This window comes from Thamnophis elegans, chromosome 3 (genome assembly GCF_009769535.1).
Source record: "Thamnophis elegans isolate rThaEle1 chromosome 3, rThaEle1.pri, whole genome shotgun sequence".
Taxonomy (NCBI): Eukaryota; Metazoa; Chordata; class Lepidosauria; order Squamata; family Colubridae; genus Thamnophis; species Thamnophis elegans.
The window spans coordinates 30,373,083-30,445,171 of NC_045543.1; the positions used below are offsets into that span (position 1 = coordinate 30,373,083).

The following is a 72,089-nucleotide window of genomic DNA, read 5'->3' on the forward strand; positions in this document are numbered from 1 at the left end:
CAAAATATTGAGGAACCAATAATGTTGGATACATGGGAAAGAATTTGGGTAAGAAATGTAAAATTTACACAAGCCCAAAACCTGAGAGAAAATTTTTATAAGATGTTTTATAGATGGCATTTGGATCCTAAAAAGTTGGCTTTTATGTATCCGAATTTACAACCCAAATGCTGGAGATGTGGCTCTTTCGATGCTACATATTTTCATATATGGTGGACTTGCCAAAAGGTTAAGGCATTTTGGATAAAAATATGGTGGATTATGCAAAATGTTCTTTAAAAAAGGATAAAGTTTATTCCACAGTTATTTTTGTTAGGTACAATTACTGACTGTACAGCTGTAGAGATTAATTTGATTTTGCACTTAATAACTGCAGCAAGACTGTTGGTATATATCAGGTTTGATGAGACGTGTTAGATTTTAATGTAATTTGACTCCACATGTATACTGTCTTCTCTTATATTTTCATTATTATTATTATTATTATTATTGTTGTTGTTGTTGTTGTTGTTGTTGTACAATTGTATCACAGCGGCCAGTTGTTTCGCCGGATTTGGCATTGGTTACTAGTCGGGCCCCACCCAGGGGCCTAGGACGTCGTAACGTATTTTCGTAATATGCGTGCAGATCCAAGCAGTGCGGCTTTTTGCATTTAACTGATGGTGATTTTGTCAATTTTTAACTGTTTTAAATGTAATTCCAGTGCTTTTGGAATAGCACCCAGTGTGCCAATTACCACTGGAATTACCACTGCTGGTTTGTGCCATAGTCGTTGAATTTCGATTTTTAAGTCCTGGTATCTTGCGATTTTTTCATGTTCCTTCTCGGCGACCCTGCTATCACCTGGTATTGCGATGTCTTTGATTGTGACCTTATTTTTCTCAACCAGTGTGATGTCTGGTGTATTATGCGCCAGTATTTTGTCGGTTTGTATACGGAAATCCCACAAGATCTTGACCATCTGATTTTCGGTGACTTTTTCAGGCTGATGTTCCCACCAGTTTGTTGCTGTTTTAATATTATAATTTTTGCACAAATTCCAATGGATCATTTGTGCTACTGAATTGTGCCGCAATTTATAATCAGTCTGCGCGATTTTTTTACAGCAGCTGAGTATGTGATCAACAGTTTCATCAGCTTCTTTGCAAAGTCTGCAATTGGCATCATCAGAGGATTTTTCAATTTTGGCCTTAATGGCATTTGTGCGGATAGCTTGTTCTTGCGCAGCCAGGATTAGTGACTCTGTTTCTTTCTTTAATGTACCTGTTTTTAACCATAACCAAGTTTGTTCACTGTCCACTTTATCTTTTATTTTTTCCAGAAATTGACCATGCAGTGCTTTGTTCTGCCAACTCTCCATTCTTGATTTTATCACATCTTTTCTGTATTCTTGTTTTGTCTGTTGGGCCTTCAGTAGATTTTTGTTCTTTACTTCGATTAATAGATGTTCTTGGGTGTCTTTTAAATAATCAGCCAGTGCATGTTTTTCTTCTTCAACTGTTTGCTTCACTTGTAATAATCCTCTGCCACCTGATTTTCGGGGCAGATATAGTCTATCAGTATCACCACGTGGATGTAAACTGTAGTGCATTGTCATTAGTTTCCTGGTTTTTCGGTCCAAAAGGTCCAAATCAGCTTGTGTCCAGTTAACTATGCCAGCTGTGTATCTTATAACTGGTATTGCCCAGGTATTTATGGCCTTGATTGTATTTCCACCATTCAATTTAGATTTCAAAATTTTCCTAACTCTGTTGGTGTACTCTCGCCTGACAATAGTTTTTACTTCTCCATGCTTGATGTTATCCAACTGCAGAATGCCTAAGTATTTGTAGGCTTCATTTTCTTTGCATTTAATTAGTTGGCCATTGGGCATTTCAATTCCCTCAGATGCAGTGATTTTGCCCCTTTTTATGGATACAGTGGCGCATTTTTCCATGCCAAACTGCATTGAAATATCGGTGCTGAATACTCGGACTGTATTTGTCAATGATTGGATTTCTATTTCTGACTTGCCATAGAGTTTCAAATCATCCATATATAGTAAATGCGAAATTTTTTCAGCTTTTTTGGACTGCAGAATGCCTAAGTATTTGTAGGCTTCACTGGCTGCCAGCAGTTCGGCAGATCAAATCTCACCAGGTTCATTTTCTCCTACACATACGTTGATGTTCACGGAGAAGGCATGGGCTTGGAAGTTCCTTTGTAAACACAAACTCCCATAGTGGATTGTATTGAAAGCCAAACAGGAAGTCAGGCTGGTTGGAATGGCCTTGGGCAGCTTCCAGTGGTCAGATTCCCCTCCCATCAGTTAAAACAAGTGGAGGTGGGAGCGAAAAAGTGACTTTCTGTTGGAAGGGCTTGTGAGCAGAGGGAGACATGCTGCGAGTCAATTTTACATCTACAAGGGTTTTCCTGGGGGCAAGGTACATTTCAGATGGGCATTGTTCCTCTGATAGTGACCCCACAGGAATACCAGGCTCCTGATATCGTTTGATGCACACGGAGGCTGACCCTATAATTTCTACACCAACTGCTATGGGGCCAACGATGGGGAGATGGCTCATCCCCAGTCTTTTAAGTGCATCATACAGATCGCCAAGTAGCTGGGCTTTTGCCATTTTAGTTCCCCATCTACCTCCCTTGTCAAAGACTATCATAGTTCTGGTCTTTTCCCAAAGATCTGACTCAACTGAAACAGCATGATAAGGTGAAGGTCCAGCAGACAAACACAACCAGTATTTTTGACCCAGGGCAGGGTCAGACTGATTAAGCTTTGACCTAACTCCAGCACTCTTAACATATAGTTCTCTTTTCTCAATTGTTGCAGGGGCCCATTTTTCCTATGCTTTGCCCTTTTTCTTACAGGGTTTGTCAGATAGTTGACTTTAGGTGTTGGTATTGGCTTACGGTTCCGTCCCCAAGCATAAATAATGCGCTGTTGACGGGAGCGGACCTGTTCCACATCCTGTAACTTGATTCCACCCTGTTCCCCGGGATTTTTGACATCCCTGGATCTTTCTTCAAGAGCAAGGGGGGTTGCTCGGGTATTTTCGCAACATTGGGAACTACTATTCAAGATGTCATCACTTAGCAAGCCCATTGTCAATAACAGCCAGAGCTACAAAAGTCTCATAATTGTACCTCACACAAAACTTCTCCTAACACAATTCTTTTAGCCTAAGGAAACAAATGGCCCTAAAAGAAAAATTCAGTAATAATGATACAAAGCACTTTTTTATAATTTCCAGCTGTTCTTCCCTATATTTTATGTGTCTATACATTATTGCTATACAGCTGTTACGCAACATATGAAACCTGAACAATAGATAGTTTGGTCCAGGGATTAAGACACCAGCCCAAAAAACAGGAGATTGGGAATTCAGGTTGCACTTTAGCAATGAAATCCAGCTGGGTGACTTTGGGCTAATCACCAGGAGACTGTGAGTTCTAGCTGGCGTAACTTTGGCCAGTCTCCCTTCTTAACCCAAAGAGCTTTGGGAAAATAAGGGTAGGATAACTTCCTTGAGTTATTTGTAAAAATAATAAAGGTGGAATTCCAATAAAATAAATGTAATGAATATAATGTAATATGTAATCAGGTTGTCAGATTTTGACTTTCTGTCAAAGTAAAGCTATTTAAAAGCTGAGAAAATAGCTGATTATGAGTTTTTTCTGTCAGATCAGGATAACACAGCACAGGTCTTGTAAGGCATGGGAGGGGTCGTAAGCCCAAGAGCAGGAATCAGGTCCAGATCATCTTTAGATGTTCCTGAAGGCGGCTGGAAGGTAAATCTCTGGAGGAGGTTGGTAAAGAAAAGGAAGAGCTCCATTTTGGCAAGATCCTCACCAGCACATACTCTCTGACCTGGAAGAAAGCATCGATGGCAAAAAGGTGGGGTATTTTTTTTTTAGCTTCTTAAATTATTTTACCTGGCTTTCCATAGTTGCATTGCCTCAAAGAATAATTATAATCTTAAAGAAATAATGAATCTTCCTAACTATTCTGTTGCACTGAAACTCTTTCCAGGGCAGCTTTTCACATACAAAGAGTGATGTTACCTGCAGAAAATGGTAATATTTTAAAAAAATTATATGGCTTTCCAAAGTTGCATTGCCTCAAAGGAATGCCGTATTTTTCGGAGTATAAGACGCTCTGAAGTAAAACACGCACCTAGTTTGGGGGAGTAAAATAAGGGGGGGGGATCTGCCTCTGACAGTATCCAAATTTTAAAAGAGTACTGCGAAAGACAGGTGCAAAACACTTATTACATTGAACTAAGCCAGACTTTTTGAAATAAAATAAAATCACAATCTCACGCACACTAATCCAGAATGTATTATTGCTATTTTGGTTTATAGATATATGATTTGCACGCTGTTAGGTGTGTGGGCCACTACCTTAGTCTGACTCCCCCCTTGTAGCCAGCAGCTCCAATCACCAGCCTCAGGAAAGTTCAAATGAAATGGAGTTAAAAGGCCACTACCTTAGTCCTCTTTGTCTCTTTGACTCCCTCCTTGTAGCCAGCATTTCAGACTATACTTGTACAGATGCTGTTAAAATTGATGTGGCTTTCTGGAAGTATACATTATTCTCTGCTATTTAAAAGAAGATACAATAGCACTGGGCCTCTTCAGATCAAGCATTTATTTTAAAAAGCTTCTTCATTTTGTTAAGTTGTCTAGAACAATAATAAAGCAGTCTTTATAAAATAAGTCTAATAATTTGAACATTTTAAAGGCATTTATAATTATTGACTTACCTCCTTGCAGCAAACAGCCTGTATTAGTTTACCCTAATTAGAAGAAAAAAAATCTGCCTCTGCCTCCCAGCAATTTGCCTCATTCTAGCAAACAGCAAGTTTTACTTTCAATTTCATTTTAAGCACTGGGCTCCCAATCATCAGCTGCTGCAGGGATTTCCATAGCCTTTTCCAGCCTCTGCAAGCCCCATTTTCTCCTTTTGCTGCAAGGAGATAAATTACTGGGAGCCAGAGGCCAAAGGGTGGGGGGGGGGGCTACATTCAGTGTATAAGACACAACCACATTTTCACCCTCTTTTAGGTGGGAAAAGTGTGTTTTATACGACGAAAAATCAGGTAATTATAATCTTAAAACAATATATCTTCCTAACTATTCTGTTGCACTGAAACTCTTTCCAACTTTTCACATATACAGAGTGATGTTACCTGCAGAGAAAGCCATGAACGCATCCCTCTTCACAAATTTTCCTTCAGAGTCAAGAAAATGCTCAGGATAGAATTCATGAGGTTTCTCCCACTGGGATTCATCATGGAGCACAGAGGTCAGCAATGGAATGATGTACATGCCCTAAACATTGAAATTATAATTGTGAAATTATATAAAGAGCCTCTGTTTTGCTGCTTGCTTTTCGGATGCCATTGAAACGGGGAGGGGGGCATGGTAAATGGGTGAGTGAAGTATTCTGTGCAGGAGAGACTGTAATAAGGGAGTTGTTCTCACCATCTACCGCGCATGTGGCAGAGAAGGGTTGCTGCCAAGGCCAACTGTCCGGCATACCAACCTGATGATAATTTTTGAAGTTGTCTCCCACATGACACCTATGGGGTGTTTGGATTGGACTATGGGATGGGGTTACCAAGGGGAGGGGGTTGGGTCACATATCGATATCTATGATTACGCGGGCTTTTGCCTCAGATCTTGCTTTGCCTAGCTACTATCTATTCATGACCAGTAAAAGTACTCTTAATTCTGCAAAATGGAGTTGAGTGGTTTCTTTCTTGGTTACTGAGCAAAGCAGCCCCGACAGTATTTTCCATTTAACACATTATTGTAGAAATTATTACAATGAAATTTATGCCATTGTTTTAAAGGTAAAACAATTGACAACATTATTATAGTCTAAAATAAAAATAACATCCTGAAAAAGACATCCATTTGAATAACCAAAAGTACCCAATAACGACAGTAATTTGTTCCATCTTGCTAAGTCTTTTGTAACATCATCCCATATTTTAACATATTTTCTAAAACAACATGCAATTCATACTGGTCAGTGTGACCCCTAGATATTTAATCTTAGTCTCTTTTTTTAATCCTTTTTTCCATTTTATTGTGAACATCTTTCTCTTCATTTGATTAATTTTAAAACCAGCTAATATGCCCTAATGCTTCAGTTTCTTCATTAGATGTTCTATACTATTCTGGTATTTCTGTGCTATCAAAACTAGTAATATGTGCTTTCTGGCATGTATAAATAGATTTAATCCCTCCAAGAGAATTATCCCGAAAGGCCATATCTTCCACAACTCTGAAGATAAAATCCCAGTTCAAATTATTAAAGGCTTTCTCAGCATCCAAAAGGATCACAGCTACTTGTTTCTTATTTGGTATTAGGCATACTCCGTTATATCCAAACAGTTCTTATATTGTCCCTTAGGTGTCCTCTATGTACGAATCCACATATATCATCTATATAAATAAAAATATAATGGTTGTTTGTTCAAAATCGCTAATCTCCTAAAATTCTTCACCGATTGCTTTGAAATTTTGATACAACGTTGCATTTGAATACGCTAATGTTTTTATATATGTATATTATATAGATGTCACACTTGTGACAGGTAAAAACATGATTTTTTAAAAAAACATGCTTTTTTGAAAACCAGCACGATCTGGTGGACGTAAAAGCAACAAACACTATATTAAAAATTTCATGATTCCATTTCAATGTGTCCGATTGCATTGTTATATTGAATTTTGTTATATTGAATATATTGAAGAGCCGAGGTGGCGCAGTGGTTGGGGTGCACTACTGCAGGCCACTTCAGCTGACTGTTATCTGCAGTTCAGAGGTTCAAATCTCACCAGCTCAAGGTTGACTCAGCCTTCCATCCTTCCGAGGTGGGTGAAATGAGGACCCAGACTGTGGGGGCAATATGCTGACTCTGTAAACCGCTTAGAGAGGGCTGAAAGCCCTATGAAGCGGTATATAAGTCTAACTGCTATTGCTATTGCTCATTTTCATAGATTTTGATTTATTTTCATTTTGATTTAATTATTTTGTATGACATTGCATTGGAATTGAGCTGTGTCATTTACCATAGTGTTCATTTAGTGAGTATAATATATTCAGAACAGTTCGACCTCTCTCCAGCTTTGTCCCAACGGTCCCTTTATATGTGTGGCTGGGCTGCGGCTGCACTCTTTCCCCTTTCTGCCCCTCCTCTGACGAGCTTTGGCTATTTCCGCCATGGGGAGCTGAAGCCCTTCAGCCTCCCCCTCCCCTCTTTCCCCTCCCTTCCTGCTGGGCCTTTGCTGTCTGCTGTGGGGCGCCACCTACGCCATCCCTCAGCTGCCTCCCCCCGCCCTTAAGCTGGCCTACCCTCGGCCAGCCCAGTGGAACTCCAGAGGAGGCGGAGGCGGAGCATCTCCTCAGCCTGGCCAGCCATGAACACTCTCCACCCCCCTCACAGTGAGCCAGCTAGCCCTCACCAAGGCGACTCCGATGGGGCAGTGGCGGCGGTGTAAGCCTGAGGTGCAGCGGGGCTGGGGCGGCCCCTGGGTGCCCCGTGAGGTGGCACACTGAGGACTTCTCCTCCTCCGAGATCCTGGAAGTCTCACTCTCCTGGGCCACCAACTTGGGGAGCCTGAGCGCAGCTCCTCCGAGGAGATGTTCAACAAGTTCCACGAGGCCGACAGCCCTGGCGCCATCTCCACCAACCAGACTCGCCCAGCTCAGCAGCCCCGAGTCCTGACCAACAGCAGCACCCACCTGCCGCCCCACTATGCCCAGACTGGGCCACAACAACACATGGCCGGGTACAGTTAGTCATGAATAAAATACTATAAGATCTGAAGTTAAATCTTGTGCTTCCTTTGGTAATAAGGCAAATTCATCAAATTCTTTAATAGCAATAAAAATTCATCTTCAAAACATAAATTGTGATATAAAGACGATAGTCCTTTTAGCCCTGGTGCCTTGACTTTTTAAATTTTCTTTATAGCTTCCAATATTTGGAAGATTATTATTATGGGACTGTTCATTATTTGTTTCTGAGCTTATGTGAGTTTTTGTAAATCCTATTTCTTCAGGTATTCATCAACATTTGCCAATAACCTTTCACGTAAGAATAAATAAAATCATGAAAGCATTTCTTTATGTTGTTATATCTATCAATGTTGTATTGTCACCCTCTATCCTTAATATAGTTTTCTTTCTGCTTTCTTTTTATAAGCCAACAGTTTTCCTGACTTTTTAGAAAACTCAAAATTTTTCTGCTTCACATATTTTAATTTAGTTTCTATATCTCTAACAGCTAACATAGATAGTTGTTATAAAAACTTAATTTTATGTAAAATACCAGTAGTGGAGTCTGTTGGGGTTTTCTGTAATTCATCCTTTTAACATTTTTCTTCTAATCTACGGTGCATTTTTTCGTGTGAATTGTAGTGAACAAAATACCCTCAGCTATAACCTTGCTGTTGTAACAGTCTTTACCTCCATATTTTTATCCAAAAACTCCATTTCATTTTTTATGGTACTCCCCAATCCATTTTTTGAAGTATTGCTTCAATTAGTCTCCATCTTAAAAAAATGCTTTTGTTTTAACTGTTGAATTAATTGGATTCCAGTCAAAAAAGGTATTTGGTAAAATGCCCAACTAATCTCTCTTATTGGCCCTTTGAAATCCATATGAGATTTCACATACTAGTTCAAAAAAGTTTAAGAAAAAAACAAGGAAATAGATTATCATCTGCATTCAGGGTTCTTCAGGATTTAAAACTGCATATTACTTACAGGGAATCCTTGACTTAAAATCGGTCACTTAGCAACAAGTTGCACTTATAAGAGACCCTGAAACACAATAGATTTGAAGTTCCAATGTCCTGGGCTTCCCATCTAGTATGGTCACGTAGCTACCGTGTTTCCCCGAAAATATGACAGGGTCTTATTTTCTTTTTACCTACAAAATATGGCTTGGGCTTTATTATGGGGGGAGGGTTTATTGTTTTGGGGTCGCCGGGCAGCTGCTCTCTTGCGAGCTGGCTCCCAAAGAGCCAGGCACAGCCTCATGGGTGAATGGCTGTGTTGCGCTGTCACAGCAGCGCAACACAACAGCCATGAAGCGAGTATGCTCACGAGCAGCCACCCGGCAAACCCTCTTTGCAGCCAGGAGCAGCGCCATTCACTGACCTACAGGTATCACCAAGCCGCATGAGTGCCTGTTCGCCACCGCCTGGCTCCCGTGGATTGATGCCTTCCAAATGCTAGTGAATGGCACTCTGCATGGCTGGAGAGGGGGGTTGTGTGAGTGGCTGTTCCACTCTCACTCACCTACCTCCCAGACTCACCATGCATGGCCCAGCTCTCATTACGAAGCCAGGGCACCTACGCCGCCATCCCAGCCTGGCTTTTTCTGTGGCTTCCAACCTGTGACTTGCGGCAGTGGCCACTCTGGGCGCACGCTCTATGGTTGTGGGCCAGCTGCCTGCAGAGTGTATAACCATAGAGCGTGTGCCCAGGGTGGCACTGCTGAAAGATTCGGGTTGGAAGCCATGGAAAAAGCCAGGCTGGGATGGTGGCGGCGGCGGAGGTGCCCTAACTCTGTAATGAGAGCTGGGCCACGCATCGTGAGTCTGGGAGGTGGGTGAGTGACAGCGGAACAGCCGCTCATGCAACCCCCCTCTCCAGCCATGCAAAGCGCCATTCACTGGCATTTGGAAGGCACCAAGCCACGGGAGCCGGGCGGTGGTGATCAGGCACTCACACGGCTTGGCGATACCCCTAGGTCAGTGAATGGTGTTGTGCCTGGCTGCAAAGGGGGTTTGCCGGTTGGCTGCTCATGAGCATGGTCGCTGTTATGTTGCACTGCTGCAACAGTGCAACACAGCCATTCGCCCATGAGGCTGTGCCCGGCTGTTTGGGAGCCCGCTCGCAAGAGAACAGCCGCCCGGCAACCCCCCTCTTCAGCTGGGCACAGCGCTGCTCACCAACCTAGTGGTATCCCGAGGGACCAAACAACGTGATCACCTTTGCCTACCCCCAGCTTCCCGTGGCTTGGCACTTTTGGGATACTGCTAGGTTGGTGAGCGGCACTCTGCCTGGTTGGAGGTGAGGGGTTGTCCAGGAGGCTTATATGTGCGGGGGGGGGAGCTTATATTTTTGCCCACCAGAAAAATATGGCATGGCTGTATTATGAGGACATGTCGTATTTTGGGGGAAACACGGTATATTTTGGGTACTTGGCAACCATCTGTCATTTATGGTTGTTTGCCAAATCCCATGATCGTATGTCTGCAATTTATGTTTTTGCTAGAAACCAATATTTACTTTCAGTTTCTGGCCAAAAACATGCTACAATGAATACTGGGTTCACTTAATGACCACAGCATTCATTTTATGACCCCAATGTTTGCTTAATGAGTGCCCCAAAAAAGGTCATAACATTGGGCATGGTCACATGGTGATGCATTTTAAGTCTATCATGACTGATGATTAAAATTGTGGGCTCAATTATAGTCATGAATTGTTTATACCAGTGTTGGCAAACCTTTTATGCACCAAGTGCTGAAATGGGAGTGCGTATGTGTGTGCATACTGGAAACCGGAAGAGCATCCACCTGGTACACATGCACGTGCCGGGTGGCTGATCTTCCGCTTTCAGGTGCATGCATGTGCACTAGCCAGCTGGTCTTCCAGTTTCTGGAGCACATACATGTGTGAAGACCAGCTGGCCAGTGTATATGTGTGCACCAGAAACAGGAAGAGCAGCCGCCCACCACGTAAATGCACACTGGGAGGCTGCTCTTCCAGTTTCTTTTGCTCCCACATAGGTGAAGCCCTTCTGGCAGGCACACCAGAACCCGGAATAGCAACGGGTGATGGCTTGAATGCCCAGAGAAGTGGATCTGCGTGCCACTTCCAGCACATGTGCCATAGGCTCATCACGGATTTATACTGTACAAAGAAAGGTTGGAACATTAACAATGGGATTATTTCACAGTCCTCACCTTGGGAATGAAGAATCCTTTGAAAGTTATGTCCATGGTGGTTGCATGGGGCAAATTGGTTGGAACAATATCAGCAAACCTTTGAATTTCATGAATTACAGCATTGGTGTAAGGCATTTTGAATCGGTCTTCTGTCCTTGGCTGACGAACCCCAATCTCTTTTGCAATTTCTTCTTGGACCTTCCCTGGGAGAATAGAATCACATCAAGATGATACCATAATTTGAATTTTGCTTTAAATGAGAGTTTATGCAAAAATTCCAAGTAGAGTAGAGAAAGTCTAATTCATATTAGAGATCTGAAGATAACCGATTGTGATCTATGCTTGTAATCCCCATCCCATTTTTATCACTATACCTCTTATTTTATGAAATGCTTAGTGAAGTAGAAAAAATCAATTCAGGTAACATTATGATTGGAATATATCATTCTTAGCAAAAAGCTGTTTTGGTCTTATCTCATATTCAACAGTAATGGGAGGCGATAGGTGCATAACACATTGTGTGGCTGGTGCAATTCCCCAAAATTTCTGAAAGTATACAGTATGTGTGAACTCTTCACATAGCAACATCTTATATTCACTCTCACTTCATGTTAATTCATTCAAATATACAGTAATAGGAAGGGCAACTTATTCTTGCTTCTTATTCTCCCTCCCCTTATTATTTGTCAGATAATTATATATTTTTATTGAAATTCAATCAAAAGAAAACTGCTTACTTTGAACCTCTGGATACTTCATCATTAGGAGTATGGCCCAGCACAATGTGTTTGAGGTTGTATCCATGCCAGCACCAAATAGGTTATCCACAAGAGCTTTAAGATTATCATTATGGAAATAGCTATGTGTTGACTTCTTATTCTCCTGAAGAATGTAAAGAAAAGGAAATTCAGTGTATTTCTTTAATCTACATACCTGAAAGTTGTTACCATGGCCTCCAAATTTCCAGTGTCAGGATACTGTGAGAGTTGTAATTCACAAGAACTGGAGTGCACTGTTTTGCTCCGGCTCGAAGGAGGCTTTTGCAATGAGCCAAGGTGGCGCAGTGGTTAAATGCAGCACTGCAGGCTACTGCTAGATCAGCAGGTCAGCGGTTCAAATCTCACCGGCTCAGGGTTGACTCAGCCTTCCATCCTTCCGAGGTGGGTAAAATGAGGACCCAGATTGTTGGGGGCAATATGCTGACTCTCTGTAAACCGCTTAGAGAGGCCTGAAAGGCCTATGAAGCGGTATATAAGTCTACTGCTATTGCTATTGCTATTGCTTATTGATACTAAATCTTAGGAATATTATTTATAAATGGGGAAAAAGTTATCATTCTATTTACAGTGCTTATGAGCATGATTAACTCTAGACTGTAGATTTCTGCTTATATAAATCCTTATTAAAGAAACTAAAGCAAAATATAAGCATCCGGAATATGTCATGTATGTATCGCCTACAAATAATTTTTAACCTATGGCCATTCTTATGGCCATTCATTCCAGGAGCGTTTCAAGTTAAAATGATAGTAAACAAATGCTGGTTGTAACCAATTCTTGCAGTTCCAACCATCTGAGCGGTCCCACAATTACATGATCCGGCGTTGGTACTTGGTAACCATCTAGCACTTACTAAAGTTCAGTAGCTGTGATTATATGCCTGCCTTTTGCAATCTTCCTTGCTGTTTCCTCCATAAAGACAATGGGGAGCCAGCAGGGATTTTCTGGGGTAAGTCTCTCCACTTATGCACAGGGATTCCCATCACTAAGCAATCCGGTTGTGCTTCACAACCATCGCTCAGTAACAGAAATTCCAGGCTGAATTGCTTTCATAATTCAAGGATTATATGTATTGTGTTGCAAACTATAGTAGAGTGGCTTGCAAAGTAGACTTTAATTTAGCGATCACGTTTTTTGTCTTATCAAAAGGGCTTTAACCAAAATTTGAGGGGGGGAGGGAGGCCCATTTTCATGACCTTTAGAACCTAGTTCCAAACCAAAACCATGAGATAACCAATCAAATAAAGAGGTAGGGAGTAAAGAGAAAGAGAAAGAAAAATAAAAAGTTAATAAAGTAGAGAGTGATGGAAAGGATGGAAAACCCAGTTACAAAGTAGGAGATATAAGAAACATACCCAAGACTCATAAAGGACTCAAATGATATACACTAATGCTTCATTCTGAGGGAGCAAACAGAGTAAACTTGAAATATTAATACATGAAGGCAGATATGATATAGTTGCCATTACTGAAACTTGATGGGATGAAACTCATAACTGGAATGTACTGATGGAAAGATACATTCAAAAGAAACAGACCAAACAAAAGAGGAGGTGGAGTTTCATTATATATAAAAGATCACTACATCTCTACAGAAATACACAAAACCAAGGATGAAAACCTCCAAGAATCCATATGGGTCAATATAAAAAGGGGGGGGGAGGACACTGCTATAGATGTATACTACAGGCCACCTCACCAAGCAGAAGAAATAGATGAACTCTTTGCTAATCAATGAACATATGTATATAGGAAACCTACCATAGTAGTAATGGGAGACTTTAACTTATCTGATATCGAATGAAAGACAAACTCTGCAGCAAGTGGGAGATCAAACAGGTCCCTAACCAACTTAGCTGAGAACTTTGTCATCCAAAAGATAGAGAAAGGAGCTAGAGGAAAAACTATACTGGACCCAATTCTTGCTAATAGAGAAGTTATAGAGAGAGTTGAAGTTGCCGGAACTTTGGGTGAGAGTAATCATTTTATATTGGAACTCAATATAATGCAAACACAAGGAATAGAATACAATCTAACCAGTGTCTTAAATTTTAAAAGAGCTGATTTTAACAAACTGAAAGAGAACCCAAGAAAAATTCCATGGATTAAAATTCTAAAGGGAAAATCAACTCAAGGAGCATGTGAAACTCTGAAAAATATGATTAAAAAGTCCAGTCCAACACAATACCACTGAAAAATAAAAAGAAATTCAGGAAGAAACCAACATGGTTGCACAAAAATCCCTCTATAAACTGAAAGACAAAAAGGACAAATACAAAAAATGGAAAGAGGGACTCATAAATAAGGCAGAAAATCATCAGATAGCCAAAAATCTGCAAAAATGAACTGAGAAAAGCAAATGAATAAGCACTTGCAACAAAAGTGAAAGGTAATAAAAAAGGTTTCTTTCAACACATAAATAACAAGAAAAAAGTCAAGGAAACAGTCAATCCACTAGAGGGAGAAGATGCCAAGGAGGTAAATGGCAGTAGAGAGAAAGCAGAGCTGTTTAATTCATTTTTTGCATAAGTCTTCATAGAAAAAGAACCCATAGGCCAACGTCCCAAAAACATAACTGTAAAAGACAGACTAGAAATAAAAATTAAAATAAGCAAGAGAATGGTAAGAGAAGGCCTGTCTGACTTGATAAATATAAATCATTGGATGGATTACATCCTATAGTTCTGAAGGGGCTGGCAAATGTTATCTCAGAACCATTGTGCCATATCTTTTAAAATCCTGGTGTACTGGGAAACCACCAGAGGATTAGAAAAGAGCTGATGTGGTTCCCATCTTCAAAAAAGGAAAAGAACCAGGACCCAGGAAACTATAGACCAATCAGCCTTACATCAATACCTGGAAAGATACTAGAAAAAGTAATAAAAAACAGATCTGTGAATATCTAGAAACAAATAAAGTTATAATAAAACCAGCACAGGTTTAAAAACAGATCATACCAAACCGATCTTATTTCATTGTTTGAGAAAGTGACTAAATTAGTAGAACAGTGAAATACTGTGGACATAGTATTCTTAGACTTCAGCAAGGAATTGAAAAGAGTAGACCACAACCTAGTTGTTCTAAACTAGAAAATGTGAATTAGACTGCATTATCACCAGATGGATTTGTAACTGGCTAATAAACAATACTCAACAAGTAATTCTTAAAGGTGCTACATCTACATGGAGGGAAGTAAGCAATGTGGTACCATAAGGTTCTGTCTTAGGTCCAGTACTCTTCAATATCTTTATAAATGACTTAGATGAGTGAATAGAAGGAAGCTCATCAAATTTGCAGATGTCACTAAATTGTCAGGAATAGCCAACACCCCAGAAGACAAGCTTAGAATCCAAAAGACCTCGACAGACTTAAACAATGGGCCCTATCCAGCAACATAAAATTTAATGTGGAGAAAAGCAAGGTTTTACACCTAGGCAGGAAAAAACTAAAGATACAAGTACAGTTTATGTGAAACCTGGCTCAAAAACAGTAACTGTGAGAGGGGTCTTGGAGTCCTAGTGGACGATCACTGAAATATGTGCCAGCAGTGTGCAGCCACTGCCAAAAAAAACCTAATATAAACAGAAGCATAGAATCAAAAATATGAGAAGCATTAGTACCACCTTATAAATCCTTAGTAAGACTATACCTGTAATACTTCACCCTGTTTTGGTCACCACATTACAAAAAAAAAGATGTTCAGACCTTGGAAAAAGTACAAAGAAAAGCAACTAAGATGATTAAGGCCCTGGAGACAAAAACATGAAGAACGGTTGCAGGAATAGGGTACAGCCAGTCTAGAGAAAAGAAGGACTAGGAATGACGTGATAGCAGTATTCAAGTATTTGATGAGCTGCCACAAAGAAGAGGGGGTCAATTTATTTTTCAAATCACCAGAGGCCAGGACAAATAATCAAGCAGAAAAGCAGCCTGGAATTAAGGAGAAACTTCCTTACAATAAAAATAATTAACCAGTGGAACAGCTTGCCTTCAGAAATTTGGTGCTTATCACTGGAGGTTTTTAAAAAAAGGCTGGACAGTCACTTGTCTGAAATAATATAGTTTTTTTTTTGCTTGAGCAGGAGGTTGGACTAGAAGACCTCCAAGGTCCCTTTCAGCTCTATTCTGATTGATCCTAAATGTAGCAAAGCTGATTTTGGTTGTGTTTGTGGCATGCTGGCTAAAATATGTCCACAGTGGCAGGTTTTGTGTTCTATGGTTAGCAGGGAGCCCTAACACTCATAATCCTGCCACAAAGAATTATGTCAAGGTCTTGATTGACCAAAAAGATAATGAATACTAGGGTTAATGGGCTCATCTGTTTATGGTCAGGGCTAAAGAAGATTGTGATTTGTAATAATGAGAAACATATGGTAAAGACCATGAATTACTGAATGAATTGAAATTAAGAAAAATTAAAATATTTTCTCTTTTGGAATTTAAGAGAAAATGGGAAAGGAACTTGATCTAAATGAAGACAGCTTGATCTTGTAGATTGGCATTTATCAATGTATGCAGGGGAATTAAAATTAGGTTTAATTGCCACAGAAAGGGCAGAAATATATGTTAGAATACATGAAGTCAGGACATCCTTCTGCTGTGGCTGTGTATGGAAGTGCATAGGCCGAGTGATTGTTGCATGTTATGTTCCAGTGAACTTTCCCCACCTCTCTGCCATTTCTTCTCAATACATGCTTGGTCAATACTTTCTTTCATGAAGAGTGATTTAATTTTAACTCACATGAAGAAGAAAGACTTCAGGTTTCAGAGCTCACCTCTACTTTTCCATGGATTTCCTTAGACTGCAATTTCTAAAAAAAGGGAGAATGGCTTTCCTCTTCTCCTGCACTGATGAGTTTCTGGACCAATAGGAAGATCCCAACCCATATCACAATAATTAATATCCTAATGTTTAAAAATAAAGATAAAAGGGTTGCTTCCCAAGGACCCACCTGACCATCTCCCTACTGGAGTCATCCCTCCATAAGAGACAGTAGAAGTGGTACTACAGGTAATCCTCGACTTATGACCATAATTGGACATTGAGAAAAAATGTTGTTAAGCGAGACTCCCACACGACTGCTTCACTCGACGGCTACAAAAAACTAATGTTGCTTTTTACAGGGAAAAATTCCAGTCAGAGTTGTACAAGCAACATAATAGCTTTAGTAAATATGCGAGGAATAAAGACATGACATGAACAGTGAATCTGTTAGCCATTCACATATTCACTCCTTGCTTTCACTCCAGGAAATTGTGTTCCCTGACATTTCTAAAGGAAATTTTTCCCCCAGCTACAATTATTGTGGCACCAGCAAAAAAAAAAAAAAAAAAAAAAATTATTGTGGCACCAGCAAGAATATTTGTAAAACATAAGAAAGAAAGAAAAATCACCCATAATTTCTGTCATACATAAAGTGCTTTATTACCTGTTTCTGACGAACAAGAAATGCATCAATAAAAGTCCTCGGGTTATTTTCGTCAAACTCTTTGATATCTTTGAGGAATGTGGACTCTATGAAATCATGGTACTTTTTCCGGTTATTCATTACTGTCCTATGAGCACCCAGAAGGAATCCCAACTTGGGAAACACATTATACACCTGAAACAGTATAGAATAATAAGAGAGGCAGCATTATTAAGAGAGCTGAATACTATGAATATATTCTCTGGTAGATATCCCAAAGCACTTTTTATCAATTTGTTTCATAGTCTACAACACAGGTGTCAAACTCACGATATCATGTTGCCATTACATGACATATCACAACTTTTCTCCCCTTTATGGAACTGGAGTGGGCGTGGTCTGCATGTGACGCATTTGATCTACAGGCCACCAGTTTGACACCCCTGGTCTACAAAATCATCATCATTATCATCAGCTATGAAATATGTGGTGGCTAAAGAGATGATAAATCACTTTTTCTAATTAATTAAGATCCAAATATCACAAATTAAACGTTAATAAACTGTAGGAATGAACTTTTTCTTCATATAACCAATTGTGTTATATTTAAGTACAATGACAATAAAGATTATACTTATACTTATATGAAAAATTACATTACTAATAGACCTTAATAAACTGTAGGAATGAACTTTTTCTTCATATAACCAATTTCGTTATATTTAAGTACAATGACAATAAAGATTATACTTATACTTTATACATTACCAATATAGCAGGGCTTGTTGCAAGACGTATATTTTCTTCAACTAATTCCAGTATTCTTAGAAGTGTAGCATCTTCATATTCAAACCTCTTGCCAAGTAAAAAGAAAACTATGATATTGGCAGCTGCAGCTTTCAAAATTGTTGCTGGATCAAATGGCTTTCCTGGTTATGAGCAATAAATTAAAACAGAACTGTGAAAGAAGCCCAGAATTAAACCTGTTCTTCAACACCTTAAATATTGAGGATCAGATTGCTTATACATAGCATTTATCATAGAAACCAGCTTGCACTCTGCATAGAAGATAGCAGGAGAATGCTTGTTTCTGAACTAAAATTTACTGGCAGTAACACAAAGAATAATTCTGTAACCCATCCTTTTAAAACAGAAATAGTTACACATTAATGTAGTCAGTGATGGGATTCAAATAATTTAACAACCAGTTATTTGCCCTAATGACCAGCTGAGTAGGCATGGCTGGGTGGTCATGTGACTGGATGGGCATGGTCAATTTGGCATCACTCACATTGATGGGCAACTCGCCCGGCCTCTCTTCACCACATACGGCCCCACCTCGGCCCTCCTCTCCCAGCCACTCTTTGTCACACCTGGCCGCTCACCTCGCTGGACTAGGTAGTTTTCAAATAAAAAGAATGCTCGCCTTGTGCAAATAAATAACAAACATCTTGACTTCAGGTTTGATGCATCTTTTAAAGTATTACTGCTCATTCTAGTCTCCTTTCCTATTAGTAGGTCCATGTCAGATTGTAATTTGCTACAACCTCTCTTGTTTTTTGCATGATTCTATGGGAGATATTTCTGAAATGTTATCTGTGATGTTTGCAGCTTTACCAAGTTTGTTTCCTCCAACATTGTTTTTGTATGCAATTCTTATAAGTTATTTTGATATTCCTTCCTCCTTTTTAAACAAAGTAGTGGTTAAGGTGCTGGCCTAGAAACCAAGAGAGTTGAGTTCTAGTCTCATTTTAGGCTTGAAAAAATGGCTGAGTGACCAATCACTCTCTGCCAGCCCAAACCACTTCTTAGATTGTGGTGTGGGGAAACTAAGAGGAGGAAGTAATATTAGATAAGTTCACCGTGTTGAGTTCCTCATAAAGTAATAAAGACAGGATAAACATCTAACAAAATAAATAAATCATTTGTGAGAATGATGTCCTTCTAAAGGAGAAGGGGTGCTGATTGCCTTGTCACATGCCATACACTACTGCATTTATTTCATTTTTATCCACTTTATTTTTCTCTATTTTTTGGTTTATTCTTCAGTGATGGAATAGCCTGTGAAATTCTTACCTGTCTCACATGCCAGGTTTATGTGGGAAAACATCAGGGAAACACATCCATGTGACTGACAGGCAATGGCAGCAGAAATCACTAAGCAGCTACATTAAGACAGAAAGATGGAAGCACCAGTATGCACAAAGCAGAGGATCTCAGGGTGAAGAGAGCTGAGACATCCACCTTTCATCAAACTGGCATATTACGGAACTACAGAGAGGTAGGAGAGTCATCTATGCCCTTTTTATGTCTTCTTGCCATTGGAAATTGCACCGGATCTACAATACTGGTGTTCTTTTTAATGATCTTTCACTTTTAATCTAGAGAAGTGCTGACAGGATTTAAAAAGCAAATTCAACTATGCTCTTTTTTCCATTTAATCAATTTTTGCCAAACATCTCCCCAAATGACAATAAAATAGCGTTCACATCTCACAATAAAATGGCACAATAAAATAGCACTGTTCCAATGTTTGAGGGGCTTCTAAAAAATGAGAGGGTCAATCTATTTTCCAAAGTATCAAAAGGCACAAGAAACAATGGATGGAATCTAACCAAATGGAGGAGCAACCTAGGACTAAGGAGAAATTTCCTAAGGGTGAGACCAATCAACCAATGGAATAGCTTGCCTTGATAAGTTATGGGTGCTCCATCACTAGAGCCTTTAAAAAAGAGACGGGACAATTATTTTTCTGAAATTATACAGGGTCTTCTGCTCCAGCAGGGAGTTGGACTAGAAGACCTCTGAGGTCCCTTCCAACTCTATCATTCTATGTTCTCTATGTTCTAAATTGGGTGTTTCACAGCAGAAGCAATACAGGCCCTGAATCATCCTGTATCTTTTCCCCCAGAAAAACACAAGTAGTAGCCAATACTGTAGCAGGGCTTGGGGAACTCCAGGGAGTATCAGCTGATCACAGAACGGTTACTTAATACCCTTATAATGAAAATGTTTGTAATCTTCTCCTTCTTCCTGAAGGCAATAGTGATAGCAATAGCATTTAGACTTATATGCCGCTTCACAGTGCTTTTCTGTGGTTTACAGGATCAGCCAATCTGGGTCCTCATTTTACCGACCTTGGAAGAATGGAAGGCTGAATTAACCTTCAGCCTGGCGAGATTCAAACTGCCAAACATCTGGCAGCTGGCAGTCAGCAGAAATAGCCTACAATACTGCGTTCTAACTACTGTACCACCACAGCTCATAAGAGGTTAATTCTGTTATATACGGATGGACGTAGCTGGAATTGTCATGTCCCCATGGATTGTTTTGTCAAGGCATAGGAAAGTTAAACTGCTGTCATTGGTCGGCAGGCTTGCCGGAGCTGAATAAATGAAGAGCTCCAGCAGCCTGCCAGCAGATCACATTGCAACACATAGGGAAAATAAAGTGTTGAACGTTTCATGAGCCTGCCATCTCTTCTTTGCCCGTGGCCTTCTAACACTGGAGATGAAGGACAAAGGAATCTGACCACCCACCTCCTGGCATCCCTGGCTATCTTAGAGCAAGGACACCTTGTATCGGCCAGCATCAGGATGGCATCGCAGACATCCCCCTCACCAGCAATCTTCGACCCACACACGGAAGTCTGGCACATATATATGGGGAGATTTTGGATGTTCCTGGAAGCAAACAATTTCCAGGATTTGCCAGACAACTGCAAGCGCACCCTATTCCTCACCTACTATGGAACAAAGACCTACAAGATGCAAAGACACTCATCACCCCCGTAAATGTGGAATCCGTCTCCTGGACGACCCTGCAAAATGCCTTGGAGGACCACTACACCCCCATCTGCCACCCCCATAGTAAGCTGAAATGAATTCTACCACCAGCGCCAGTGCGTGGGGACTTTGTAGCCAGCCTTAGGGAAATCGCCACAAAATGTGAATTTATGAATCTGAAACAGATGATGAGGGCCAGATTATTCTGGGGATGAGAGACCAGACCTACAAAAGAAACTTTTGGTCCGTAGAGTGGTCACTTTCAAGGATGTGGTAGAGGAGGCGAGAGCTGCAGAGTCCTCAGACAACTTCACGGCAGATATCAGGAAGGCAAGTGGAGTCCATCTCACACAGAGGGAGCCTGACTGGGCCATGGAGTTTCCGGAGAATGAGAATGAGTGGGAAGATGGGGGTGGAATCCATTGCATCTACCTGGAGTGGCAACCAAACCCCAGGGACTATAATAATAAGCAGCTGCACTGTTCAGGCTGCATGGGATTTCATGTCCGCTCAGCTTGCCATTTTAATGAGACAGTCTGCCGCCGCTGCCAATGGAAGGGCCACATAGCCAAAGCTTGCAGAGCCACACAGCCCAAACTGTTCCAACCCAAGCTCAAAGGGAACCCGGGGAGATTGAGGCACCCCAAACCAGGCCAACAGAAAAATAAACACTGGGACGATCAAGATCCTGGGACTTGGCATCACGGGACTCAACCACATCTCCAGAACTGAACTAGACCAGCTGGTGGTGGTGGAATTCAGGGACATGTTCTATGGGGGGCTAGTTTAATATACGGGGAAACCCATTACATTTAACCTAGACCCCAGGGTAACCCCTATATAAGGTTCAAGCCCCAAAGAGTCCCTCTCACTCTACGGCTCAGGGTGGACAAGCAACTGGACAAACTCATTGCTAAAAGAATCCTGGTGCCGATTGACCATGCCGCCTGGGAGACCCTGATAGTCACCCCTGTGAAGCCTGATGGCTCTGTCCACTTATGCACTGATTACAAATGCACACTGAACGGAGCCCTTCAACAGAGTGCATATCTGGTGCCAGTAGTTCAGCATCTGCTCCATTCCCTGGGAAGGTATTCGCCAAGTTGGACTTAGCACAGGCATACCAACAGTTTCCCATGGATGATACCACAGAAGCCCAGATGATAGTAACACACAGGGGGGCTTTCAAATGCACAAGGCTACAATTTGGGGTCAGTGTTGCCCCGGGGCTATTTCAGAGTTTGATGGAATGCTTGTTGCAAGGAATTCCAGGGGTGGTGCCATATTTTGATGACGTCCTTATTTCAGGAAAATTCATGGCACAGCTCATGGACAGACTATGGCAGATATTGGACAGGTTCCAACAAAAAGGGCTTAAAGTCAACCAGGACAAGTGCAAGGTGGGAGTGGAGCAAATTGAGTTCTTGGGATATCTGATAGATGGGTCGGGCATCCATCCTACAGGTGCCAAAGTAAAAGCCATCAAGGAGGCCCCCACCCCAACCAACAAGAAAGAACTGCAGGCATTCCTGGGGCTGCTGAACTTTTATAGTATTTTTTTGAAACAGAAAGCAACTGTTGCTGAGCCCCTGCAGAAACTCCTGGGGAAGATGATGCCATTTGTCTTGGGACAGAGAGAGGATAAAACATTTCCCTCTATAAAAGAATTCCTATCATCAGACAGTGTCCTCATCCAATACCACCAGACCTTGTCACTGCTGATCACCTGCAATGCATCCCCCTTTGGAGTAGGAGTCATCCTCAGTCACTGCCTACCAGATGGATAGGAGGCTCCAATAGCATTCTATTCCAAAAAGCTGTCACCGGCGGAAAGGAATTATAGCCAAATTTTCAAGGAAGCTCTGGCTGCAATAGCAAGGATCAAACGTTTCCATGAGCATGTTTATGGAAGGAGTTTTGAGCTGATTACGAACCATAAACTGCTGCTGGGTCTCATTGCTGCTGACCAGCAGACCCCAACATACATGTCTCCCAGAATGATTCAATGGTCCAAGTTCCTGGCAGGGTATAATTACAAACTCACCCACCGGCCCAGGAAGAGCATAGCAATGCAGATGCACTCAGCCATTGCCCGTTACCAGAACTAGTTAAGGATCCAGCACCCACCTCCCAGATGATGCTCATCGATATCGACTCATCCAGCCCAGTCACATCAAATGACATCGCAGAACACACCCGAAGAGACAAGGTACTGCAAAAAGTTTTGAACTGGGTGTTGAGGGGGTGGCCACAAGAGAGACTGGGGGAGGAATTTAAAACCTTCCTAAAAAACAATCAGAATTGTCCACCCTCAAAGGATGCATACTATGGGGGGAAAGAATAATCATACCCCATAAGTTAAGGAAGCAGGTGCTGGAACCATTGCATACTGGCCATCCAGGAATTGTATGCACGAAAGTGTTAGCCCGAAGCTACATTTGGTTGCTGAACATGGATAAAGACATTGTGGAGTGGTTGGCAACCTGTCAACTTGCCAGGAAGCGTGACCAGAACTGCCGAGAACACAAGTGCAGAAATGGGAGGTGCCCAAGGGTCCATGGTCAAGGATCAACATAGACTTTGCAGGACCAGTGAGAGGCCAGGTTTTCCAGGTCATCGTCAATGCCTATTTCAAGTGACTAGAAGTGGTGACCATGCCATCCACCACTAAGGAGGCCACCATACAAGTGCTATGACGGCTGTTCACCACTCACGGACTACCGGATGTCTTAGTGTCGGACAATGGTTCCTAGCTGACCGCGAAAGCTATGGAATCATTCCTGGCAGAGCAGGGCATCTGGCATGCATTGATTGCTCCATTCAAGCCAGCCAGCCAGCAACAGACAAGCTCAGCAGATGGAAGCCCTCACCCGAATGGAGCCCAGCAACTGGCAGGAAAAATTGACCAGTTCCTACTAGCCCAGTACATCGCACCCAGTGTGACCACACACAAGAACCCAGCTGAGCTGTTGACAGGCCAGAGGCTGATGTCCCAGTTGGACCGGCTGCACCCAGATTACCATCTGGAAACACCCCTGGAACCAGCCAAGTCAACCAGGGCACTCAGCATTAATGACCTTATTTTCACACACAACTAGGCCAGGTACCCAATCTGGGTAAGGGCCAGGGCCATCACCGGCCCTAAATCATACCAGGTGGAACTGGATTCTGGCAGATCTGGAGAAGGCACATCAACCAGCTCAGACACCAGTTGAGAGACATCGAATTAAGGCACTAAGACAACTGGTCTACCCCTGCTGCCAAGAGGCTCGATGTTGAATAACCAGAGTCTTTGCCCCACAGACCATACACAATTGTCTACCGGGAGCACCACAGCCAGGAGCCAGCCCTCGCTAGCAACAAGCCAGGCAACCTGTTCTCAATGCCGATGCCAGAGCACAAGGCCTTATCTGTAGTTGCCAGCATCCAGCGACACGGCGCAAGGAGTTCCAGCAGGTTCCGTTCCAGGAAGCTGGAGAGACAACAACCTTAACTGCATTGGCTGGGGACCCACCAACAACTGAACTGCGCAGGCCCAGTAGAGACTTGAAACATCCCACCTGCTTGTGTGACTACGTTACTTACACCGGCAGGGATTGGACAATATGCCAACTAAGGGGGGGGAGGGGTGTTACATATGGATGTAGATAGCTGGAATTTGCATGTCCCTGCATATTGGTTTGCCAAGCCATGGGAAATTTAAACTGCTGTCATTGGTCGGCAGGCTTGCTGAATAAATGGAGAACTCTGGCACCCTGCCAGCAAATCGCATTGGAATAAATAGGGAAAATAAAGTGCTGAACCTTTCGTGAGCCTGCTGCCTCTCATTTGCCCGTGATCATCTAACAAATCCCACCCCTAGATGGCCATTGATGGGTTTCCTGGGTATTTCCCTGCCCTAATCCTGTCAGTTTATTCTGTCAGTGAATAAAATTGAAGGTGTGTGACAGTTTCATTTCTGCTATTTTGTTATCACAACTAAGTTTTGCCTGTTAAGTGGTTCTTGACTGTCTGCCCGGAGCTATTATTTAATTGGGGGGCGGACCACTTTTGCACTTTATTTTCACTGAACTGCACAAAAAGTAGCTACTGGTTCGGCTAAACTGGTGCAAACTGGCTGTATCCCATTGTAATACTAGAGCTATGTATCTTTTGGAGTGAGAAGCAGTTACATTTCTGATGACAGGTAAAATGGAGCAGCAGCATTCTAGTCCCTGTGTTCAATGTGGAAGTAGAAGAACAGACCATGTTGCTGGCAGCATGAAAAATAAAATGAGTAACACAAAAACTTTTAGATTAACAAATACATCTAAGGCTTCAGAGAACACAGTTCCTCTCTCTATAGTCAAGAGCAGAGCCTCAGCTATTCACATCAGAGAAGAAGCTGTGACACTTTTATCTACAAGATGTTTCTGCAGTTATTCAGAATGAATGCATTCCTTGCAAAGTGTTAAAAGTTTTTAAGGATATAACTCTCCAACCATGATTTCAGGACTGAGTTAACAGAGAGTCATATCATCTAGGTCAGAGAGTGTCAATAGAGCTAATAGACACAAGACTTATAAAAGGATGTACAGGCATTTTTATATTTAAACTTTGAAATATTTCTCGGAGGATTTTGCATCCACTATTTTGTCTCTCTTTCTTAATAAAATTTATACAGTGCATGGGCATTGCCATAATAATTTCAATAAATACAAATAAGGGTTTTGATAACTTTTATGGACCATAATCATTCTTCATATTTTGAAATGTAGCATGTCTGATCACAAGCAGGAATTTAGATATGGTAATAAATGCATATTATACTCCAGGGAATAAAGTTAATAAAACTCTGAGCTGTGGATATAAGGGGAAATTGTGCAACAATCTTCATATGATATTGTGATGATAAAGAGAATTTTACATGACAGGAATGCATGGTTGGGAATCAATGAGAGATACAGAAAAAGTGATTGGATCATTTGTAGAATATATATGAATGGTATTGGTTTATTGTTTAGGTTTTTTAAAAACTTATTAACTGATTCCAGTTAATTGGATAATATGAATATCACTGACTCAATGCCTAGAGGTGTAGTAAACTTAATTCTTAACACATTTTCATGTACAGAAATAATGCTCATATTGGAAACTGCATCATTCTGTACTCTTCAATAGCTAATTTAGTAGAGCAAATTATAGTAAAACCTCACAAATAACAGTTCTTGGCGTATTTTTCTGAAAAGGTTCCTCTAGATGCTGAAAGATACAATGGTAAATTAGCAGGAAGAAATATCAACTCACCTTCATAAATCTCAAATGCCTTTGTCAAGATACTGCACTCTTCACTGATTTTGTCTTCAACAATCTTCTTGCCCATTCCATAATCCCGTAATGCAGAGATTGAAAACTGCCGGATCTGTCTCCAGTTCTCACCATGAGAAAAACTAATGCCTGAAGTGGAGTGGTAAAGATAAGAAGAAAAATTAGAAATGAGAGGTTAATTTGAAGATTTTGGCAGGAAAATTCCACCATTATAAAACATACGTTTTATAATCTACCATAGTTAGAGTATCAAAAATGAAGGAAAAGTTTGTTTGGAGGTTCTAACAGGGAGTGCATCTATCATATACCCTTGACTGAAGATCAGTACACTCTTCTATCTGAGATGGTCATCTTCTTCCACTGAGTGTGTGGCTTTGAGAAGGATGCACCTGGAATAGTTAGGAAGGAAGTGGACACCTGCCTAGCCAGACAAATCAACCCTGGTTATCAATAGGGTGATAGATGTCGCAGCCACATTGACCTCACATCTAGCAACTAGATCAGCAAAATCCATTTATAAGAAGTGAACTATGAAAACATTTGTGTAATAATTTTAATGCCATTACAGATGTAAAACTTGACTATAGACTTAGGTAATAACCTAAGTAAAAAAGTAAAAAAAATTATGTTACACCCCTTTTAGGCGGCCTGCATGGGTTGTCGGTTGTTTTCCGGGTGCAATTCAAGGTACTAATTATGACCTTTAAAGGGATCCATGGCTTAGGCCCAGGGTATCTGCGAGACCACCTACTGCCACCAGTAGCCTCCCACTGCCCAGTGTGATCCCACAGAGTTGGCCTCCCCAGGGTGCCATCGGCCAGACAGTGTCGGCTAGCGACCCCCAGGGGGAGAGCCTTCTCTGTGTGAGCGCCTTCCTTCTGGAATGAGCTGTCCCTGGAGCTTCAGATAATCCCGGACCTCCAGTCCTTCCGACGCGCCCTAAAAAGTTGGCTTTTCCAGCAAGCCGGCCTGGCCTGAACAGAATAAAATAAATGATGAATTTAATTGTTAATTTTAATCTAATTTTTAAAATTGTATTGTTAATATTAATTGGGTTTGTTTTGGGTTATTTTATTTAATTTCCTTTTTAACTTTTGTAATAGGTGTTTTTTTTAATGTTGTACACCGCCCTGAGTCCTTTGGGAGAAGGGCAATATATAAGTCCAATAAACAAGCAAACAAATAAACAAACAAACAAGTAATGGAAACAAAGTTAGTGTGGGCTAAAAACTTTGGTTATTCTATAGAATTGGATAAATGGCAAAAGTTGTGGGATTGAAATTATAAATTAACAATGTGTACTGAATTCAAAGAAAATGTATATAAAATGTTTTACAGATTGCACTTCCCACTAGCAAGACTAGCCAATATGTTTAAAGATATGTCAGCTAAATGTTGGAAGTGTAATCAGACTCCAGGCTCGTACTACCACTTGTGGTGGATGTGCTGAAAAGCAAAAACATACTGGACAAAAATACATACTTGGATAGAAAAAAATGATAAAGGAACATATAGATTTAAAACCAGAAATATTTCTGTTCTGTATCATACCAGAAAAATATAATAAATAAATATATATTTAACATTACAGCGGCCAGAATTGTTTTTGCACAACATTGAAAAGGTGTGGAAATCCCTACAGAAGAGAAGATAAATTTTAAAAATGCCAGAATGTGCAGAAATGGATAGATTAACACTTGAAATTAAAGAGATGGAAGATAACGGAATATTTTGAAACATGGGATTTGTTTTATCAATGGTTAAATAACAATAACAAAAGTTAGAACATTTAAAGTTATAAGAGAAGGATTAATTTTACCATAAGGGTTTATTATGATATGTTTATTATTAATATGATTTAATGTTAACAATTAAGTATTAATATTATGTTGAGAAACTATTGTTATTATATGATCACTACTAATGAACATTATGATGATGATGAAGACGATGACGACGATGGCTATTGCTCACATTAACTATAACCAGACAACACATTGTTTATATAGTCATTGACACTATTGCTCTTAAAAAATATTTTAAAATAAAATGAAGGAAAAGCAAACATTTATTTACTTTAGCATAGCCAATGCCATAGGTATTGGTTGATACCAATACCAATTGATACCAATTGGTTGATCAATTGGTTGCTTAAGTGTGAATGTTAGCAAGAGAAGGTTTAAAGTATAAGCTGCCTATGATGAATAATGATTGCAGTCCAGCATGTAAAATATCCTGGTGTCTCTTGCAAAGAGAAGTAGTAGGAGATCATCTAAATGAGGCTCTGGAGAACAGCCCCCATTTCTTTCCTTAGACATTGGACCAGCCAATTCCAACACTACAAAGATCGAACATCACTGGTTGCTGCCATGTCATTTAGGTAAAGTTCTCTGGTGCAGCAACACCAGCATTACTGTTACTCCGGTGAACAGAAATGTTGGTGCAAGTGTGTGTATTGGTTGAAAAATGTTTCTTTTTACTACATTTGCTATTATTACATTAGCAAATAGCCATTATCTGCGGCAGTTGCTAAATGAGAATCACATATAGATAATATTGATTAGATTTTTGCAAGGATTGTCAACTACAATCCAGAATGAAATAATTTACCAAAGCCCTTTGCATAATCCTCAAAAATGGGGACGATGGGCCTCTCTGCAAATGCCTTTGCCTGGTTCACCAAAGCCTCTTTGACCGTCTCATAGCCAGTCAGCACCACCATTTCCTGGGATCCCATTTGAAGACGGAAAACGGGACCATATTCTTTTGACAACTGGAATTCAGCAAATGAAAAATGAGAGACAATTTTGATCAACAATTAAACTCACATAAGGACAATTCTGTTAAAAAATCATGTCTCACAAATCCAAAATTGAAGTATTTTTTTCTTTTTTTATGCTATAAGTTATAGCATAATAATATAGTATAGTATATATACCCGTGATGGCGAACTTATGGCACGTGTGCCACAGGTGGCACGCGGAGGCCTCTCTGCCGGCATGTGAGCCTCAGCTGAGCTCCACCAAGCATGCACCGCCTACCAGCTGATTTTCAGGTATCAAGCCATTGATATACATCCAACAGGAACAGGAAGTGCTTCACAGGAGGAGATAGAGGTAAATCGTAGAGAGGTAGGAAATGCATCACTGAACAATGGAGATGAATGCTAGCAAGGAATAAAGCTTGCGACATAACTCCTTTAACAGTGTAGGCATGCACTGAGGGGGGAGTGCGGGGTTGTGGAGAGTTCCCCGGACCTCATTTTTGGTCCCAGGAGGCTTCAGGGGGGCCTGCTATGCCCAAACTGGGGCATGGAGGGGTCGCACATGCGCAGGGGTGGCAGGGTGCAGGTACATGTTGTCATGCTCATGCATGCGCTTTTGGCATGCAAGCACAAAAAGGTTAGCCATCACTGGTACACAAACACACACTACACTACACTACACACACACACACAAACACGGCATTGCAGTGTGGTTAAAACACTTGAAAAAAGCTTACCAAATTTTTTATTACACCTTTAACAAAAATACAAATATTATTGCCCATTGGATACTCATGACAAAAGTTCACCAAGGTTTTTGTAAATTTTAGATGAATCAGCTGTGCAGGACTGATTTGAAGATACAGCCACAAAAAATCGGCTTTTATACCTTTTATTGTGGGAGAACATTTTCAATAATAATAATTTCAATGTTTTTATTTCTATTCCTTCATATGCAGCACCATTCTTGATCCATCATACGCAACACTGCCTAAAAACTATAGATTAACTCATTTCTAATTTTTATTACAAATATTTCACATTCTTTTGTAAAAACTTTAGAATTTCATAGCAGAAATCTAGAATAAATCCCTGGAAGTGGGAAACATTTCCAATCATATAATGCTTTAGCTAAAGGTAAAGGTTCCACTCATACATATGTGCTAGTCATTCCTGGCTCTAGGGGGTGGTGCTCATCTCCATTTCAAAGCCGACCAGTCAGATTTGTCCAAAGCCGTCTCCGTGATCATGTGGCCAGGATGACTAAATGGCGAAGGCACACGGAATGCTGTTACCCTCCCACCAAAGGTAGTCCCTATTTTTCTACTTGCATTTTTATATGTTCTCGAACTGCTAGGTTGGCAGAACCTGGGACAAGTAACGGGAGCTTACACAGCACTAGGGATTCGAACCGCTGAACTGCTCACCTTTCTGATCGACAAGCTCAGTGTCTTAGCCACTGAGCCATCATGTCCCTTTTAATGTTTTAAATTCTGTTATATTTAAAGTAAATGTAATGTAAGTAAGATTCAAAATTAAGTTTTTCATTCAGCATTTTGGAAAAATACTCTGGAGCAGATAATATGGAAGAAAGCTTTAAACATGGGCCATTTTGCTAAAAAATATATCTTCTTAAAATATGTTAGAAACTCTTTTAGTACATGTAAAGAATTTTTACATTTTCCTTTCCATCAGGGATGTCAAACTCCAGGCCCACGGGCAGAATGCGTCAGGTGGTGGCCATGCCCACACCTAGTTTAGCAAAGGGGAAAAAAGTCCCAATGATGCTGCTGTGATGATGTGATTTTGGCACCCCTGCTCTACATAGTCATAGGCAATTTTAACAATCCGTTCAAGAGTCAGATAAACAATTAGAAAAATGTATATCCTATTAACAAAGATTTTTGCTTGTATAATCCTTGTGCATATATAAACAAATGCAACATCAAGTTAATGTCATTTTTATACATTTTCAAAGAATCCTTAGAACCAACCGGGAGCATAGCAATCTTTTTCTAGTTAACTGGATAACCTGATAAATTGCTAAACTTTTATATCAGCATCAATACACTTTGGCAAAGAACATTCATAGTTGTTAATCATAAGGTTTACCTTTATCATTGTCTTAAAAGGCCTCTTGAAATCCATTATGTGCAGATTTCCCAAAATAGGTATGGGCCTGGGTCCAGGTGGAAGGTTTTGGGAGCTGTTACTCTGGGAACTACCCATTTTGAAAAGGAATAAAGCTGTTAGAATGAATACCAATAATAATAAAAGAAGTCCAGTCCAAGCCATTTCCTTTCAGAAGAGGTTTTCAGCAACAATTGGAATGAAATCTGCAAACAGAAATGATACAAACATGTATTACAAACTATTGCACTAAGCAGAAACTCAGCTAGCGTTTCTACTGAATCCTCATACTGCCCCTTACACTAAATCACTTGCCTTTATATTCTATCTTCTCCCTAGGAATTTGATTTATATTTAGTTGTTTATCATTCACTCTCTTACTCCGTGGGCAGTACTTAATGAAGGCATTGCAAAACAGATTTAAACTTATTTGAACTGCACAGCAATCCATTATTGGGAACACTGGAATGTACATTGGATTATGAAATCCTCTAGCTTATTAACATTTCAGATAAGGAATCAAGCAAATGGAACCATTTAGTCCACGGTTGTCAAACATGTGGTGTCACATTTGTCAGTGTTCCATCTACCTGCTCAACCCGAATGGGGCAGGCTAGAAGTCTTGTGCGTATGCCTAGTTGCTTGACAATTGACATGCTGATTAAGCACCAAGTTCAACCCGTGTCCACGGCTGCTTCAACTTTAAGGTGACCAGATTTTCAGATTGGTAAAGAGGGACACCATTGACTGGGGGGGGGGGGGGGGCTTGATTAAAAATTTTATATTTTTGTTCAGGGGGGAGGGGCTTGCCGTCGCCGGTAGCTCAACGGAGCTACCCTCAGAGTTCTGGTTCGTATATCTCTTTAGATCTATAGATATCTCTTTTTTCAGGCAAGAAAGAAGCAGGGAGGGACTCAGTCGTTAGAATCCTCTTTGTAGTTCACAGCTCTTTTTTTTTTTGGCTGTGAACGGAGAAGAAGGTTCAACAAAAGCTGAGTCATTCACTCCGGCCAGATCTTCTCAGCTGTCTTTTTTCAGCTCAAGGCAAGTTACCCCCCCCCCCTCAGGACAAATTTTTGAAACTAAGTTATTTAAAATCAATCCGAGCAGTGACCATTCCTGAGAACCCTTTTTTTATTATTATTATTATTCAAAATACCAGCTTCAATTTTATAAAAAACTCCTTTGTTTAATTGTTTTTTAAAATGGCGATTTTATAGCTTCCGCATTTGTTATACGATATATTTCCACCTTCCTGGCACAGAATCAAGGGAATAACTTCTCACAAATTAATTAGCCCTGTTTCCTTGAAGACTTCTTTTTATCAATTGCCAAAAGTTTATTGAAAGTATCTTATCTTAAACCAACGTGAGCAGAGACTCTGTTTGTTTCCTTTTTATAATGGCTCTGAAATCAAAGCAGCCCAGACGTTTTTTTAACAACACATCCCAAGTAATTGCTACAAAGCCGCAGCTCTTGCCTTCTACGCCCTCTACTGGAGATTTGTTAACGAAAGAATTTCTTTTTGAAACTCTTAAAGAATTTAGAGAGGAATGAAGCAACTTATTTCGGACTTATGTGACAAGCTTGATGCCAAGATTGCTCAAACAAAGGAGGATATGATAGGAGTCATAACTGTAATGACAGATTATATTGCTGGAATGGAAGATAAGCTGGAACTCTTGGAGGAAGCTAATTCTAACCTGACATCTAAAATTGAAGTGTTGCAACAGGAAGTTGAAAATGAAGAAAAACAACTTGTTATGACAAATTATAAAAAGACGGCGCTTGCAATAAGAGTTAGGGGATTGCGTGAAAATGAACAGGAGAATTTGAAACAGACTTTTTCTGAGGCTTTCAGTCATTTGGTGGGAAGTCCGGGACTCAACTTTGATTGGCAGATCCAAAAAATTTACTGCCATAATTCGTGGGCGGCAAAACAGAGACAGCTTCCGAGAGATATAATTATATATTTTGCTACAAGAGAATCCAGAAATGCGATATTACAAGAGTTTTATAATAACAGGCTGCGAATTGATGGACAGGACTTGATCGTTTTCAAAGAAATACCACCTCAAATGTTAAGAGCCAGGAGAGACTATGTTTTTCTAACTAAAGAACTCAGAAATTGTCGGATACAGTACAGATGGGATGTGCCATTTGGTATTATAGTTACATTTGATGACCAAAAATATCGTCTCAACTCTGTTTGGGAAGCCCAAGATTTTTATTATAAGATCCTAAAGGCGGGACATCCTGAATCACCCGGACTTGGAGAAAGACAAGGAGAAGTAGAAGAGAAACAACAAAACACACAACTACAAGGCAGGAGGTATCGCTTTCCCCCTCCGGAAGGGCAGAAGAGCAGAGAACAAGGACTTAGTCGTGCTTCCAAAACATTTGCTTAATTCTTAATTTGAACAATAATCTGTGACTTCTGTCTTGCATAAAATGGTATAGTTGTATATCGATGAAGAGACATTAAGGCTGAAAGAACTAATGCTGATTTCCTCGGAAAATATATTGTATGGGACTTAAAAAAGACTTGATGGATAACTCTGAACTTTTATATAAATTGCTCATGATTTATTTTCTAGGGTGAGGAGGGCAGAGATCGTGGTGTTCCTGGATCGTGGTTCAGGTTGAATGGAGTTGGGAAGTGTGGTGTAGATGGGAGGGTAGTGAAGGTTGAATTAGAGCTTATTTTGAGCCAGAAAGTAAGTTGATTTTTGTATAAACTGTTACTTGAATATAATGTTTGGAAGGATATACCCAGGGAGTTTGCAGGAAGGCGGAGCAAATATGAGAGGAGTACGGATGAAAATAAAATATATATATGGACATGGGTAGAGGCAGGACGAGAAGAGTTGGAAAAGGAAACCGAGAGAAGAATTTGAGATGTGTTTAAATTGCTTTATAGAGAAGGAGGTATAAAAGGGACAAATTAAAGGTTTGGAAATAGACAGATACTTAGATAAAGAGATAAGGCCCCTAGCTAGAGTACAATTTTATTTGATTAACTTATTTGGTTTCAATATAGTTTGAAATCCTGCAAGCAATTAATTAATTGAGATCAGGAATGATGTACATTGTTTAAGTTCTAATAATGATGGGAAGCTGAGCTCAAGGTAGAGAGTTTATTGATTTTTCCCTTTTTTTTGTTTTTTTTTATTCCTTTCTTTTTTCCTTTCTCTTTTATCTTTTAATTTTTAATCTATTTGGTTCTAATATACTCTAGACTGTGTTTGATAAAAAGCTATGCCGGGTATGGGATCTGGGAAGTCGGAAGGGGGTAGGGAGGGGGGCTTACAGGGGGGAGGGGGGAGGGGGGAATATAGTTTCAATTTCCAAAACAATAAGAACGCACTTGTATACTGTTGCTCCTTTTTCTTTTTTTTTCTTTTCCTTTTATTTTCTTTTTTTTTCTTTTCTTTCAATTTTAGTATAAAATACAAATTGAATAGATTAATAGTAGAAGTACACCGAAGTGAGGAGTAGAGGGAAAGAAGAGGGAGGAGTAGAGAGGGAGTGAGAGGGGAATGTAAGGAGGGTGAGATGGAGGGAAGGGGAGAAAGGAATGTTTGAGGGGGAGGGGAAGTAGAAGAGGGGAATGTTGGAGGGGAGAAATGAAAGTTGGAGGGGGAGAAGAAAGGATGTATGGAAGGTTGAAGTGTTATGTTGGTTCTCTATGGTGGAATCTTAATTGCACAGTATATAAGTGATTGTATAAAATGAAAATGAAAACGAAATAAAACAGTCTTCAAAGACAAAAATTTTATATTTTTAATATAAAACGGCCCGGGACGCGGGAAAAATTATGAAAAGGCATGCCAGTCCTGCCAGATGCGGGACATCTGGTCACCCTATTCAACTTCCCCTTCCAACCCCGTTTCGGGTACTTGGAGGTTGGCTTGGAAGGATGGATGGGTGGCTTGGAAGGATGGATGGATGGAAGGAAGGATTGGCTTGGAAGGATGGATGGGTGCACTCACCATTGGGTCATCTTCGGCATTTTCCTCCTCCAAGGCCTCCCCATTGGTGGGACTCTTCATCACCTTAGGTTGGGGGGTCCTCTTTCTGAGGCTGTTGGCCCAGATGACTCCTTTCTGACCTGCTGATGAAACAAATGATGACATTTGAACCCCATGCTGTGGCTGCCACCTGCAAGTCCTGGCAGACCCAGATCAGGAACATGGAGGATGGGTGTCAGCACTGGACATATAATGATTATTACAACTATAATCAATCACAGAAAGGAAGCAACTGAAATCTAGCTAAGAACAGAGTAAATTACTGAATGATTTTTACTCTCCCCTTTGTTGAAGACACCACTATTGGTTGGCTTCCCAGAACCAAACAAAACACCATATGGCCAAATGTGATATATGAACCACTTTGTTGATTTGAAGATCTGCCCTTGCATACCAATAAAATTAAACTCCTGGTTTATCAATGTATAAAATTATACATCCAATTTCAATTTCTCCATCAATTAGGAAACCAGTTGCTTTATCTGAGTTGTTTCACAAGTTAAATGGTAAGCAATTATTTTCCTATTCTATCACATTAATGACAGCTTTTAAATAAATTATGACTCCTCCTAGGAAAAGACAGGTGAGGCAGGTGTCTGTAGTTGTTTTGGAAGACCAGGTTGAGACAGGATGTGAACTTGTTGAATCAGTTGGTGAAAAATTGCACATTTGGTCTTACATGCCATCTTGCCATCTGCTGAGAGAGTGTACAGCCGACTTGTCCACTCTTGCTGCAGTTCTGGGCTCTGAAGCTATGACTAGTAGTTCACATTAATGCCAAATACAGGAAAATCAGAGGTCAGAGCAGTTCAAGTGAATAAAAAGGTTTATCAAAAACATAGGTTTTCTTCAAGAATCTGAATTACTAATGGTGAAGGCAAATTGGCAATAGACAATTGGCAATAGACAAGACTCAATGGAATTCAAGGTGCACTGGACTTTTGTGGCCACAAAGGTACTCTAGACTGATGACACATCTGACCCGCCTCTTGAGCCCTGTCTGGCTCCTTCCACAAGAATGATAATAATATTTAAAAAGCAAGATTGAAGTTTCAAAATCCTCTGTTAACAAACTTTTATTGTAATCAACTTGTAGAAAATTTACCACGGCTTCTTACCTATTCCAAATCATTCCAACAGTTAGCATTGATTCATCCTGGATCAAATATCCATTTTTCCTTCTTAATACCACCTCTTATCAATAATTGTCTGGATAAATATAATGTTCAATATCCAAAGTTGATCTATCTTCCCCAAAAAATCCAGATGAAATTGGTTTCCAGTTAAATGTGATAAATCCATTCCTCAATTTTCTTCAATCCTCTCCAGGAAGACTAATTTATCTATTTATCCACTCAGTTTTCTGCTCTTGTAGGCTTGAACATCAGGCAGGCAATAAACTCGGAGAGTTCTAAGTCTGTAGGGTCCATAAGTAGGTGGTTGACTGACCCCTCCTTCCCCCTCCCCATATCTCCTTGGTTTTAATGTCTAATTTTAACTGTTTATGTTTTAATTCTGTATGTCCCTGTAAGCTGCCTAGAGTTACCCTATGACCATGATGGTGAACCTATGGCACGCATGCCAGAGATAGTATGCCAAGCCTTCTCTGTGGGCATGCACGCCATCACCCCAGTTCAGCCAGTTGGCCATTAGGCTTCCAACATGAGCATGTGCTCTGGCCAACTGGTTGTCATGTTTCCAAGGCATGCATGCACGCTGGCCAGCTGGTCATTGGGTTTCCAGGGCTCTGGTGCACGATCACATGTCTTCCGGTTTGGGCACTTTGTCCTATGATAAGAGGGGAGGCCAATAAAGTTTATAAATAAATGAATAATAAAATATTTCTTGACAATGAATCTGTTACTTTCAGATCACATTCCTTTCGTGAATCTGATTTATCTGCATTTACTTGTATCTGAATATTTTCTGAAGCCATCATTTCATTCAACTTTAAAAAAAAAAACTTTCAAGTAGGAATTGCACATTACGGTGTGTTATTTTTTCATACTCCAGCCACTGTAATATGTGTCTGTAATCTGATATCTTATTGTTTTATGTAATTTAGCAATGGTAGATAAGAGAATTCTTTAAACACAGGAAACATGCACGAAATTAATATCCATCAGAATAAGAAAATAGAGAAGCAGGGAAAGTATTTTCTGGATACCTTGATCCAAAATTAAAAGAAAAATTAAAAAACAAGCTCCACACTTTTTGCAAAGTAATAAAATACAAAATCCCTGTAATGAATGTCCAATAAAAATGTAAATCAAGTGAAAACATTTTCATTACCCAGGAACACACTGTGATTTTCTTATGGAAAAATGAAAGTTATTCAGAGCTAGAAAATAGATCAAAGGAAAGAGACAAGCAAACCAGGGTAAAGTCTATCAGGAAGTTACAATAAATCAGCCTTCAATCAGCCAATCAACTTAGTTCTATTAGTCTATTAGTTCCGTTGACAATGTCAGCTTATTCTTATAGCCCAGCATTCTCTGTTTCGGATTACAGGGCTCTCTGATCACACACTTTTGTAATGATGGGTGGGAAGTTAGGTCCTTAAAACATCTTATTGTAACAGTTTAATTTTTTTTCAAGTAACAGCAGAAACAAATTGTAGATAAAAGTTAGATTCCTCTCAAATGGGAAGAACTGGGATTGAACACAGGGACTAGAATGCTGCTGCCCCATTTTACCTGTCATAAGAAATGTAACTGCTTCTCACTCCAAATGATGCTTGACTCTAGTACTACATTGTGTGTAATTAATTCTGGTTTTTAAAGGATGGTTCACAGAATTATTCTTTGACTTTGCTGACAGTAAATTTTAGCTCATAAACCTGTGTTCTCTTGCTATCTTCTATGCAGAGTGTAGTTTCTATGATAAATGCTATTTATAAGCAATTTTATCCCCAATCTTAAGGTCATGAAGAACAGGTTTAATTCTGGGATTCTTTCACAATTCTGTTTTAATTTATTGCTCATGACCAGGAAAACCATTTGACCCAGCAAGAATTTTGAAAGCTGCAGCTACCAATATCATAGTTTCTTTTTTACTTGGCAAGAGATTTGAATATGAAGATGCTACACTGCTAAGATTACTGGAATTAGTTGAAGAAAATTTACACCTTTTAGGAACCCCTTCGGTGTTGGTAATGTAATCTTTCATATGAAATAAACTTCAACCCTACAGTTTATTAAGGTTTAATTTGTGAGATTTGGTTCTTAATTAATTAGAAAACTTGATTTATCATACCACATATTTCATAGTTGTTGATAATGATGATGATTTTGAAGACTATGGAACAAACCTATTTGGATAAAAATGCTTTGAGATGTCTACCATAAAATATATTCATAGTATTCCACTCTGTTAATTTGCTATCTCTCTTATTATTCTATACTGTTTCAGATATATAATGTGTTTCCCAAGTTGGGATTCCTTTTGGATGGTCCTAAAAAAATAATGAAAAACCGAAAAGAGTATCATGAGTTCATACAGGCCACATTCCTTGAAAATCTCAAACAGTTTGATGAAAATAATCAGAGGACATTTATTGATGCATTTCTTGTTCGGCAGAAAAAGGTAATAAAGCATTTCAAGTATGCAAGGAATTGTAGCTGATGTTTTTTCTTTCACATGTTTTAAAAATATTCTGGCTGGTACAACAATACATGCAGCTGGGGAAAATCCTTGCTTTAGAAATGTCCAGGAAAACAGTTCCCTGGAGTGAAAGCAAGGCTTGAGTATAGTTTGGAATTTGTGTAATCTCATTCTCAGGTTCTGTAGGGATATAAACTTGAAACAAAAATAATAAAAATTAATAACCTACACCAACCAAGACACTATTAAACAGCTAAGGCTGGTTAAAAAGGTGATCATGTTTTAAAAAAATTGAAACAACATTCAAGACCCCCTCCAAGATATAAGATTTCTCATTCTTTGGTAGCTCCACCTCTTCCTGAATTCTTGAGAGGTTTCTCTTAGCAAGACTTCTTGCAGCATTCTTGATGGCCAACAGATTCATTCCTTGTGTTATGTCTTTATTCCTTGCATAACTGTTAAAGCTACTACAATAACTGGAATTTTTCCCTGTAAAAAGTAACACTTTTGTTGTTTTTTTAGCAGTTGAGTGAAGCTATCACATGCGGGTCTCGCTTAATAGCCACTTTTCTCAATGTCTAATTGTGGTCATTAGTCAAGGATTACCTTTAGTACGAAAATCCATGGAAAAGTGAAGGTGAGCTCTGAAATCTGAAATGTTTCTTCTTCATGTGACTTAAAATTAGATCACTCTTCATGAAAGAAAGCATTGACTAAGCATTGAGAAGAAGTGACAGAGAGAGGTGGGGAAAGTTAATCACAATTTTTCTCCATACTCATTCCTGGTTCTTCCATTGTCACCATTCACTGAAAATCAACGTGCAACAGTTACTCAGTCTATGCGCTTCCATACACAGCCATGGTAGAAGGATGTCCTGAGTTCATGTATTCTGATATATATTTCTGCTCTTTCTGTGGCAATTAATCCTAATTTTAATTCCCCTGCATACATTGATAAATGCCAATCCACAAGATCAAGCTGTCTTCATTTAAATCAAGTTCCTTTCCCATTTTCTCTTAAATTCCAAAACAGGAAACATTTTAATTTTTCTTTATTTCAATTCATTTAATAATTCATAGGCTTTACCATATGTTTCTCATTATCACAAGTTTTAAGAAATGCCTACAAAATAAAAATGCCATAAACAGATGTGTCCATAAACCCTAGTATCCATCATCTTTTTGGTCAATCAAGATCTTGGCATAATTCTTTCTGGCAGGATATGAGTGTTAACGCTCCCTGCTAATCATAGAACACAAAACCTGCCACTCATTTTAGCCAGCATGCCACAAACACAACCAAAGGTTAGTTTTGCTGCATATAGGATCTAAAAATATAATCTCCGATTTAAAGTTTACTTTGCAAGCCACTCCACTATAGTCTGCAACTCAATACAGATAATCCTTGATTTATGACAACAATTCAGCCTGGAATTTCTGTTACTGAGCAATGGTTGTAAACCACAACCGAATTGCTTAGTGATGGAAATCCATGCATTTCCAATTGCCATTGTTAACTGAATTGCAATGGTTGTTAATAGAGGACTTCTTCACAACTGCCTAGGGCTTCCTACAGCCAAAACCAGGGGAGAAACCGACAGGAAGTTGCCATCCCAGGAGTGATTGCTGCCAGATGGGGAGAGACTGAGGGTGTCCATGGGATTTTGAGGTGCTCAAGGTTGCAAGGGAGGGGGCAGTTGAGGCTTGGGAAGGAGTGTGGTGTTGTGCAGAGGGGCAAGTGGAAAGACTTACCCCAGAAAATCCCTGCTGCCCCCCCTATCTTTATGGAGGAAACAGCAAGGAAGATTGCAAAAGGCACACACGTAATCACAGTCACTGAACTATAGTAAGTGCTAGATGGCTGCCAAGCACCCAAAGCAGGATCATGTAATTGTGGGAACTCCAAGAATTGGTTGCAAAGAGGTGGCACAATTTGATTCCTATCATTTTAACTTGAAATGCTGTTGCAAGGAATGGTCATAAGTTAAAGGCTATTTGAAGAAGGTATATACGTGACATATTCAGGATGCTTATATTTCGTTTTCGTTTCTTTAATAAGGCTTTCTATAAGCATAAATCTCGAGTCTAGATTTAATCATGCTCAATAAATTGCTGTAAATATATTGATAGCCTTTCCCCCCTCATTATAAATAATAATCCTTACAAATAAGCAACACGCTGTCCTCCAGTTTTTGTGAAATAAAACTCTCACAGTCTTCTGACAAGAGGTGATATTCAGCCAGTTCGCACCAGTTTCCCTGAACCGGTGGCAGACATTTTGCACAGTCTGGTGAATTAGTAACAATGGCCAGCTGGGCATACCCTCAAACCAGTCTCCCTGCCGCTGGTCACTCCGTCCGCCCAGTCTCCGCTGGCTTGCGCCACCTCTTTGCATACTGGCTCTCAAAGAGGCTGGTGGCTGGCCGCAGGCCACTGAAAAGTCCTCCAACTGGTGAAAAAGCAGCTGCCCTCACAACCATCTTCTTCTCGCATTCACGTCCCATTGCCTTGCAAGACTTGGTCACTATTAATATATAGTTTGATAGCCCACTGTAGATATTAATCCTGATATTTATTACAGATAAGCTAAACACAGTTCCAGTTTTTGTAAACTACAACTCTTGCAATCTCCTGATACTGGAAATTTGGAGGCCACTGTAACATCTGTTCATGTATGTAGATTATAGGCATATATTGAATGTCCTTGATATCTTTTCTTTATACTCTTCAGGAGAATAAGAAGTCAACAAATAGCTATTTCCATAATGATAATCTTATAAGTGTTGTGGATAACCTATTTATTGCTGGCATGGATACAACTTCAAACACTTTGTACTGGACCTTACTCCTAATGATGAAGTATCCAGAGGTTCAAAGTAAGCATTTTTAATTTGATTGATTTTCAATACAAGTATAAAATTACCTGCCAAATAACACGGGGGATGAGACGTGGTGGCTCAGTAGCTAAGATTCTGAGATTGTCAATCAGAAAGGTCGGCAGTTCAGTGGTTCAAATTCCGATGATCCTGCAATGGAGTGAGCTCCAGTTACTTGTCTCAGCTTCTGCCAACCCAGCAGTCTGAAAGCATGTAAAAATGCAAGTAGAAAAATAGGAACCACCTTTGGTGGGAAGGTAACAGTGTCCCGTGTGTCTTTGATGTTTAGTTATGCTGGCCACATGAAAATGGAGATGTCTTCAGAGAGCGCAGGCTCTTCGACTTTGAAACAGAGATGAGCACCTCCCCCTAGAGTCGGAAACAACTAGCACACATGTGCAAGGGGAACCTTTACCTTTCTAACATGGGGGGGGGGGCAGACTAAGAAGCAAGAATGAGTTGCCCCATCTATTTATATTTGAAGGAATTAATGTGATGGAGAGTGATTATAAGATGTCACCATATGAAGGGTTCACACAAGTACTTTCAGGGATTTCTAGAAGATGTATCAGTCACAGAACATGTGTTATGCTCCTATCACCTCTCATTATTGCTGAATATGAGCTAAGACTGAAGAGAGCTAAGACTTCAATATTTAAAAAACGACTTAGATGAGGGAATACAAGAGGAACTTACCAAATTTGCAGACGATACTAAGCTGACCGGAATAGCCAACATCCTAGAAGATAGGCTCAAGATCCAGATGGATCTTGAACACTGGGCCCTATCTAACAAAATGGAATTCAATGTAGAGAAAAGTAAAGTCCTACACCGGTAAGAAAAATCAAAATATACGCATATAAACTTGCTGAAACCAGGCTTAATTGCAGTGACTGTGAAAGAGATCTTGCAATGTTTGTGGACAATGAGCTAAATATGAGCCAGCAGTGTGCAGTGGCAGCCAAGAAGTCAAATCTATCCTAAATTAACCGAAGGATACAATCAAGATCAAGTGAGGGATTAATACTACTCTATAAACCCTAGTAAGATGAAACCTAGAGTACTGCATCCAGTTTTGGTCACCACACTATAAAAAAGATGTTGAGACTCTAGAAAAAGTGCAGGGGAGAGAAACCAGGATGATTTCTCATATGACGAAAGCATATGAAGAACGGTTACAGGAACTGGGCATGACTAGTCTAGTGAAGAGAAGAATTGGGGGAGACATGACAGCCATCTTCCAATATTTGTGGGGCTGCCACAGAGAGAGGAGGGGGTCCAGCTATATTTCAAAGCACCTGAAGGCCAGACAATTAATAGTGGATGGAAACTGACCAAGGAGAGAGAGATTCAACCTAGAAATAAGGGAGAACTTTCTGACAGTGAGAACAATCAACCAATGGAACAGCTTACCTTCGAAAGTCATGGGAGCTTCATCACTTGAGACTTTCAAGAAGAGATTGGTCTACCATTTGTCAGAAATTGTGTAGGCTCTCCTGTTTGATCAGGGGGTTGGACTAGATGACCTATAAGGTCCCTTCCAACTCTGTTTATCTGTAATCAGAGTTTTCTGCTAAGATTTATACATTCCAAGAAGGACAATATTCCCTTAATTGATTCCTTATATCTCAATAATCATTTCATAATCTCTATACCTTAAAATATAAATAATTAATATAAATAAGTGTTTTTCTGCACAGGCATAATCATAGAATAAGATATATGGTGAATAAAAGGGAAAAAAGTACCAAAATAAAAATTACAAGCATAGATCACAAATGATTATCTTCAGATCTGGACTATAAATGTACTTTGGAATTTTTGCATAAACTCCCATTTAAAGCAAAATTTAAATTATGGAATCATCGTGATGTGATTCTATTCTCCCAGGGAAGGTCCAAGAAGAAATTGCAAAAGAGATTGGGGTTCGTCAGCCAAGGACAGAAGACCGATTCAAAATGCCTTACACCAATGCTGTAATTCATGAAGTTCAAAGGTTTGCTGATATTGCTCCATTCAATGTGCCACATGCAACAACCGTGGACGTAACTTTCAAAGGCTTCTTCATCCCCAAGGTGGTCAATCTAAAATCCCTGCATTGTACAAGATCTAATCTATCATGTATGATGTGGTAAACGAGTCAGTCCTTAAATGAATGGAATGGGCTGAAACAAGTTGATCTACAGTATAGAGCTATAAGGCCACATAGAGCGTTATCCCTTTAGAAAAACACTCATAGATGCATCTCTCAAAGTGCCAGTGGCAAATGTCTTCCTTTGGCATCTGGAATTCCTAAACTGTCCCCACTCTTGATTTATGAAAGATGCTTTCTTCTCTTGTTTTATTCTTTTATTTCTACCTCGTCTTGGTTTATTGCTTTATTTTCCCTCCTTGTCTACCTGCATATAAGCAAACAGGAACCAACCTGAGATCCATTATCTATGAGAATGATATTACATGATCTGTTGTTTAGTCTCGTTAGTCCTCTTTTTCAGCATGATAAAATACAGCTTAAGAGGTATTTAGAATTGGTTCAATGGACAATCTATTAATTTGCTTCATGTTTTAATTTTTTGAACCCGTCTGTTTTTCATGCCCAGTAATTAATTCATTATGCATCTTTGCAATACCATTTTTAAATCATAATTGTATTTGGGCGGGGAGGGAGGGATTGGATGTTGCTCCAGGCCAAATATTTACTTCTCAATAAACAATTTACAAAACAACTATAATAATTTCTATAGCCATGTATTAAATTTACATACTCATTTTCATATAGTTCTTTTTTTAAAATCCATTAAATTTTTAGGGAACATACATATTTCCATTGCTGGGCTCTGTGCTCCATGATGAATCCCAGTGGGAGAAACCTCATGAATTCTATCCTGAGCATTTTCTTGACTCTGAAGGAAATTTTGTGAAGAGAGATGCTTTCATGCCTTTCTCTGCAGGTGAGATTCTCTGATGTCATGGATTATGTTCCATAAAGGCAACTTTTAACACCTTGTTTGAAAAGAAAACAACTGATAAAAGCTTGATCTCAGAGACCTTATTTTGACAAAGGTTGCTCCTCATGGACAACATGTGTGGCCAGGCTCATTGGGGATCTAATATATTGATTCCAGAATCTGCCTGGGCAATCATCAACCCTATGCATGAGTTTGATTTGATTTTTGATTTTGATTTGATTTTTTGATTTTATTAATATTTGTAGGCCGCCCTTTTCCCTGAGGGGACTCAGGGCGGCTCACATAAAATCAGGGGAGGGGAATACAAACATTGACATAGAGACATATTATAAAATAGTAAGCAACATACATTCATCATTCGGGAGGGGCGGCTATCCTTGTCCCCAGGCCTGACGGGCTAGCCAGTTCTTAAGGGCTATGCGGAAGGCCTGGACGGTGGAGAGGGTACGAATCTCCACGGGGAGCTCGTTCCAAAGGGTCGGGGCTACTACTGAGAAGGCCCTCCTCCTTATAGTTGCCAGCCGGCACTGGCTGGCCGATGGAATACGGAGGAGGCCTAATCTATGAGATCTTATTGGTCGCAGGGAGGTAATTGGCAGAAGGCGGTCTCTCAAGAGTTACTGCTACACTGACCTCATCATCTCTGCTTTTTGGCAGTCTAGGATGAATCTTGTCTTTCATCCTTCATGGCTGACAGGGCCTTCAGATGGACACAGATTTTGGGTATTTTTAGCTTTACCCCTTTATTAACTTTTCTTAAGCTTTTATTGTTATAGCAAGGTCTCAGAGCATAAAATACAATAAAGGAAAATGAAATAATATGATAAAAAGAGTGTTAGAGAAAAGGAAATTGGATTAAAATCAAACTAGGGCTACAATTAAACCAGGAATGTCAAATTCAAGGCCCACAGGCAGGATCTGGCCCATGGGGTCCCTAGCTGTAGCATGCGGAGCTGGCCTGGAAACAGCAAAGGACCTGCCCGCAGTGCTTCTCCTAGTGAAAATGGAGCTTGTGTTGTGTGTGCATGCAGCCCCCACCCCACCCCATTTGTGCCAGCAAAACAGAGCTCAGGGGTATGCATGTACTACAATGAAATCTTCATTCACATCCTTTTCAAGAAGTCTTTCTCTGGTGTTTCTCAGTCCAAGAAATAAATTATTTCCAAAGAGAAGAGAATTAGATAAGCAGGTGGGATGCTCATGAGGAACTAATGAAATGTGATACTGAGATACTTAAAAGAGGCCATTGCTCCATTTGTTGTGATTTATTTTCCTTCTTTTTTGACATTATTTTCACATTCAGAACATCTGCTGTCATCTAGTACTCAGTCCATCTCTATTCCATTATTGAATTTTAACTTCTTTCCATCTCTATGATCGTTGTTTTTCAGTGCGCTGATCTCTCCATAGCCATAGGACATTGGAAAAACACGTGAAATAGGTTTTTTTAAAAAAAAAAACCCAATAAACTCTTTGTTTTTGCCATCTATGCTTTCTTCCAGGTCGAAGAATGTGTGCAGGTGAGAACCTGGCCAAAATGGTGCTCTTCCTCTTCTTTACCAGCTTCCTGCAAAGATTTACCTTCCATCCACCCCCAGGAACATCTAAAGAGGGCCTGGATCTCACCCCCATTTTTGGACTTACTGCCTCTCCCATGCCTTTCAAAACCTGTGCTATTTTGCGTTGATCTGAGAGAAACAATAATAACAAGCTGTTGTTTTTTAATGCTTTGAAATGGCCTTTTTTTTTTTGAAAGAGAGGCAATATCTGGCAATCTGATGCCATATGGTCCAGTTTTTAGAAGTTGTTTAATGGCTAAATTCAGTAGTGGGATTTAATTTTTTTTTACCACCAGTTCTGTGGGTGTGGCTTGGTGGGCATGGCTTGGTGGGCATGGCAGGGGAAGGATACTGTAAAAACTCCATTTCCACCCCACTCCAGGGGAAGGATACTGTAAAATCTCCATTCTCTCCCCACTTCAGGGGAAGGATACTGTAAAATCTTCATTCCCTCCCCACTCCAGGGGAAATGTCAGCCTCTGTTATGCTGCTTGCTTTTTGGCTTTGAAATGGGGAGGGAGGGCATGGTATTTGGGTGAGGGAAATAATCTGTACAGGAGGATTGTTAATTGAGAGTTGTTCTCACCATTGTCTGCGCATGTGGCAAGGAGGGGAGTTTCCCGCCAAGGCCAACTGTCCGGCATACCAACCTGATGATTATTTTTGAAGATGTCTCCCACATGACAGCTGTGGAGATATTGGATTGGACTATGGACTGGAGTTACCAGGGGGAGGGGAATGGGTCATGTATTGGTATCTAATGCTTTCGTGCGCTTTTGCTCAGATCCAGCTTTGCTTAGCTTCTATTTACTTATAATCAGTAAAAGTACTCTTAATTCTGCAAAATGGAGTTGAGTGGTTTCTTTCTTGATTACTAAGTGAGACTTGTGACGAGCCGATTGACAGATGATGGAGGCAGTTAGCTTCCTCCCATGGTTGGGGCTTACCAGAGGTTGTGACCTTAAATATATACCTTCTTCCCTGGCTTCAGCTGATAAGGAGGAGACCTGTGGCTTAATGGCTAAGACGTTTGCCTAAGATGCAATACAGCACAGGTTCGAATCCCAGTAAGGGTATGGCTAGCTGATGAGAGCTAAATAGCTTGAAATAGATCTATACTAGTCTCCCTTTATTTATTTATCAGCACAAATTATATATATATATATATATATATATATATATATATATGTGTGTGTGTGTGTGTGTGTGTGTGTGTGTGTGTGTGTGTGTGTAGTATTTTAATAAAGGCAACAATAAAAATATTGGGCTTTCTGTCTGGATGCTTTCTGTCTGGTTCCTCCCATAATTGGGGCATACCAGGGGTTGTGACTTTGCTTGTTTTTTCTAATTTCTGTTTTTCTTTCCTGCACTTTTTCTTTCATATTTTAAATTTTGTTTAACTTTCTGTTTTTGTATTTTATCAATAAGCGGTCTCTCAAATACCTAGGATTTACAGTATGCCATGTAAGGTTTATAGGTCACAACCAGCCCCTGAAATCACAAGCATAAACAAACTGGTAACCAGTTCTACTGGTGGAGGAAGGATGTTTTTGCATCTTGGAGCGAAGGGAAGGGACGCGACAAGCGGGTATGCAACAGCAACCTTTATTGAGAACAGAGTGACTACGATTCAACGTGGTGTGGTTCGCGCCAAACATTTATACCCCCGGGTTTGAACGAGGAGCCAATGGGGCGTCGAGTAGCTCGACCAATCGGGGCGAGGATTGAACCGGCTCCGCCCGGGAACCAATCGGAAAGGGAGTCCTTTATCCCCGCGCTTGTATTTCCCGCGCTAGTATTCAACACCCCTCCCCCCCTAGTCAAAGAGTCCCTTTAGGAAGGGCACACATAGTCTTGTAAGAAGGTGGGACGGCGACGTTCTCGTCCCGACCTTCGTAGCTCCCCGGCGGTTGTCGTCGGGGGGGGAACCGCCGGCGGAGGTGTGTCTGTGGCGGGGCGGTGGATCTGCGACGCGGCCTCGTGAGATGGCGCTGGCCCCGGGCCCCGTGCCCAATGTCCATTTGTCCGGGGTGGCGTCTCCGTGGCAACAGGAGTGTCCGACAGTGGCTCCGCGTAGTCTGGTTGGGGTGTAGGTTCAGAGTCTCGATAAGGGCTTCGAGGAAGGGAGTAGCCGGGTGAGGCGCGTCTGTCCGAAAAGTTCGTATCGGCTTGTCCCCCGTTCCCCGGGTAGAGGCGGTCCGTTTGGGGGAAGGTCATCGAGGGTGGCTCGTGCTGAGAGTGGGTGTCTGAGATGCTCGGGCCGTCTGTTTCCGTGGGGAGGCGTCGCCTTAACTGGTCCACGTGGCGCCTCCATTGTGTTCCGTCGGCCAGACCGACCCTGAAGGAACAGGGGCCGGTCAGAGCTGTGATGGTTGCGGGAACCCACCGTGGATCCCCCGAAAAGGAGCGGGCCCATACAGGATCCCCTAACTTAAACGCGTGGGAAGGGAGGGCCCCCAGGTTGCTCGGCAGATCCCCTGCGTAAAGTGGATGGAGCCTGTCTAGGGAGGTTCGCAATCTCCTACCCATCAAGAGCTCCGCGGGGCTTTTATTAGTCGTTGGGCAGGGTATGGAGTGCTGGCTCAAGAGGTAAGCTGCCACTCTTTCTTGCCAGTCGCCCTGGTCCATGCGGCCTAAGGCTTCTTTGGCCGAGCGAACTGCGCGCTCCGCCCGGCCGTTACTAGCTGGGTGATAAGGGGCTGTGGCTGCGTGTCTGATTCCTTGTTCTGCCAGGAATTCTTGGAACGTGGTGGAGGTAAACTGGGGCCCATTATCTGAGACTATCACATCCGGTAACCCATGGGTGGCGAACATCTTACGCAGGGCCCTCACTGTACTCTCTGCTGTGGTGGAGGTCATGATTACCAGCTCCACCCACTTGGAGTAAGCATCGACTACTATCATGAAGTTTCGGCCGTGGAAGGGGCCGGCGAAGTCAATGTGTAAACGGGACCATGGGCCTCTAGGGATTTCCCACTCCCGGGGGGCGGCTGTGGGGGGATTCGGCCTAGAGTTTTGGCAGATCCTGCAGCGGCCTACGTAGTCTGCAATTTCCGAATCTAGCAAGGGCCACCACACATAGCTACGGGCTAAGGCTTTCATTCGCCCTATGCCTGGGTGGTTTTTGTGGAGTGCGGGCAGGATTCGTGCCCGCAGGGCTGTGGGGATCACTACCCTATCCCCCCAGACAAGACAACCCCCGTGTAGGGCGAGTTCTGCTTGTCGTGCTTTAAATGGTCGGAATCCTTCCGCTACCTTTTCCGTGGGCCAACCCCTCAAGACCCATGAAGCTACTTGGGATAGGACGGGGTCAGCCTTGGTGCAAGCTGCGACGTCCGCGGCAGAGACGGGGAGGTCGGATTCGGCGATGGACAAAATAGAGAGAGCGGGCACGTGGGCAGTGTCCGTCTCTGGCAAGGGGCAGCGGCTCAGGGCGTCTGCGTGCCCTAGCTGCTTACCCGGATGGTATAACAGCGTATACGAATACGCCGTTAGGAACTCCGTCCAGCGTGTCATGCGGGGAGACAAAATGGGGGGGGGTTGGTTTGTCGCCTGCCAGTAGCCCCAGGAGTGGCTTGTGATCCGTGACAAGGGTGAAATTCCTACCATAGAGGTAGTCATGGAACCGCTTAATGCCGGATACTGCGGCCAGGGCTTCTTTATCGATTTGGCTGTAGTTCCGCTCCGTGGAGGAGAGTGTCCGGGAATAGAAGGCTATGGGGGCCTCTGAGCCGTTCGGGAGGGCATGGCTCAGGACCGCCCCTATGCCATAGGGAGAGGCGTCGCAAGTCAGAACTAGGGGCATCCTATCGCTATATTGAATTAGTACTGCCGATGAGGTCAAAATGTCTTTTATAGCCGCGAACGCGTGCGCTTCACGGCTACCCCATTGCCAGGCCGCTGACCGGTCAAGCAGTCGGTGTAGCGGCTCAGCTAGCGACGCCTTGTGGGGAATAAACGGGGCGTAGAAATTTAAAAGCCCCAGGAACGCCTGCAATTCCGCCCTAGAGGTGGGTGCAGGTGCGTTTTTGATGGCGGCAACTTTGGAAGGAGTGGGGTGGATGCCTTGGGCATCAATGAGGAAACCCAAGAATTCTACTTTGGGAACAGCAATTTCGCATTTGCTGCGCTTTAGTTTCAGTCCTGCCTCCCTAAAACGTGTGAGGACCTCCCGCAGTATTTTCAGGAGTTCCGAGTGGCTGGGGGCTGCGACCAGGACGTCATCGAAGTAGGGCACGACGCCTGGGAGCCCGTGGAGCAACCGCTCCATGAGGCTCTGGAAAATCCCCGGGGCAACCGAAACGCCGAATTGGAGGCGGCGGCAGCGGAAGGCCCCGCGGTGGGTGACGATGGTCTGGGCTGTAGCCGCATCGTCGTCTACGGGAAGCTGCTGGTAGGCCTGTGCCATATCTAGCTTGGCGAAAATGCGGCCTTGCCCTAAGGAGTGGAGTAGGTGTTGCACTACGGGGACCGGATATGGATTTGCCTGCAGGGCCAAATTGATGGTCGACTTATAGTCGGCACATATTCTCACCGATCCGTCGGGTTTGACCGGGAGGACTATGGGGGTTTCCCAACGGGCGTGATCTACGGGCTCGATTACCCCTTGCTCTATGAGCTTATCAAGTTCAGCGTCTACCTTTGCTCTCAATGCGAAGGGGACCCTGCGTGCCTTCAGCCTAATGGGAGCGACCTGGGGATCGAGGCAGAGGGAAATGGGGGTGCCCTTATAACAGCCCAATTTCCCATCGAACACATCTGCGAACTCGTCTAGAACGCTATCTACGGTGAGGGGAACTACCCTGTGCACCCCCTCTATGGTGAGGCCCAAGGCGGGAAACCAATCCAACCCAAGAAGGGCGGGCAGATCGTTCTTGACGATTAGAACTGGGAGTTTCCCCTTAAAATCTCCGTATTCCACTCGGATGTGGAATATTCCTGCCGTGGGAATCCCATTTCCCTGGTAGTCTAGGAGGGAGACCCCGACGGGGCGCAATTTGCTCTGGGGAACCCCGGGACAAAGGCGGGAAAACAGGGCCCAAGATAGGAGAGAACGGGAAGACCCGGAGTCCACCTCCATTCGACAAAGCTGACCTTCGAGACGGATGGCGGTGCTGATTTTGCGATCGCCGGCGGGAACGTGGGAAGCCTGGTAGACCACGCAGTCGGCGCTGGAGGGCTGGTAGGTTGAGTGGCAGTCCTCAGCTCGCCTCGCAGGACGTGGCTGTTGGCGGCGTTGCGGTGCCTGGCGCTGGTCACTGGGCTGCATGAACGATGGGGCTGGCACGAGAGCCCGGCAGACCCTGGCGAGGTGTCCTTCTCCTCGGCAGCGGCGGCAGACGGCAGAACGGAACGGGCAGGATGTGCGGCTGTGGCGGCCGCCGCATCCGCGGCAAAGTGCGTTTGAGGCTGGCTGAGCTGGCGTCGGTGGTTGCTGGTGTGGCCTCCGCTTCGGCTGCGTCCTCATTTGTCCGACGGTTTCCTCCTCCTCGTCTTCAGCAGGAGAGAGGTCGTCGACGAGGTTCGTCTGGGTGGAAGGCCCCGCGGCGGTTTGCGCGGGGGTTTTCAGCTGGAGGCGTTCGATGTCGGCCGTGGATTGTTCGGAGAGCTCCGCTGCTCGTGCGGTCTCCACGGCTTGCACCAAGGTGATTTTGTGGTTCCGGAGCATGCGGCTGCGCAAATGTGCGTCGCGGACCCCGCATACAAACTGCTCTACGAGGTTCTCCTCCAGGTCTGCAAAATCGCACTGGGCGGCCACGGTGCGCAAAGCCTCTAGAAACTGGCTGATGGATTCGTTGGGCTTCTGCACTCGGCGGCGGAAGGTGAAGCGCCGTGCGATCAGAGAGGGTGAGGGAGCGTAGTGGTTCCTCAGCCTGGACATCAGCTCGTCCCACCCGAGTTTGTAGGCTGGCCTCGGGGCGGCCAGGGCTCTCGCAGAGGCGAACATGGAAGGCTCACAGCAAGACAAGAAGAAACTGCATTTCTCCTCGTCGGTCTGTGCCTGGTTCCTCGATGCGATTAAGTAGCACTCGAAACGCTCCATGAAGCCGTCCCATGATTCTCCGGCGGATCCGAATGGCGCGAAAGGAGGAAGCGCTGATGCCATCGTGGTGTGGAGCCGGAGAGGGGAGGAAGAGGACGGAGAATTTTTTTGCGTTCGCTGCCGGAGTTCTCAGCCTGAGATAGCGTTCGTGCTGATTCAGACGCGGTGGCAGCTGGCTCGTTCTACTCCGTGGTCGCGGGAATCGGAATCCCATCCTCGTCGCCAGTTTTGCATCTTGGAGTGAAGGGAAGGGACGCGACAAGCGGGTATGCAACAGCAACCTTTATTGAGAACAGAGTGACTACGATTCAACGTGGTGTGGTTCGCGCCAAACATTTATACCCCCGGGTTTGAACGAGGAGCCAATGGGGCGTCGAGTAGCTCGACCAATCGGGGCGAGGATTGAACCGGCTCCGCCCGGGAACCAATCGGAAAGGGAGTCCTTTATCCCCGCGCTTGTATTTCCCGCGCTAGTATTCAACAGATGTCTCATAGGCATATGAATGCATGTCCGACACTGCCTATATTGCCACATTCTGAACCAGTTAATAGTTCCAAGTTGCTCTCAAAAGCAACCATTTGCAAAGCATAGGGCATTGGAAGACTAGAGAAAGAATGGTATCAATTTTCTTTCAAGGATGCAAAGTACCTACAAAAACCCAAACAGCTAAGATCTTTGTAAATAGACTTTTATGACCGAAATGACCAAAAAAAGAAAAGAAGGTGGTCCCTTCTACACACTTTTTTGGAATACTTTTCTTCCTAGCATTTTTCCTGCAGGGAAGGAAGAGAGGGAAGAGGGGAAGGGCGGGAGGGAGGGAGGGCGGAAGGAATGAAGGAAAAAATTTTCCTTAGCATGTACAAAGGGAACAAAAAGAACCCAATTGTAGCTGTGTATAGAAATGTACATACAGTAAATAACCTCTACTTTTGTGTCAATCCTATCCAAATGCCAAGGTAGGAACCAATTTAGATGAAGAATTTCAATTGTATGCCAGTTCTTATCCACAGTACGTATATCAGCTCTCCCATACAGATAGTCCTTCAGTGCCACAAGAAGAAACAAAGTTTGTCTCAGAAATCTTTGTGGCCCAAATAAAATATTGTGCAGAAAACGTAAAATATTCCTCTTTTCCTGCTCAGAAAGACATGAAAAATCTTTATCACTATGTGAAAACATTGGCTAAATAATTATTTATATAATGACTCAAGAAGGCAGATCTCTCTTCTTCTTTGGATCTGATCATGATTACTTCAATTCTATTTGCAGAATTACTTAACTGAATGATGAAACGTTTACCATCAAGGCTCTCTAAAATATTCATACCATCTGTCGGAAAAAATTAATTGTTGCAAAATTCAAATAAGTTTAAACTTGTTTGCAAAGGCTTTGCAGATCCTGCCCATACATAGGCAAATTCAGGTTAAATTAATGGGGAGGAGAGAAAAAACAAGGGAAAAGAGGGAGGTCCCCTCTTATATAGGACATGCTGATGATTTGGTAGAAAGAATAGATGGGCTATGACTGATTCAGAGATTTTAATTTTATTACTATTTCTTTTTGCAATTATATTTCTTTTGAAAAAGGGCAGCCCCTGGATGTCTATGGAAATTCTTAGTCATTCAGGTCATGATTGTCCCAAAGGTGCTTTTTCAAGAGGCAACTGGACTTTCTGGTAAAGTTAACCAGAAAGTTAACAGTTACCTCTTGAAAAAGCACCTTTGGGATGAAAGTTTCTGGAGTAACAGCTCCCACAACGTCCCTCCATGACCCAGGACTACACCCATTTTAGGAAATCTAGACATGATGAATCTGAAGAAGCCTTACAGAACAATGATAGAGGTAAAGCCTGGTGGTTAAAAAGGATGAATTTTATGTGCCAAAATTGGTTGGGATGAGACAAAATGTTAGTAACTTGGTCAGGAAAGTTTCATGTGTTCCTTGATGGTTTTTCAATGTCTATGGACATATTTAAAAAGTGAGATTTACCAGATATCTAAATATATTCTTCTTGAGTAGGTGGAGATTATATATATATATCCTGGATGCATTATGCCCAGAAAATCTTATTTGCTAATACGGTATGAACAATTGCATGAACAATTTTATAATTGTTCATGCAGATTTGCAGAGCTGGTTCAAAATCCTAATAAGTCTATGTGGACATATAAATACTGTTAAGCTGATTGACTTAAGAGTGTTCAGAGACACTCTTATATTAAAACAATTTCTGCAGGGAACAACATTCTATAAAAGGTTTGCTTACAGCTCTTTAAAGAAGCAAAGTAAACTAATTTTCCTGATTTTCAGATTCATTTATAAGAATACATTTTAATTTCTTTCCTTAAGGAATTCCCACGATCGCCTTCATAAATTGCAAGAGGCATAATAGGAATGTTTCTGTGTGATCCTTTCCACAACTGGGCAGAGTCTTTTATGGCTAAAATTCAACTGTACTTCTGGCACTAAAAGCTGCAAGACAGCATTGCAAAATGCTGGAATATAATTATATCTCTTGTGCAAAAATAGCAGTGTCATAATATGCCATAAAGAAAGAAAGAAAGAAAGAAAGAAAGAAGAAGAAGAAGAAGAAGAAGAAGAAGAAGAAGAAGAAGAAGAAGAAGAAGAAGAAGAAGAAGAACAGGAGGAGGGGGAGGAGGAGGAGGAGGAGGAGGGAGAAGAAGAAGAAGAAACATGATCTCAAACTTGCAACTATGAGATGTGATAGTTTAAACAAAATTCTGCACATAACCCATTATTAATTATTGATCAAAATAGTCTTGTTTTATATCCGCTGAATTCTAGTGGTCAAAGGATAGGGTCCCATTTTCCACATCAAACTGAGATTCCAGGAAATGGTGGTGCTGACTGGCTATGAGAGAGTCAAAGAGGCTCTAGTGAATCAGGCTGAAACATTTGCAGAGAGCGCCTTTTAGAGGAATTTGCAAAGGGCGTTGGTGAGTCATTTTATCTGGATCAGGGTAACAAATATTTCAGATTTGTGATCAGTATTATACAGGACATGAAATTTTCATCTGAAATTTTCCTGGGCAATAACATCAGAGGACTGAGAGAGCTTCTGCCAATCCAAACAGGACAGAGAAACAATATCTGTTGTGTTACTTTGAGTTGATCTGATTACCTACGAATTTCTCCGTATTCTTCTCCTCAATTGAACCTAAAAGTTCAACCGGACGTTCTCCAGCTGGACAGATGAGGGGGCTGTGAGCTCTGAACTCTGACTGACAAACCAATTCCGAGATCCTTTTTGGATCAGAACCCCCCTGGGGGGGGGGTAAGAAGGGGCAGCATTTCATCAGACCCAGAGGGAGGTCCATTGTGGGTCAGAGATTTGTTCTCTGAATCAGAGTTGGGGCAGCAGCGTGGCAACTTGGCTGCACAAGAAGCTGGCTTCCAGCCAAAGCAACTGAGCAGGAGTGTGCAGGACGAGATGAAAGCCTGGTAAGAAGATCTAATTAACACACAGTCATAAATCAGAACTTGGAAAAGGCAAAGAACCTTGAGAGTATAAATAATATAGTATATTTATTTATATACTAAATATATAAATTAATGGACAGATCTGGATTTTGGCAAAAAAAAAAAAAAAAAAAGAAAGAAAGAAGGGGGGAAATGGAGGGTTGATTCACTAGCCAATAAGAGCCGCTTGATTGAAACAATTCGGGCAGAAAAGGAGAAAGTAGAGAAGTGACAAACCCACTCAAATACAAACTCTACATTTGTTCTGGATTTGGAATGATTGTGTTTTTTAAAAGAGACTAGGAGGTTGAAATTGAAACCAAAACATATCAAGGAGATTTGCTCCATTCAAATTTCTTCTAACTAACATATCTTAAGCAACTCCAATTAATGAGAGGTGAATGTAATAAAGGAAAAAATCAAGAAAAAAGCACTATTTTTCTCACTGATAACCTATCTTGCCTGTGTGGCGGATGGAATGTGAAACTTTGAGCAGGAAGATTTAATTAACCAACTGCCATAAATCAGAATTTGTAAAAGCAGGAGGCAAAGAGAAACATACCTGAGTTTGTCTGTATACAAGTTTGTTCCAATTAATGTACTTTGAACAACTATAACCAACGAGAGGTGGAGGTAACAAGGGAAAAATATAATAAAATCTAGAACTGGGAAAAAGAAGGGGTTTTTTTCTTTGTAAAAGATCAAGATGGCTCCCACCTTTCTTCCTCTCCACACAGCTAAACTAGCTAAATTTAAGGTGGACCAGAACTCTGAAATAACTAACTAACTGTATAACTAACTGTAACTTTGGAACTGGACATTATGGAAAGGTGGGAATTTGAAAAACTATGTGAAATTATAAAAAAAATATGCATAAATAATTAAAATCATAGAATTTTGAACTCAGAGAAGCAGGAACTAAAGGAAGAACTGAAGGAAGAAGGGGGGATAATGAAGGGGTAGACATGGTGGAAAATAAAAAGCAGACAAAAAACTTCATTGAGTTTGACAGTGGTATAGGGAAAATTGAAAAGTGGGGATGTGTCTCAACAAAAGGAAATAAAAAGCAGACAAAATATCTTACTGAGGTTGATGTTGACCGTGGCATAGGGAAACTGAAGAGGGGGGTTATGTCCCAACAAAGGAAAATACAAAAGATTTCACTGGGTTTGACAGTGGCTTGGGGAAAATAGAAGAAGTCATGGACATGTATAGAACTCCTAAGATGATGAACAAAGTGAGATGTATACCACTTGTTATTCTATATAGTAGATTAAGGGAATTGTAATGGACATTGAACAGTAAGGATTGTTATTGAAAGACAATTAAGGGTAACCTAAGCCAAGATATGGAAACTGATAATTTGCACAGCCTGTTCTTAGTCTCCACAGCAAGTGGCTGGTCTGTGTAAGGAAGCATGGGTTGTTTTCTCCCAAAGCCCCATTTAGATCATCTCTTGGCAAGAGGCACCTGGGTATTTTTGTTTGGTTGATTGTTTGTTTTTCATATTTGAACTGCTGACCTCCTATGAGGAAGGACAGTGTACAACAAAAAATGTAAGTATAAAACAGCATATAAAAAATTAGGAAATGTAGAATTTAAAAGGAGGCAAGGGAAATTACAATATGTTAAAAATAGTTAAAAGGCAAAAGGACAGTTCTCAGTTTGCCAACCAACTTTACATATTTGACTGCAATTCTTCTTCATCATAAGCCTCATTTGTTTATCTTTTCTTAGCTGCCAGTTTTAATTAACTTTCAGTTCTTATTAAGCAGTTGCTCAGGGCATATCCACTGTGTTTTCAGTTCTCTTGGAAAGAGATGAATAAATGTTCATCACACATCACATAAAAACAAACTACTTTCCACAACTTTTGTTTGCAATTGTCTATGAATTCTGGAAATAACTTCAAAAGAGGTTTATGCACTATAATGGTGGAAGTTTTGTGATACAAACTTGACTTCTTGTCTTTACCCCTTTATTTCAGATTTTATTTTTGCTCATGGTAAAAACTGGAAAGTGATAATTCACATTATCCACATTAACGGACTATGGAATGGGCAAGAGGACTATTGAAGGCAAAACTATTGAGGAGTGCAGTGTCTTGACAAAAACAGTTAAGACTTATGCAGGTGAGTTGTCATTTCCTCCTAATGTTCTACTGGATATTTTTCAGAACAAATGTAGAATGTGAAATAACTTTAACAGATTATTTCAAATGAATACGGAGTGCTTCTCTTCAACAATCTTAAACTCATCAACTTTTTTTCCTGCAAATCTGTCCACTATATACTGAACAGCATCTTTCCTGATTTATTTATTTGTATCATGCTTTTCATATTTTTACAAACAACTCCACTTATAAAATATACCTCCCTCCTCCTATTTTCAGCACAACAGCCTGTGAGATGAGTTGGGCTGAGAAAGGGTGACTGGCTCAAGGTCAGGCAGTTGGCTTTCATGGTTAAGACCGGACTTGAACTCATGGCCTCCTGCTTTCTAGTCTATGTCTAAACAACCAGACCAAATTGGCTCAATATATGTGGTTCATTGCATAGTCAACCAGATGTTGAGACTGGGTTTGGCTTTTTTATCCACCTATTAAGTCATTTCCAAACACCTGGGCTAGGCAGATGTTGATGTTTGTTTGTGCTAGAAGTATTGTCACAGGATATAAGCTGTTCCAATTATAATTTATTATGTCTTACTAATCTAGGTGAAACATTAATATATTTTGCTAGTCCATGTGTCATATGCTAAATAAATGAATAAAAAGCTGTTTGGGTAAAGTTACCTTTTGCAACTGACTAATGGTGAATTTATCAATGCTGATGGTGTTCTAGTGGTGCTCCAATTATTTTGCGATTGCACCCAAGGTACCTACCATTATTGGTACTACTGGTACCTTCGCTTTCTTTTACCATACTCGTTCTTTTCCTATTTGCGGGTCTTTGTATTTTGTTATCTTCTCTAGTTCCTATTAGTCTGCTAACCTCAGGTGCTGCCACATCCACTATGCACACTTTTTTGTCTTTCTTATCAACCATTGTTATGCCTGGCAGGTAGGTACTGTCTGTTTGAATTCTAAAGTTGCAGAGCACTTTAGTTCCTTTATTTTCTATTATTTTCTCTATTTTATGGTCCCCACCAGTTCTTTCTTGCAAGCAAATAGTATTTCTTGAGAATCTTCCAATGCACTGTTGTTGCTTAAGGGCCATTTATGATTATCCACAATGCATCACCACTCTTTAGTGGCCATCTCTATGCAAATGGCCAATAAGCCACTAATTCAAATACTGGGGTTTTTGTTTGAGTAGCAGAACATCTTAGAAAATTTACTTTATGTCAGAGTGATACAAGCAAAAAGGAATTACATCTCAGAAAATTGTGTGACAGAAGTAACAGATCAAGCAAAAAATGGGGGGAAATTCCATACTTCTTTCTCAGATGATTGGACAAAAATGGAAAATTATCTAAAATTGTGTGAAAATATCAGCTGAATAATTATTCAAGGAGGTAGGTCACTGTTGCTCTTTGGATTCAGTGTACCAATCAATCAATCAATCAATCAGAATAGAGCTGGAGGTCTTCTAGTCCAACCTCCTGCTCAAGCAGGGGATCTGATACCATTTCAGACAACTGGCTGATGATGAAGTACCTACAACTTCTGAAGGCAAGCTGTTCCATTGGTTAATTGTTCTCACTATTAGAAGTTTGCTTTTAATTCCAGGCTGCTTCTCTCCTTAATCAGTTTATATCCATTCTTTCTTGTTCTGCCTTCTGATGCTTTGGAAAATAAGTCCCATCCCCTCTTTTTTTGTGGCAGCCCTTCAAGTAGTGATAGCACTATTGGAACAATGCTATCATATTACCCCTAGTCCTTCTTTTCTCTAGATTGGCCATACCCAATTCCTGCAACTGTTTTTATAAGTTTTTTCTTTCCAGGCCCTTAATCATCTTAGTTGCTCTTTGTACTTTTTTCAAAGTCTGAACATCTTTTTTGTAAAAACCAGGGATGGTTTTTACTTACCTTCCCTACCGGTTCACACAGGCTCACTTTGTTCGACGCCTCCCCCCAATCCGCTCATGCACCCAGCCTTCTGTGCATGCACTTTGTTCAAAAAATGTCCCTAAATAGAATGACATCAAGCCAGGGCAGGTGGGCAGGCCCATCCGCAAACTGGTCTAAACTGGCTGAATACCACCTCTGGTGATGATCAAAACAGGATGCAGTATTCCAGGTATGGTCTTATTAAGGATTTATGAAGTGGTACTAATACTTCATGTGATTTTGATTCTATGCCTCTGTTTATACAACCAAGGATTATACAACCAAGATTGTGATGTTTCATTCATTGTGTGTTACCCTCAGTTCTTCCTTCATCACATCTGTTAGGCTTCACATTTGAAGACTCTTGAAACGGATTATTTCAAAAGGAACCTTTAATCAAGCAGGATGGAAACCATTAGAGGCAAAGCAGCATCTGAAACCCTTTAGGCAATGCAAGTGGGATTAAACTGATAATGACCCCTCCCCTTTGTCCGAATGCAGATTCTGGCCAATACACAAGTGTGAAGATGTTTCCTTAACTCTTCTGCCCTGAGAGTCGAATAAAACACATGTTCCCATGGCTATCTCTATTTAGACATTAAAGTAAGATATCCCACATGGCTACCATAAACATCCCTCCAGAGATGCTGGGACCTTTAGTCTCCCGGTGACAGGAAACCAGTTGTAAAGTCATAAAACTCAGTTGTTACAGGTACAGCTCATGATTTAACTCCAAGGCCCCACTCCTCCCAATTGAATGGCAGTATCACTTTTAGGGATCTGACACTCAGCGGGAAAGCTTGGTTTTCTAAATAATTCAACCCCCAATTTGTTACCTCAATCTGAGTTGGCAGAAGACTCCCTAACATCACCTGGCTACATTCAAATTTTCATTGCAGATAAAAATGAAGCTTCACCCAAAAAAATGCTATGCAGTGCAATCAGAAAGTATTCCAAACTTTACATTTGTGGAGGGGAGCAAAAGTGCTCCCCTTTCCATTTGTTTTTATCTGTAAAATGGCTAGAATATATTTTTGATAGACAGACTATTACCTTCAATCAATTAGATTAGCTTTAAAATGAAAATAATGCCTCTTTTAGCAATAGAATAGCACTTAGACTTATCTACCACTTCTTATGCTTTTACAGCCCCCTCTAAGCGATTTACAGAGTCAGCATATTCCTCACAACAATCTGGGTCCTCATTATGCCCACCTCGGAAGGAGGGAAGGCTGAGTCAACCTTGAGCCTGGTGAGATTTGATCTGCCAAACTGCTGGCAGACAGTGATCAGCAGAAGTAGACTGCTGTACTGCATTCTATCCCATAGTACTAGAAAAGAAAGCTAGAAATCCAAGTTATCCCTTAACTGGCAGCAAAACCAACCTAATTGACCCCTATCTAGAATATTTTCTGAGGCTTACTGAAGATATAGATAAGATGGACACAAGGAGTTATATTGCTTCTATGCGCATGCTTGAATAATTTAATTCTCTAGAAGGGCTATTTATGATAATGCACAAGAAACAGCAGAACATCTAAGAAAACCCCATTATATCAGAGTAATCCAGCAAATGAAATTGCATCGCAGAAGACTGTGTGACAGAAGTAATGAATCAAGCAGAAAATAGAAAAAAGTCCCCACTTCCTTCTCAGTTGATTGGGCAGAAATGGGAAATTATCTATAATTGTGTGAAAATACCAGCTGAATAATTACTCAAGGAGATAAGTCATTGTTGCTCTTTGGATCTAGCACATTAATGGACTAAATGATTCCATTTTTTTGGTTCCTAATCTGAAATGTTGTTGTCAAACAAAAGGATTTCATAATCCAATCTTTAAAAAGTGTTTCAAGTATTGGATTGCTGTGCATTTCAAATAAGCTTAAATCTGTTTTGCATTTAAAGATAAGCACCACCCACACTGTATGGTAAAACAATAAAATGTATATCAAATTCCTAGGGAGGAGATAGAAAACCAAGGCAAAGTTCAAAGTGATTTATCATAAAGAGGCAGTTTCATGATTCTGTAGAAACAGTAGCTGAGTTTCTGCTTAGTGCAATGTTTTAAAATACATGTTTGTATCATTTCAGTTTACAGATTTCATTCTACTTGTTACATGAAAACGGCTTCTGAAAGGAAATGGCTTGGGTTTTACTTATTTTATTATTAGTAGTATTCATTCTTGCAGTTTTATTCCTTTTCAAAATGGATACTTTCCAGAAAAACAGCTCCCCAACCCTTCCACCTGGACCCAGGACTATACCCATTTTGGGAAATCTGCACATAATGGATTTCAAGAGGCCTTATAAGACAATGATAAAGGTAAACCTGACGATTAACAACTATGGATGTTCTTTGCCAAAGTGTATTAATGCAGATATAAATGTTTAATGTTTATTTATCAGGTTAAGCAGTTAACTGGAATAAGCTTGATATGCTCCTTGTTGGCTCTAAGGAGTCTATGGAAGTCTATAAAAATCACATAAACTTGATGTTTGCATTTGTTATATATACTGGAAGGATTATACAAAAAATATTTGTTAATAGAATGTACATTTTTCTAATTGAAACTTGAACAGGTAGTTGAAATTGCCTATGACTATGTAGAGGAAGGAAAATGTAAAAATCTTACATTGACATCTGTATTAATATAAAAATCTGTAAGTTAACATATTTTAAGAAAATATAATCTTAGTGAAATGCTCATTGTTCAAAAACTTCCAATATATTTCCTACTCCAGAGAATTTGTCCAAAACAGCTGAATGAAAAAATATAATTTTGAACCTTACTCAAAGGATTTTAATTCCAGTTTAAATATGACAAGGTTCAAAGAATTAAAAGATTGGAAATATCTACCCTCCCCCTGCAAAGGATTTGCAGCCTGCATTAAAATGTTGAAGTTTTTACAAAAGTGTATGAAATATTTGTAAAAAATAAATAACAACTGTCAATATTTTTAAAATACTGTAAGTGCGTGAGCTTTTGCACTAGATTCCTTCAAATTCTGATATATTATATTGTTTATAAAATCAGTTGAAAGCTGTTGCATTTCTATAGAGGCAGATAAGGTTGTCGCTATTATGCACTTTAATATATCACATTTTAGACTGGTAAAATGAGAGAATATGTGATAAATGGTGTCATCACAGAGCGCATTAAAAAAATCCTTTGTCCATTGATAATATCAATTCATTACTGAACATGTAAAGAAGTCTAAAGTTCCCATTTCTACAGCATAAACAGAGACATTTGTAAATAGGATTAGAGGAAAGGAATGTGTAGGAAACATAACGTTTCAAGACAGAAGCAAATGTATTGATAAAGTACTCCATGTCTTTTTTAATTAAGTCCCTGTTTTTGTTGTACGCAAGTAGCTAATTCTTCCAAACCGTTCTGATTGGGAGAACCCTATCAGATCTGTCTCGTCCTTTAGAATTAAACAAATACGCTAGCAACCTTCAGTATCAAAGAAAGATAGCAGAGAGGGTTCTGCAGTAGCTGAGAAAAATAACATGCCACATCAAGTCCAGCATAAACGATTAATAATGTAGTGAAAATGTGATACTTGAAGAGCAACTGTAGCTTGGAAGTCAGACATTCCCTGCTTTTGGAGGTGATGGTGTCAGTCTCTTCCTGTCATCTTAGGAAACATTACAAAGCACTGGAAATTGCTGATTTAGACTCAGGATGGATTTGGGAATAACTGCTGGCATTTTATTTTCTAGGCATTTCTTAAAACTGTTTCATTTTTTTGAGGTGTTAGTGCTTGTGTACAGCTGAGAATTCAATGTGCCATGTTGTGTGTGGTAGATCTAGAATGGTGCTGCATGGAGGGTTAGAAATTAATATATCAGAAATTGTTACCATTAAAAATGTTCTTCCTGCATAGCTAACTTCTTTAAAATTTCCAAAACGTGACCATATTCTGTCATGAGTATCCAACGGACAGTAGTATTTTTCTGCATGTTAAAAAAAATAGTATAATAACTTCTACCACAAAAGAAAGAAAGAAATTACTTCAACCTTGAATTTTTGAGACATGATTTGTAACAGAATTTTCCTTACATGAGACTAATTGTTGATCAGAACTGTCATTCGTTTTTCATCTGCTGAATTCCAGTTGTCAAAAGAATATGGTCCCATTTTCCGTCTTCAAATGGGATGCCAGGAAATGGTGGTGCTGACTGGCTATGAGATGGTCAAAGAGGCTTTGGTGAACCAGGCAAAGGCATTTGCAGAGAGGCCCAGTGTCCCCATTTTTGAAGATTATACAAAGGGCTTTGGTAAGTTATTTCATTCTGGATTGTAGTTGACCATCCTTGCAAAAATCTAATCAATATTATGTATATGTGATCCTCATTTAGCAATTGCCTCAAATAGTGGCTATTTGCTAATGTAATGATAATAAATAATAGGTAATAAGTGGTAGTAAACAGTAGTATAAAAATCCATTTTCAACCAGTGCATGCACCCAAATTTCTTCCACCAAACTAAGAGTAATTCCCAAGATAACTATCTTAATGAGATGGCAGCAACCAGTTGTGTTTGATCTTTGCAGCTCTCCCTCCCTCCATTCTCTCCTTCTCCCTCTTTTACTCCCTGTATGTCTCATGTTTGTTTATCAACCATTTCACATAGCAACCTTTTCACAACAACTATTTGCAGTTGGTAAACAAGGATTACATGTAGAATGTTTCATCTGAGGTTTTCATATAGGGTAACATCAGAGAACTTGGACAGCTTCTGGAAATCACAACAGATTGTACTTGACTTAATCCCTCAGTGCGAACAGAGGCATTCAGAGAACAAAAGATAATGAATTTTTTTGTGTATTAAACGTAATGGCCACCCATCTTACTACAGGATACCTCTGTAAGGAATAATTGTACTAATCCAAAAGTCCAAACCTTGAATATGTTTGCTTTACTTGTTTTCAAATTTGGGGTGCAGGAAATCCCAGTATCGTGCATTTATGGTTCTTCATTTGCCCCAAATTAGGGTACTGAGAATTTGCACAGCCAAATCAGTAGTAGATGTTGGAATTAGCTGGTCCACTCTCGAAGGAAGGCACAGCAATCCTTACTCATCATAGGCAGCTTAAACTTTAAACTTCACACGTAGGCAACTACCTGGTGAGAGCATGAACTCTCATCTGCTATCCTAGAAATAAATGCTTTCCATAACCCTCAATTTTTATACTCTTCAGACATATGCATTATAATGGTGGAATTTTCCTGGTTCAAACTGATCTTCGACATGAACTCTTATTTCTAATTTGACCACTTCTTTACTTCTCCAGGTGTTATTTTTGTTCATGGTGAGAACTGGAGACAGATGCGGCAATTTTCAATAGCTGCATTGCGGGATTATGGGATGGGTAAGAGGATTGTTGAAGATAAAATCAGTGAAGAGTGCAGTGTCTTGATAAAAACATATGAGGTTTATGAAGGTGAGTTGGTATTCCATCCTACAGACTTACCTGTTATCTTTCAAGGCAATCTATGTATAGAAGATGTAGAGGAACCTTTTCAGAAAAATATGCCAATAACTTTTATTTATGAGGAATTGTTATACTAAATTAACAATTGAAGTTTACAGAAGGATACATTCTTTTCAATATGAGCACTGCTTTTGAAAATGAAAAAGTGTTGGAATTGGACTTACTTGTTCCTTCAGGCTTTTAGTCAGTGATATTCATGTTACCCAATTAAGTAGAATAAATTAAAAACTTAAGTCATGGGTCCTCAAACTATGGTCCACGCACACATGCGGCCTGCCGAAGCCATTAATCAGGCCCGTGCAGGACCATGAGGCTGCCCCGTCCACATTTCTCCACCCACCCTTCGGCCAAGTGCAGGACTTACCTTTGGGAGCCCCGCAGGCTGGAACTGAAAGGCAAGACCAACAATTTTGGCCTGCGGAGACATTCTGGAGGTAGTGGGTGAAAAACAGGGTGCACAGATGCCCCAGGAGGCCAAAAACCAGGAATAGTGCCCAAAACCAAACTGCTTTTGCCTGTTTTTGGGCTGCGGAATGCTTCTGGAGGGCGGGGTAAAAAATAGGGTGCACAGGAGCCCCAGAATGCATTAGCAACATATTTCCATATGTTGTTTGGAAATACATGATCATCATCTGCTTTAGGAATTAGGTAGTGGAAACTGCATTAAGAAAGAGTGACAAAATAATGGTTGCAAAATCTGAGAAGTATATCAAAGTTAACCTATCAAAATTCCTGTACATCCTTTATAAGTCTAGTATCTATTAGTTCTGTTGACAATTTCAACTTATTCTTATGGCCCAGCATTCTCTGTTTCGGATTACAGGACTCTCTGTTAACTCACTTTTGTAATGATGGGTGGGAAGTTAGGTCCTTAAAACATCTTATTGTAACAATTTAATTTTTTTCAAGGAATATAATCATTTTAAATAACAACAGAAACAAATTGTAGATAAAAGTTAGATTCCTCTCAAATGGGAAGAGCTGGGATTGAACACAGGGACTAGAATGCTGCTGCTCCATTTTACCTGTCATCAGAAATGCTTCTCACTCCAAATGATGCTTGTCTCTAGTACTACATTAATGTGTAATTACTTCTGGTTTTTAAAGGATGGATCACAGAATTATTCTTTGACTTTGCTGACAGTAAATTTTAGCTCATAAACCTGTGTTCTCTTGCTATCTTCTATGCAGAGTGTAGTTTCTATGATAAATGCTATTTATAAGCAATTTTATCCCCAATCTTAAGGTCATGAAGAACAGGTTTAATTCTGGGATTCTTTCACAATTCTGTTTTAATTTATTGCTCATGACCAGGAAAACCATTTGACCCAGCAAGAATTTTGAAAGCTGCAGCTGCCAATATCATAGTTTCTTTTTTACTTGGCAAGAGATTTGAATATGAAGATGCTACACTGCTAAGACTACTGGAATTAATTGAAGAAAATTTACACCTTGTAGGAACCCCTTCGGTGTTGGTAATGTAATCTTTCATATGAAATGAACTTCAACCCTACAGTTTATTAAGGCTTAATTTGTGAGATTTGGTTCTTAATTAATTAGAAAACTTGATTTATCATATATTTAGCACCCACATATTTCATAGTTGTTGATAATGATGATGATTTTGAAGACTATGGAACAAACCTATTTGGATAAAAATGCTTTGAGATGTCTACCATAAAATATATTCATAGTATTCCACTCTGTTAATTTGCTATCTCTCTTATTATTCTATACTGTTTCAGATATATAATGTGTTTCCCAAGTTGGGATTCCTTTTGGATGGTCCCCAAAAAATAATGAAAAACCGAAAAGAGTTCCATGAGTTCATACAGGCCACATTCCTTGAAAATCTCAAGGAGTTTGATGAAAATAATCAGAGGACTTTTATTGATGCATTTCTTGTTCGGCAGAAAAAGGTAATAAAGCATTTCAAGTATGCAAGGAATTATAGCTGATTTTTTTTCTTTCACATGTTTTAAAAATATTCTGGCTGGTACAACAATACATGCAGCTGGGGAAAATCCTTGCTTTAGAAATGTCCAGGAAAACAGTTCCCTGGAGTGAAAGCAAGGCGTGAGTATAGTTTGGAATTTGTGTAATCTCATTCTCAGGTTCTGTGGGGATATAAACTTGAAACAAAAATAATAAAAATTGATAACCTCCACCAACCAAGACACTATTAAACAGCTAAGGCTGGTTAAAAAAGTGATCATGTTTAAAACTTTATGAAACAACATTCAAGAGCTCCTCCACGATATAAGATTTTGCATTATTTGGCAGCTCCACCTCTTTCTGAATTCTTGAGAGGTGGCTTTCAGCAAGAATTCTTGCAGCATCCTTGATTGCCAACAGTGTTGGCCATCAAGGATTGTGTTATATCTTTATTCCTTGCATAACTATTAAAGTTACTACAATGCAATTCTAACTGGAATTTTTCCCTGTAAAAAGCAATACTTTTGTTGTTTTTTTAGCAGTTGAGTGAAGCAGTCACATGTGGGTCTTACTAAACAATCACTTTCTCAATGTCCAATTGTGGTCATTCGTCGAGGATTACCCGTAGTACCACTTCTACTGTCTCTCACGGAGGGATAACTCCAGTAGGGAAACGGTCAGGTGGGCCCTTGGGAAGCAACCCTTTTATCTTTATTTATAAACATTGGAATATTAATTATTGTGATATGGGTTGGGATATGTGGTGAATGCACTTCCTATTGGTCCAGAAACTCATCAGTGTAGGAGAAGAGGAAAGCCATTCTCTCTTTTTTTAGAAATTGCAGTCTAAGGAAATCCATGGAAAAGTGAAGATAAGCTCTGAAATCTGAAGTCTTTCTTCTTCGTGTTAGCTAAAATAAAATCAGTCTTCATGAAAGAAAGCATTGACCAAGCATGAAGTGACAGAGAGAGGTGGGAAAAGTTAATCACAATTTTTCTCCATACTCATTCCTGGTTCTTCCATTGTCACCATTCACTGAAAATCAACATGCAACAGTCACTCAGCCTATGCACTTCCATACACAGCCAAAGCAGAAGGATGTCCTGACTTCATGTATTCTGACATACATTTCTGCCATTTCTGTGTTAATTAATCCTAATTTTAATTCCCCTGCATACATTGATAAATGCCAATCCACAAGATCAAGCTGTCTTCATTTAAATCAAGTTCCTTTCCCATTTTCTCTTAAATTCCAAAACAGGAAACATTTTAATTTTTCTTTATTTCAATTCATTTAGTAATTCATGGTCTTTACCATATGTTTCTCATTAACACGAGTTTTAAGAAATGCCTAGAAAATAAAATGCCATAAAGAGATGTGTCCATAAACTCTAATATCCATCATCTTTTTGGTCAATCAAGATCTTGGCATAATTCTTTGTGGCAGGATATGAGTGTTAAGGCTCCCTGCTAATCATAGAACACAAAACCTGCCACTCATTTTAGCCAGCATGCCACAAACACAACCAAAGGTCAGTTTTGCTGCATACAGGATCTAAAAATATAATCTCCGATTTAAAGTTTACTTTGCAAGCCACTCCACTATAGTCTGCAACTCAATACAGATAATCCTTAATTTATGACAACAATTCAGCCTGGAATTTCTGTTACTGAGCAATGGTTGTAAAGCACAACCGAATTGCTTAGTGATGGAAATCCCTGCATTTCCAACTGCCATTGTTAACTGAACTGCAAAGGTTGTTAGTAGAGGACTTCTTCACAACTGCCTAGGGCTTCCCACAACCAAACCCAGGGCAGAAACCAACAGGAAGTTGCAATCCCAAGAGTGATTGCTGCCAGATGGGGAGAGACTGAGGGTGTGCGTGGGATTTTGAGGTGCTCAAGGTTGCAAGGGAGGGGGCAGTCGAGGCTTGGGAAGGAGTGTGGGATATTCAGGATGCTTATATTTCGCTTTCGTTTGTTTAATAAGGCTTTCTATAAGCATAAATCTCAAGTCTAGATTTAATCTTGCTCAATAAATTGCTGTAAATATATTGATAGCCTTTCCCCCCTCATTATAAATAATAATCCTTACAAATAAGCAACACACTGTCCTCCAGTTTTTGTGAAATAAAACTCTCACAGTCTTCTGACAAGAGGTGATATTCAGCCAGTTTGCACCAGTTTCCCTGAACCGGTGGCAGACATTTTGCACAGTCTGGTGAATTGGTAACAATGGCCAACTGGGCACACCCCCAAACCAGTCTCCCTGTCACCCTGCCTGCCCAGTCTCCGCTGGTTTCCGCCACCTCTTTGCATACTGGCTCTCAAAAAGGCTGGCGGCTGGCTGCAGGCCACTGAAAAGTCCTCCAACTGGTGAAAAAGCGGCTGCCGTCACCACCATCTTCACGCATTCGCATCCCATTGCCTTGCAAGTCCAAGCGGACTTAGTATTCTGCTTGGACCTGGACACTATTAATATATCGTTTGATAGCCCACTGTAGATATTCATCCTAATATTTATTACAGATAAGCAAAACACAGTTCCAGTTTTTGTGAACTACAACTCTTGCAATCTCCCGACACTGGAAATTTGGAGGCCACTGTAACATCTGTTCATGTATGTAGATTATAGGCATACATTGAATGTCCTTGATATCTTTTCTTTATACTCTTCAGGAGAATAAGAAGTCAACAAATAGCTATTTCCATAATGATAATCTTATAGGTGTTGTGGATAACCTATTTATTGCTGGCATGGATACAACTTCAAACACTTTGTACTGGACCTTACTCCTAATGATGAAGTATCCAGAGGTTCAGAGTAAGCAGTTTTTATTTGACTGATTTTCAATACAAATATAAAATTACCTGCCAAATAACATGGGGGATGGGATGTGGTGGCTCAGTAGCTAAGACGCTGAGCTTGTCAATCAGAAAGCTCAGCTGTTCAGTGGTTCAAATCCCTATCGCCCCACAATGGAATGAGCTCCTGTTACTTGCCCCAGATTCTGCCAACCCAGCAGTTTGAAAGCATGTAAAAATGCAAGTAGAAAAATAGGAACCACATTTGGTGGGAAGGTAACAGTGTTCCACGTGCCTTCGGTGTTTAGTTATGCTGGCCACATGACCAGGGAGACGTCTTCAGACAGCACTGGCTCTTCGACTTTGAAACAGAGACAAGCACCTCCCCCTAGAGTCGGGAACAACTAGCACACATGTGCAAGGGGAACCTTTACCTTTCAGGGATTTCTGGAAGATGTATCAGTCATAGAATGTGTGTTATGCTCCTATCACCTCTCATTACTGCTGAATATTAGCTAAAACTGAAGTGAGCTAAGACTTCAATATCTTCAAAAACGACTTAGATGCAGGAATACAAGGGGAACTTACCAAATTTGCAGATGATACTAAGCTGGCAGGAATAGCCAACACCCTAGAAGATAGGCTCAAGATCCAGATGGATCTTGACAGACTTGAACACTGGGCCCTATCAGTGATGTGTGGTGAAGTTTATGGCTGGTGAGGCAGTCCTCTCCCCCGACACCCCACTGTCTAAAGCACTTTCTTTCTTTCTCCCGCCTGAGCTCTGACAGGTGGGCGAAAGAAAGCGGCAGCCCTCCAGCTCAGGCGGGAGAGCTGGCGGGCTGCCGCTTTCTTTTGCCTGGCTGCCGCTTTCTTTTGCCTGCCTCTGTGTCCGCAGCTGCCACGGACATAGAGACAGGCAAAAGAAAGCAGCAGCCCACTGGCCCACCTGAGCTGCCCACCTCTGGGCAAAAGAAGGTGGCAGCCCGCCAGCAGAGGTGGGTAAAAGACTGGCCTCTGCTGGTGGGCTGCCGTGGACACAGAGAAAGAAAGCTGGCGGGCTGCCCTCCCTGCCTCTCCTACCCCTTCCTTCTCTTCACATCCCTCTCTTGTTTGTGAAGAAACAAACACACAGACACATACACACACACACACAAAGTTGCACCAGGAGGATTAATTTTGAATTCCTCTCTCTCCCTCCAACCCACATACCTTTTCCAGCTGTTTCACAGAAGATTTCAATTCTGCTCTTGCCTGCCATCATGAAAATGTAAAAATGTAAAAGGAAAAAGGCAAGAGCAGCTGAGGTTAGGCTGGGCTAGTTGCTGCCAGAGTCCCCAATGGATCACTCTGTTTAACTGTTTAAAAAAGCCTCTAAAAACGCCCTCTACAGGAGGAGGCAAGAGAACCAAGTGCCTCATCTACATAAGGAATTTTTTGGCTTTTAACCCTTGCTTAACTCTGCTTGAGTGATCATAAAGTCAGACTAGATGAGGCACATGGTTCTCCTGCCTCCTCCTATAGAGGGCACTTTTTAGAGGCTTTTTTAAACAGTTAAGCCCTAAACAGAGTCATCCACTGTGACTCTGGCAGCAACTAGCTCAGCCTTTTTCCTTTTACATTTTTTTTTCTTTTCATGATGACAGTGGTGAGGCTCTGCCTCCCCTGCCTCCCCTGACTGCACGTCACTGGGTCCTATCTAACAAAATGAAATTCAATGTAGAGGAAAGTAAAGTCCTACACTTAGGTAAGAAAAATCAAAATATACGCATATAAACTGGGTGAAAGCAGGCTTAATAGCAGTGACTGTGAAAGAGATCTTGCAATGTTTCTGGACAAGGAGCTAAATATGAGCCAGCAGTGTGCAGTGGCAGCCAAGAAGTCAAATCTATCCTAAATTGCATTAACAGAAGGATACAATCACGATCAAGTGAGGGACTAATACTACTCTATAAACCCTAGTAAGATCAAACCTAGAGTACTGCATCCAGTTTTGGTCACCACACTATAAAAAAGATGTTGACACTCTAGAAAAAGTACAGGGGAGAGAAACCAGGATGATTTCTCATATGACTAAAACATATG

At 40.8% G+C, this 72,089-nt stretch overlaps 3 protein-coding genes across 3 annotated transcripts in view; 2 read left to right on the forward strand and 1 right to left on the reverse strand.

The window, feature by feature from the left end:
* Positions 1 to 3,680: 3,680 nt before the first annotated feature.
* On the reverse strand, positions 3,681 to 35,257 carry LOC116505681 (cytochrome P450 2K6-like). Its single transcript, XM_032213030.1, has 10 exons — positions 35,140 to 35,257; positions 31,130 to 31,353; positions 28,864 to 29,026; positions 26,233 to 26,382; positions 17,930 to 18,090; positions 17,183 to 17,356; positions 11,712 to 11,856; positions 10,993 to 11,177; positions 5,187 to 5,328; positions 3,681 to 3,865 (listed from the first exon to the last, which is right to left on the reverse strand). The coding sequence occupies exons 2-10, from the start codon at positions 31,310 to 31,312 to the stop codon at positions 3,681 to 3,683; spliced, it is 1,488 nt and encodes a 495-aa protein (XP_032068921.1). The 5' UTR covers positions 31,313 to 31,353; positions 35,140 to 35,257.
* Positions 35,258 to 37,717: 2,460 nt separating this feature from the next.
* LOC116505682 (cytochrome P450 2K6-like) lies at positions 37,718 to 46,313 on the forward strand. Its single transcript, XM_032213031.1, has 7 exons — positions 37,718 to 37,721; positions 38,169 to 38,329; positions 38,590 to 38,763; positions 41,513 to 41,657; positions 43,548 to 43,732; positions 44,467 to 44,608; positions 46,129 to 46,313. Exons 1-7 carry the CDS (start codon positions 37,718 to 37,720, stop codon positions 46,311 to 46,313), a joined length of 996 nt encoding a protein of 331 aa, XP_032068922.1.
* A 15,472-nt stretch (positions 46,314 to 61,785) lies between these two features.
* LOC116505856 (cytochrome P450 2K6-like) overlaps positions 61,786 to 72,089 on the forward strand; it is a 14,478-nt gene continuing 4,174 nt past the window's right edge. Inside the window, exons 1-6 of the mRNA XM_032213298.1 lie at positions 61,786 to 62,084; positions 63,884 to 64,046; positions 65,063 to 65,212; positions 66,578 to 66,738; positions 67,009 to 67,182; positions 69,882 to 70,023. Coding sequence (XP_032069189.1) covers positions 61,902 to 62,084; positions 63,884 to 64,046; positions 65,063 to 65,212; positions 66,578 to 66,738; positions 67,009 to 67,182; positions 69,882 to 70,023 — 973 coding nt within the window. The 5' untranslated portion in view covers positions 61,786 to 61,901. The remainder of the gene's footprint in view (positions 62,085 to 63,883; positions 64,047 to 65,062; positions 65,213 to 66,577; positions 66,739 to 67,008; positions 67,183 to 69,881; positions 70,024 to 72,089) is intronic.

Excerpts from the sequence above, each read along its gene's own strand:
- LOC116505682 (XM_032213031.1), top strand. Across the intron at positions 38,764-41,512 it reads TTCTTGTTCGGCAGAAAAAG|GAGAATAAGAAGTCAACAAA; the intron begins GTAATAAAGCAT and ends TATACTCTTCAG. Across the intron at positions 43,733-44,466 it reads AAGGCTTCTTCATCCCCAAG|GGAACATACATATTTCCATT; the intron begins GTGGTCAATCTA and ends TTAAATTTTTAG.
- LOC116505681 (XM_032213030.1), bottom strand. The coding sequence starts at position 31,312 with ATGGCTTGGACTGGACTTCTTTTATTATTATTGGTATTCATTCTAACA. Across the intron at positions 18,091-26,232 it reads GGCATTTGAGATTTATGAAG|GAAAGCCATTTGATCCAGCA; the intron begins GTGAGTTGATAT and ends GCTCATAACCAG. Across the intron at positions 17,357-17,929 it reads CAACAAGCCCTGCTATATTG|GTGTATAATGTGTTTCCCAA; the intron begins GTAATGTATAAA and ends ATACTGTTTCAG.